We start from the raw sequence: 55,338 nt of genomic DNA, 5'->3' as shown, positions 1-55,338 counted from the left end.
AAGACCTTATCATGGTTTCTTGGAAAAGCCTGGCAGGAGGTTTTCACAGGGCTGTTGTCACTGCAGGGCCAAGAATCTCTGCTCCTGTTCTGAAACTAATTGCGCTGTAAAAACAGATAAAGTAGTAAATATTTAGCGAGTGCATACACATAACAGCGATCTACTGTGCAGCTTGACAATCAGGACTTTCACCGTGAGCTTCACTATGAATATATTTACTCTTCATATGCAATACACGTGTGAATATATATCAGGTATTTCCCTTAGACGATATCTGATTATTGATTTAGAAACGTATTTATTTCGACAAACTTATTTATTGATGGGTTTTTTTTTTTAAGTGTCAGAAAAGCGACAGTTTTTTTATGTGTTGCCGCTGTGGGAACACTGTAGTCCTTGCGTCGTGCCAATACAGCTCCTGCAGTTTGAAACAATCCCGCAGAAGGAGAGGGGGGTGGAGAGAGACAGACAGGCAAGGAGCGGGGTGTGGAGACGCAAGACGGATAGAGTAAACACCTGTAACAGTAGAAGAAAGCGACACCGGCGTGAACGTGGATCAGATAACAATTTCGGAGAATCAGCTCTTTCTGTGTATTGTACCCGCGCGGAGCGAAGGGCGCTCGCGGAGGGGATATAAGCAAGACCGCGCGCCGGCGATGACACTGCAGTTTCCACTCGGGGGGAGAGCGCGTGACTGCGCGGCGTGCGGGCGGACCGGCGGGGACCTGAGTTACCGTCACGGTCCCGGGAGGGCAGGATCGGCAGGTCTCTCTTCGCACGGCTGTTAATGGGAGCCCCGGGTCAGGCTCCGCTCAGCTCGCTGCACGCAACCGGTGGCGGCTTCAGACGTGCGCGTACGAGCCAGGTCCTTCACATCGGAGCCGCTCGCCTGGGCTGCAAGCTGCGCCGAGTCCTCTCTCAGCAAGCAGCGCAGACTTAACGGTGAAAATGGGCCGGTACAGCGGGAAAACGTGCCGCCTGATTTTCATGCTGGTGCTGACTTTCGTGTTTTTCGTGGCCGAGATCGTGGCCGGTTACCTGGGCAACTCCATCGCGCTGGTGTCGGACTCCTTCAACATGCTGTCCGACCTGATGTCGCTGTGCGTCGGGCTGACCGCCGCCCGCGTGTCGCGCCGGCCCAGCTCGGGCCGCTGCACGTACGGGCTGCTCCGGGCGGAGGTGGTCGGGGCGCTGGCCAACGCCGTCTTCCTCGGAGCCCTGTGCTTCTCCATCACCGTGGAGGCCGTGAAGAGGCTGGTGAGCCCGGAGAGGATCGACGACCCGAAGCTGGTGCTGATCGTGGGGGCGCTGGGGCTGGCCGTCAACATCGTCGGGCTGCTCATCTTCCAGGACTGCGGCGGGTGCGCCAGGAGGAAGAGGAAGAGAGGGAGCTCGGCGCGGGAGAAGGAGGACGCGCACGGCGGAGCAGGTGCCTCTCAAAGCCTCTTTAAGTCACTTGGCGGCGTGGGAGAGCCCGCTCTCCAGTGCCGGCCCAGGCACGTAGGGACTGATCCGGGGTACCGCGCCGCTAATTCTAGGCGCTCCCGAGACTCCAGACTGCTAATCATAATAGTTAATAATCCTAATAATAATGATCATAATCAGAATTTACTCTCTTGTGTAACATTACGCACAGACTCGCTTGTCGCCAGCGGGACGCAGACGTGAGTTATCTCATGAGGTCGATAGCAACTTCATTTCAACATTCTCTTGGACAGAAAAAGGAACATAGATAGTTTACTGCTGTCGCTGGTTCTGTGCTCCAGCTGCTAGGTTTCTCAAGCAGGGGGGCAGTGGAGGGCCTGTGACTGTGCTGTTAGTGCTGGAGACCAGTTGAGAAGGGTCCCCAGAGATACGAAGCACATCGCGCTCTGATTAACTACAGATGAGACACCTGGTGCCTGGCTATGCACACCTTCACACTCAGGACAGAACAAATCACAAGGGGTTCTTTTTAATGAGCCCACAGTACATGAGAGGGAAACACTGCCAGTACAGTAGATCAGTCCTGTTACAATAGGAGCTACAGTCCCAGTACAGTAGAACAGTCCTGTTACAATAGGGGCTACAGTCCCAGTACAGTAGAACAGTCCTGTTACAATAGGGGCTACAGTCCCAATACAGTAGAACAGTCCTGTTACAATAGGAGCTACAGTCCCAGTACAGTAGAACAGTCCTGTTACAATAGGAGCTACAGTCCCAGTACAGTAGAACAGTCCTGTTACAATAGGGGCTACAGTCCCAGTACAGTAGATCAGTCCTGTTACAATAGGAGCTACAGTCCCAGTACAGTAGAACAGTCCTGTTACAATAGGGGCTACAGTCCCAGTACAGTAGATCAGTCCTGTTACAATAGGAGCTACAGTCCCAGTACGGTAGATCAGTCCTGTTACAATAGGAGCTACAGTCCCAGTACAGTAGATCAGTCCTGTTACAACAGGAGCTACAGTCCCAGTACAGTAGATCAGTCCTGTTACAATAGGGGCTACAGTCCCAGTACAGTAGAACAGTCCTGTTACAATAGGAGCTACAGTCCCAGTACAGTAGATCAGTCCTGTTACAACAGGAGCTACAGTCCCAGTACAGTAGAACAGTCCTGTTACAATAGGAGCTACAGTCCCAGTACAGTAGATCAGTCCTGTTACAATAGGAGCTACAGTCCCAGTACAGTAGAACAGTCCTGTTACAATAGGAGCTACAGTCCCAGTACAGTAGAACAGTCCTGTTACAATAGGGGCTACAGTCCCAGTACAGTAGAACAGTCCTGTTACAATAGGGGCTACAGTCCCAGTACAGTAGATCAGTCCTGTTACAATAGGAGCTACAGTCCCAGTACGGTAGATCAGTCCTGTTACAATAGGAGCTACAGTCCCAGTACGGTAGATCAGTCCTGTTACAACAGGAGCTACAGTCCCAGTACAGTAGATCAGTCCTGTTACAATAGGAGCTACAGTCCCAGTACAGTAGAACAGTCCTGTTACAATAGGAGCTACAGTCCCAGTGTGGTAGAACAGTCCTGTTACAATAGGAGCTACAGTCCCAGTACGGTAGAACAGTCCTGTTACAATAGGGGCTACAGTCCCAGTACAGTAGAACAGTCCTGTTACAATAGGAGCTACAGTCCCAGTGCAGTAGAACAGTCCTGTTACAATAGGAGCTACAGTCCCAGTACAGTAGATCAGTCCTGTTACAATAGGGGCTACAGTCCCAGTTCAGTAGAACTGTCCTGTTACAATAGGGGCTACAGTCCCAGTTCAGTAGAACTGTCCTGTTACAATAGGGGCTACAGTCCCAGTACAGTAGAACAGTCCTGTTACAATAGGGGCTACAGTCCCAGTACAGTAGATCAGTCCTGTTACAATAGGAGCTACAGTCCCAGTACGGTAGATCAGTCCTGTTACAATAGGAGCTACAGTCCCAGTACAGTAGATCAGTCCTGTTACAACAGGAGCTACAGTCCCAGTACAGTAGATCAGTCCTGTTACAATAGGAGCTACAGTCCCAGTATAGTAGAACAGTCCTGTTACAATAGGAGCTACAGTCCCAGTGTGGTAGAACAGTCCTGTTACAATAGGAGCTACAGTCCCAGTACGGTAGAACAGTCCTGTTACAATAGGGGCTACAGTCCCAGTACAGTAGAACAGTCCTGTTACAATAGGAGCTACAGTCCCAGTGCAGTAGAACAGTCCTGTTACAATAGGAGCTACAGTCCCAGTACAGTAGATCAGTCCTGTTACAATAGGGGCTACAGTCCCAGTTCAGTAGAACTGTCCTGTTACAATAGGGGCTACAGTCCCAGTACAGTAGAACAGTCCTGTTACAATAGGAGCTACAGTCCCAGTACAGTAGAACAGTCCTGTCCTATATATTCTGTGTATATCACCCTGCAACTCACAACTGGCAACCCACTGAAGCTCAGCAGGTGTGAGCCTGGTCAGTCCCTGGATGGGAGACCTCCTGGAAAAACTAAGGTTGCTGCTGGAAGAGGTGTTAGTGGGGCCAGCAGGGGGCGCTCACCCTGCGGTCCATGTGGGTCCTAATCCCCCAGTATAGTGACGGGCACACTATACTGTAAACAGGCGCCGTCCTTTGGATGAGACATAAAACCGAGGTCCTGACTCTCTGTGGTCATTAAAAATCCCAGGGCGTTTCTCGAAAATAGTAGGGGTGTAACCCCAGCGTCCTGGCCAAATTTCCCATTGGCCCTTACCAATCATGGCCTCCTAATAATCCCCCTCTATGAACTGGCTTCATCACTCTGCTCTCCTCCCCACTGAAGGCTGATGTGTGGGGAGTGCACTGGTGCACTATGGCTGCCGTCGCATCATCCAGGTGGGGCTGCACATTGGTGGTGGTGGAGGGGAGACCCCATTACCTGTAAAGCGCTTTGAGTGGAGTGTCCAGAAAAGCGGTATATAAGTGTAAGCAATTATTATTATTATTATTATTATTATTATTATTATTACAGTAGATCAGTCCTGTTACAATAGGGGCTACAGTCCCAGTACAGTAGAACAGTCCTGTTACAACTGGGTTGTTGTAACAGTAACAGTTACAGTAATTTTCACATCTACAAGTGTCTTTGACAATACAGTCAGTTTGAATGTGTTTCTGTCCAGCTGTCAGTAAGAATGTGGTTTCTGATCTGCTCATTATGCTTTGTCTCTTTAAATCCAGCCTCCCCCCATGTGACCACTGTGCCATGTGACTCTCACAGCATGACAGCGCTCGCTGTGCACCTGTTGTTGCCATGGTGACAGCACTGCAGTGTGTTCCTGGCTCTGGTAGCGTTCTGAGCCACTTCCTGCTGTGGGTAGTCAGAGGTTGACACTTAATTGATTAGTGGTCAGTAATAATGCCTTGAAGCATGCTTTAAATTTTTTCCCTGAATTAATGGAATCGAGGCTCCCTGGGACCAAGGATGATCTCGCTGGACTGGGGCTCCAGTCTGTCTCATTTTCGGAAGTGATACCAACAGCAGATCATTAATCAAATCAAGAGTCCCAGGTCCAGATTCTGATGTTGTGCACCAAGTCTGTGAGGCTCGTGACAAACCGGTGTGGACATCCAGCCCTGCACCTCTTTATTTCACTGTTTCAGTTCTCCTTCTGACTGGACACTTCCTCTTCTGCAGAGGTGTCATGTGTCTGCCAGAAGGGAGTGTCGCAGGGTCACACGCTCACAGGAAAGTACGGGCACATCACATTTTACTTAGGAAGAGAGAAAGGGATCTCCAGCTCTAGTCCTGCAGCCCCAGTCCAGTTACTCTTATAGGTCACCTGAATCACAGTCTCCAGCCCTGGTCCTGCAGTCCCAGTCCAGTTACTCTTATAGGTCACCTGAATCACAGTCTCCAGCCCTGGTCCTGCAGCCCCAGTCCAGTTACTCTTATAGGTCACCTGAATCAGAGTCTCCAGCCCTGGTCCTGCAGCCCCAGTCCAGTTACTCTTATAGGTCACCTGAATCACAGTCTCCAGCCCTGGATCTAGGGAGCTACGACCCAGGACTGGAAATCCCTGGACACTGGATTTGGGATCCCAGGGCTGGAGACCTTTGGATTCGTTGGACTGGGGCTTCCTAGCACCAGAGTTGGAGACCCTCTTATCCTGGAGTTCAGTGTGAGCCTGTGGAGTGTGTGGTGAAGCTCAGAGTCTCCTCCAGCAGCCCAGAAGTACCTGCTTTAGACTGGAGGAACAGGCCTGAGCTGGGACAGGGAAGGAAATAATAAGTCCTTTTAGCTAATCAGGAGCTCAGTTGAGAAGACCCTTGAGCACCTTAATTCTACATCACTCACATCTGGGAACACAACAGGACACACAGAAGCAGAAAGATGTTTTTGTTTCCCACCCATGCAAGCTTGCACAGCCCCAACGTGGTTTCCGTCCTGCACCCACCACTCTTGGCGTGCCGCAGCGCCTCCTGACCTCAGGTGGGGTGAGTCGCTGGGCTGGGGCAGTGAGTCAGAATGGGAGGGGTCAGTGAAGCAGAGGGGCACTCAGGGCAGAGAGCTTGTGCAGAACGGGACACAGTTGATAAGAGGGGAGGATTGCTTGCAGAAATGGAAACTGCAAGTGATGTTATCTGCTGTGCTGCCTGAGAGACTCTCTCATGCATGGAGAGATAAGGAGCTATTTCTGGAGGTGGGAGGGGTGTTGGGGAGAAAGGTGAAGTAAAGTCACAGTGTATCTGAGGTAACTGCATTCTTCTCCTACCTTCAATTTATTGTCGTGCCGCTTGATTTATATTCAAGAGGAGTGAGCAGTGGTACCTCAGTCCTTCTGCTCAGTGACACACACAGGGAGACACACACAGCCAGTCAGGGACACAGCCTGGACTTGAACCAGGAACCTCCCGAGAGCAGGGGGTGTATACTGGGCCTTCATTCTCATCCCAGAGCACAGGGGAGTGCAGGGTGACACGCTTAGACTGTCAGGAGCTGAGCCAGGGGCTGCACTGGGAACCCTCTGATTGTAAGGGGTTCACCTCACCCACTGAACCACAGCTTCCACTGTCAGAAAGAGCAGTCAGGTTTGACCTCAGGGCAGATCAAATATAATCCTGGTCATCTCTCTCTTTGCTCTTGTGTTTGGTGCCTCAGTATGGGGGCTGTCTGCTCCATCTTTGTTTTGACAGAGCATTAAGATGCACGTGTCTGTGTGCCTGTCTCTCTTTTTACCTGTCTACCTGTGCTGCTGTCTTTTTTGCTTGTCTGTGTGTGCTCCTGTGCGCCAGTCCATCTGTGTGCCTGTCTCTCTGTCTCCCTTTCTGGCTTTTCACCTGTCTATTTCTGTGTGCCTGTCTCTCTGTCTCCCTTTCTGGTTTTTCACCAGTCGGTCTATTTCTGTGTGCCTGTCTCTCTGTCTGTGACCCGTCTGCCTGACGAGGGAACTGAGCCTGTGGCGTTTCTCTTGTAGACCTTGTACACACACCGCCTGTCTTGTCGGTATACAGGTGCCCCAGTGCTGACCGGCAGCACCCCAGACCAGGAGGGCAATGTGAAGGAGGACAGCCAGCCCCTCAACATCCGAGGTGCAGTAACCCCTCCGCCCCCAGCACCCCAACTCTGCTGACCCCATCACAACATCACCTGCACTTCCTGCCCCTCTCTACGGGGTGTTTGTCCCAGTTAGTGTAATCCTGGTCTGTTTGGGGACCCCACACTTCACTGCTGTATAGAGCAATGGGTTGGATTCCACTTTCAAATGTTCCCGGGCAGATCTCTGTAGGGGGTTGATGCTGTAGAGCCTCCTTCTCCTTCAGTGTGCTCACTGCCAGGTTGAATCTCTCTCTCTCAGGAGTGTTGCTCCATGTGCTGGGTGATGCCCTGGGTTCGGTGGTGGTGGTGGTGGCCTCTGCCATCTTTTTCGCGCTGCCCCTGCCCCCCGAGGCCCCCTGTAACTGGCAGTGCTACGTGGACCCCAGCCTCACCATCGTCATGGTGATCATCATCCTGTCGTCCGCGGCGCCCCTCGTCAAGGAGACCGGCTCCATCCTGCTGCAGATGGTCCCCCAGGGCCTGGCGGTCCACGGCATCGGTGAGCCCCCAGCCCCACACTGGGGGGCAGTGTTCAGTGCTCCCCGCCGGCCAGCGCACACATGCAGACCAATAGGGCCAGTACTGGCACACAAACAGCACGAAACTAAGTTCAAAGACAATAAATACTGTTTTCACAGGAAAGCTCACGATTTGTGTCGCTGGTACAGTTTTCACACACACGTGTAAAATCCCTCACTGTCAATCCGTGGGGAGGTTCTGGCACTTTGAGGGCTGTCTTGGTGCAATCAACACCTTTTTGTCAGGAAAAAGGTCAAAACTACCCGCGGCGTTCGAGGCAAAACAGGTTGCAAAACTAACCTTTCAGGGCATGGCGCTGTTCGGAAACTGTTATGGGTCTTTTTGAAAGGTGGAAGGCTTTCAAAATGGAAAACCCGCCATTTCTCTCGGGACACTGACACCTCAACCTTTCGCTAGCTTGAAAACATCATGCAGGCACAGCCCGTGTTGCTGAGTTTGGGCTGTACATGCGAGAACTGGCATCAGATTGCCTTGGCCCAGTGTTTTCTTTCCTGAGCTAGGGAAAGCAAGGGCAACGATCACACTAGTCAGACGTGCAGAGCAATTGATTCATTTTAGATACGATATTGCAGTATTCAAATGTTATTAATCAAATTGCGATATTGTTAATATCACTGACACTGAAAAGTATAAATGGCACGCAGATCTGTAAGAACGGGTGCGTGTCCTATAGTGCAAGTGGTCCATCTGACTGGTCGTTCTCCTTCTATGTTAATCCATCAGAAAGAGCATTCGAGTCCAGCTGAATGAGGAAGTGTGTGAGTAAAGCATCGATAGTGATCAGTACTAATCATACCCATCCTGTACTTGTACAGTATTGATCCTATTCCAATCCTGTACTCATTCTGATCCTGATTCAGAGCTGAACCACTGCATGTGCAGTACTGATCCTGTACTCATACAGTATTGATTCAGGACTGACCCAATACTTGTACAGTATTGATCCAGTTCTGATCCTGTACTCATACAGTATTGATTCAGGACTGACCCAATACTTGTACAGTATTGATCCAGTTCTGATCCTGTACTCATACGGTATTGATTCAGGACTGACCCAATACTTGTACAGTATTGCTCCTGTTCTGATCCTGTACTCATACAGTATTGATTCAGGACTGACCCAATACTTGTACAGTATTGATCCAGTTCTGATCCTGTACTCATACAGTATTGATTCAGGACTGACCCAATACTTGTACAGTATTGCTCCTGTTCTGATCCTGTACTCATACACTGTTGACTCAGAACTCCTCCTGTACTGGTTGAGCACTGGTACCAGTACAGATCTCCCAGAGTCTTCGGTCCGCGGGGCTAAGACACGGATCTGCCCCTGTCTCTCTCTGGGCTCTGTGTGTGCGGTTGTGTCCTGATGCCCCCTCTCCCTCTGTCTCTCTCTCTGCCCAGCGGACGCCCTGGACAAGCTGCCGGGGGTCCAGGGGGTCCGCGAGCTGCACATCTGGGAGCTGGCCCGCGGGCACAACGTGGCCACGCTGCACGTGAGCTGCGCGGACTCGCAGGCCTTCGCCGGCGTCTCGCAGCGCGTCCGCGAGCTCTTCCGCGCCGCGGGGGTGCGCTCCGTCACCATCCAGCCCGAGTTCAGCGGCGGCGCCCCCTGCCTGCCGGCCGAGCCCAGCGCCGCTTGCAACGGGCGCCTGAGCGCCAGCGCCGAGGAGGCGGGCAGCGCCGCGGTGCCCCGGGCGGCGGGGCAGCGGGACGCGGAGGCAGGAGGGGCCGAGGGCGGCACCGGCACCAGCAGCTGCCTGGAGAGCACCCAGTTCTGAAGCCCCTGACCCGGGCCGAGGACACAGGCCCTGGGGGCGAGGGGGAAGCCTTCCGGCCTGCAGCCATGTCACCCTGCGGCTCACAACCAGCAGCCCACTGAAGCTCAGCAGGTGTGAGCCTGGTCAGTACCTGGATGGGAGACCTCCTGGGAAAAACTAAGGTTGCTGCTGGAAGAGGTGTTAGTGGGGCCAGCAGGGGGCGCTCACCCTGCGGTCTGTGTGGGTCCTAATGCCCCAGTATAGTGATGGGTCATTAAAAATCCCAGGGCATTTCTTGAAAAGTGTAGGGGTGTAACCCTGGCGTCCTGGCCAATTTTCCCATTGGCCCTCACCAATCATGGCCTCCTAATAATCCCCCTCTCTGAACTGGCTTCATCACTCTGCTCTCCTCCCCACTGAGAGCTGGTGTGTGGTGAGCGTTCTGGCGCACTATGGCTGCCGTCGCATCATCCAGGTGGGGCTGCACATTGGTGGTGGTGGAGGGGAGTCCCCATTACCTGTAAAGTGCTTTGAGTGGAGTGTCCAGAAAAGCACTATATAAGTATAAGTAATTATTATTATTATTATTAAATTATTCTACTGCTGGGACCATTCCAGGTTGAGTTTAGAGAAGCAAAACCTCAGATTACTGCTGGGACCAATCCTGACCGATTATAGAGAAGCAAAACCTCAGATTACTGCTGGGACCAATCCTGACCGATTATAGAGAAGCAAAACCTCACCCTCTCCTGGAATTTGCACCACTGGCAGGACATGCGGGCGAAGGGTTAATATAAAGCCAGAGAGCCTGCAGTACCGGTGGAGCCCACACGGGGGCGCTGCTGGCCTCTGTTGGGAGCGCTGTCCATACCAGCGTTTCTCAGTGCTGGTCCTGGAATAGCCCCACCTTCCAAATGAGCTCTTAATTATGTACAACGATTGAATCCTGAATTGAACCTGTTGTTTTGAATTTTGAAGGTTTTTTTTCCACACTCAGGTCTTCGTTTCAGAAATATCTTTTACTTCTATCATTGCTAAGAAGTGAGGCATAAATCTTTTTGAGATGCAGGGTGCTAGGAATGGTAAAACGTCTCTCCTCCAGTGCCCCAGGCTGTTCCTAACTGGGCACGTATGGAATATGGGGAGAGGCTGCTGGGAATTCTGTGTGAAAGCGTGTGGCGGCGACATGTTGTCATGCTCTTAGTGATTTAACAATAAGCTAGAAAGTGAGAGTGAAGAGCAGCAGCAGCCAGCAGGCGGGGAGATTTGTCTGAGAGCTGTCCGACGTGCTGGACTCGGTGCTGTATCGTCTGTCTGTTGCGGATATTCACAGGTCAATGTGCAACTACACAACCTGTTCTAGTGATCTGGGTGGGGAAGGAGGGGGGGTCTGTGCACTGGGGTGTGTGCATGTGTAGTTCTGTGCGTACGTGAGGCTGTGTGTGTGTGTGCCTGAGTGAGTGTGTCTGCATGTGGGCTTATGTGTGTGTGCGTGAGTGTGAGTGTGTCTGCACGTGTGTGTCTGACCGTGTGTGTGCGTGAGTGTGTCTGCACGTGGGTGTGTGACTGTGTGTCTGACCGTGTGTGTGCGTGAGTGTGTGTCTGAACATGTGTGTGCATGAGTGTGAGTGTGTCTGCACGTGGGTGTGTGCGCGAGTGTGAGTGTGTCTGCACGTGGGTGTGTGCGAGTGCGAGTGTGTCTGCACGTGGGTGTGTGTGCGAGTGTGAGTGTGTCTGCACGTGGGTGTGCGTGAGTGTGTGTGTGTGTGCATGAGTGTGTGTCTGAACATGTGTGTGCGCTAATGTGAGTGTGTCTGCACGAGTGTGAGTGTTTCTGCACATGGGTGTGTGCGCGAGTGTGAGTGTGTCTGCACGCGAGTGTGAGTGTGTCTGCACGTGGGTGTGTGCGCGAGGGTGGGGGCAGAGCTTCTGGCTGCTATTTCTCTCTGCCGGGCTGTTTTGCAGAGATAATATTGTTTGTTCCTTAGTTTGCGTTTGTGCTCTGGGAGCTGGAAGCTTGTGTCACAGAGTGGGTTTTTGGTTTGCTGCTGTGTTTGTTAACCTCAGAACTGTAGTCAAGGAGAGCACCCCATGCCGCGTGCATGGTATATTGGGGTACACATAGCAGTTGAAGGGGGAGACGTGTGTAACTGTCACTGGCCTCAGCTGCTGCTCGATTGTAAATCCAGGTGACTCCTCAGTAGGGAGTCCATATCCAGGATCAGAGATATCAGCGGCCAGCCTGCTGGACTCCTCTTCAGTAGGGAGTCGATATTGCGGATCAGAGATATCATCGGCTCCTGGTGGTCTGGAACGGGCTGTCCTAGCCCCCTCGCTCAAGGCTGTGCTCTCGGGCCCGTGGGGACACAGCGCCGCTCCCTGGACACCATCACTCCAGCTGCAGGGGAAGTCTCAACAGGGTGATGCACTTCTGTACACACTCGGAGCCCTGATCCCCGTTTCTCTAGACTACTGGCTCCAGTTGGAAGTGTATTCCAAAGCTCTGCTGGAGCCTCTGGGTCTGAAGAGGCGGGCCAGGACCACAGGCACTTCCTGCTCCTCTCCCCACCACGCTGAGATCAGACTTCATCTTCACCCTTTATCACAGCACAGAACCCCCAAAAAAACCTCAAGCCCCTCGCTTAGAGCTCGGGCTCTGTCGGGCTGTGAAAGTTTCCGAATACACAGAAACATAATCTTCATTACTTCATCATCATTTTCTAGGCTGGGGTCCAAAATCCAGGTCAGACTACGGTTACTCTCACACCTGAAAAAGGCCCCAGGGCCGAAACGTTGTTTTCTTTCTTCTCTTTTCAGCGTGGAATAAACCTATTGTTCCTTTGCAAACTACAGTTACTTCCTGCTAACCTGCAGGACTTCCTCCCAATTCCCTCACTAGACTCCAGTCCCCCTCAGCCCCTGACAGGAAGCCTTTTTTAACAGAAAACTGCTACAGCACAGGCAGGGGGGCTCGGCTGGGACTCACTTCCTGTTCTGGCAGCTGAGGATTCTGGAACTTGTAGTTTCCAGACAGCTCTCCTCCCTGCTTGTCTTAATGGGCCACTAGGAATATAAGGAACAAGTAATAGGTTTATTCCATGCTGAAAAAAAGAAGAAAGCTACCCAACTGAACTACACTAGGAATATATCCACCCAGCATTACTCTTCTCTGCTTAAAAAAAAATCTAACAGATACCACTGAATTTGCAAATTACCATCCTATTTCTCATCTTCCCTACAAAGATCTTGGTTAACCAATCTGCCATTCAATTACAATCTCATTTGTCCTCAGATGACCTCTGTGAGCAGTTTCAGTCTGTTTCAGACCAGCCCACAGTACAGAGACAGCCTTGGTGTCATTTTTAAATGACCACTGTTAAACGTGGACACTGGCTTGTGTTCTCAATTGGTAGTTATAGAGCTGACAACTGCGTTTGACACCATGGACCATCACACCCTGCTAGATCGACTTCAATCCTGTTCATGTTTGAGTAAACGGCTTTGAAACTAATTTCAGTGTTATTTGTTACTGTTAATCACTATAAGTCCAAACTTGTCCCAGCACTCTTCAGGTGCCCCCCCAGGCTCCATCCTAGAACCCATTCTGTTTTTAATTTAATGAAATAATTCCTTTAATCCATTTACACCCATTAGGCAGTTCTGTTGGCAAAAAAGGGTGGCTGCTTTCATTTTTACGCTGACAATGTTAAACTTTATATCTCTAGTTCATGTGACGTCTCAATTATGTCAAATTATTTAAAAAACTCAGGCCTGGTGGAGCTCAAATTTCCCCCATTTAAATATGACAAAAACTGAGACAATGTGCGTGAATAACAGGGAAGATCCTCTCTTTTATTAAACTCCCTACAAGTTGGAACCAGTAGCCCCAGATTATGGCCTACTCTGGGAAAGTTGGACCCGCAGCGCTGTTGTGAGACACAAACAGCAGCCAGCTGTGAGTGTCTCCTCAGAATCACTGGCCACATTCGCTCTGTGCTTGGCGACGCTGCTGCAGAGCCCCGATTCCTGCCTTCATTGCGTCTCGGCTGGATCACTGGAACAGTCCGTTCTCCCCCCAACAAACTTCACACGGCCCAAAACTCTTAATGCGTTCAACCAACCCCGACACGCCTTCACTAACTCCTCTTCCTCCCAAAAAAAGCCCTTCACACCAAATCCCTGCCATGCTCCTCTCTCATCCCTCGCTGTGACCCAGCGGAGTCTTCTCACAGGTCTGCTGCAGCCGGCTGGCTCCCCCGCCCTGGAGCTCCCTCCCTGCCCATCGGAGAGCTGTCACTCTCCTACATGTTTAGATCAGGACGGAAGACTTCCTTTTCTCCTCGTTTCTATTCAATCATGATGTTGATTTTTTCCTTTTTGTTTGTTTTTCCCTATAAAAGTTCCCCAGGCACGGGGGCGTTTGTGAGCACTGAAATAAATCCTTATCCTTGTGATGTTGGGTTTCTCAGCGGAAGGAAGTGTCTGGGTCTTGGCTGCTGTTTCACACACACACACACACACACAGCACACACACACACACACACACACACACACACACAGTTTCTGGAGACTGGCCTGCACTGACCGTTTGACTGTTTGAAAAAGTCCATTAAAAAAATGCCCCAGAGAAACCATTTGCTCAAGATGCTGTGCCACAGTGGGCACAGAGAATGGGAGCAGCTGAGCAATGAACAAGTACTTCTTCAGCTGACTGGGAGTGGGGAATGTTCTCCTCACTCTTGTTCAGTCCAGGTTTAGGGAAAAGAGGGACTGCCTCAGAATAGGTCCAGATCCCTGCGGGGCACTCGGCGGTCTAACGGTTTCAGGCCCTGAATCTTTTCTATAATTGCTAACTCGATTAGGATATCTCAAGATGTTCAAGCATTAGCATTACCTAGGAAAGTGAGTCATCTGAGGCTAAAAACCAGCGTCTCTGTGCTCAACGGCTTGTGCACTAGGGGGCAGCAGAGGACCAGAACACAGAACACCAGTGCCAGTGCTGCAGGACAGAGGCGTCTGACAGAGAGAGCCTGCCCTGATCCAACGCTGACCAAGGCCAGCACACACCTTCTCACAACTCTTACCATTATTATGCTACAGTAATAGTTCAAGATTCCCCCTTTCACAGTGGTAGGCCATTTGTCAGCCATGACTAACAAGGTTAACTTGCTGTTGTTGCTTTAATTTGCCAGCAGCCATATCACTCTGCAACTCACAACTGGCAGCCCACTGAAGCTCAGCAGGTGTGAGCCTGGTCAGTACCTGGATGGGAGACCTCCTGGGAAAAACTAAGGTTGCTGCTGGAAGAGGTGTTAGTGGGGCCAGCAGGGGGCGCTCACCCTGCGGTCCATGTGGGTCCTAATGCCCCAGTATAATGATGGGGACACTATACTGTAAACAGGCGCCGTCCTTCGGATGAGACGTAAAACCAAGGTCCTGACTCTCTGTGTTAGTTAAAAATCCCAGGGTGTTTCTTGAAAATAGTAGGGGTGTAACCCCGGCGTCCTGGCCCTTTCCAATCATGGCCTCCTAATAATCCCCATCCACTGTATGAACTGGCTTCATTACTCTGCTCTCCTCCCCACTGAGAGCTGGTGTGTGGTGAGCGTTCTGGCGCACTATGGCTGCTGTCGCATCATCCAGGTGGGGCTGCACATTGGTGGTGCTGGAGGGGGGTCCCCATTACCTGTAAAGCGCTTTGAGTGGAGGGTCCAGAAAAGCGCTATATAAGTGTAAGCAATTATTAACATTAACTTGCTGTTGCTCCTGCTGTTCTGTGTTTATGTATTTGGTGATTCCTTTGTCGTCTTTGGATTGGAGCATACATGCAAATAAGCATTTCATTGCACGTGTGGATTTGACAAATAAACTGAACTGAAAGGAAACACAGACGGAACAGCGCACAAGGCCACGCAGGGTGAGACGGCAGCCTCTTTTCTCCAGGAAACCAGGAGGGCCTGGCAGTGGTCCAGTATACGGCACTGGATTACAGCACCAGGAGACTTACAAAAGCACGTGATCAGTACAAATAAACACCAGATTACAAATATAACATTACATAAAAGATATCAACTCATATGTAGCCACTGCCATACTATAGACTAGAGGCAGCTATGGCCCCCAGGCTGATAAGACCACCTGTGAAACCAGTTGTTGAGTCTCATAAGCACACCCAGCTGAGCAACACAGGGACGCACAGAAACATGCAAACTGAGCCACACAATCTTACAGAAACATGCCAACTGAGTAACACTGGGCCACACAGACACATGCCAGCTGAGCAACATGGGCCCTGCAGAAACATGCCAGCTGAGCAACACAGGGACTTACAGAGACATGCCAGCTGAGCAACACAGGGACTTACAGTAGCTCATGGTCTTCTCTGGCCTCTCTGCGCCATAGCCTAGAAAAAAGACTGCACCCCTGGGCCCACAGAGGAGGTCTGTCACACTCACTCACGGCTCTGACTGAACCCTGAGTGTCCGTCTCACTCACGGCTCTGACCAGTCTACCCATCTGAGAGAGAGGTGCTTCAGCCCCAGCTGTGCGGTCCTCTCTCCTGTGCCCAGACCTGCGACCCTTTAGCTCCCCACAGACAAGGTGAACAGTCACCCTGCCTCCTCCCCTTCCAGTCCAGGGGGATTGGGGCCTATTTTTAACCCAGCTGTGTTAATACGTACGTGTCACAGTCAGCTACGCCTCTCGGCGCACAGGATCACAGCGTGGCAGTGATGTGTAATCAGGCCACGGACAGAGACGAGCAGCCCCTCCCCTCTTCTTCAGGAGAAACCTCCAGCCATGGGTTTGTCCCGTCAGCAAGTTAATGAACAATCCGCATTGACATCATCAGACATCACACAGCCAGGCAACCATGACAGCAACATCTGTTGCTATGACGATCCCTCTTCAGACCTCTCCCCCCACCTCACTCTCTTTCTCCAGCTCTCTCTTAGCGAACCTCACGCTATTCTCTTCTCTCCCATGTCAAACCCTGCACTCTGTTCCCCGCTCCACACACCTCTCTCTCCAGTATCGAACCCTGCACACTATTCCCCGATCCACACACCTCTCTCTCCCGTCTCTCCAGTATCGAACCCTGCACACTATTCCCCGATCCACACCTCTCTCTTCTGTCTCTCCAGTATCGAACCCTGCACACTATTCCCCGATCCACACACCTCTCTCCCGTCTCTCCAGTATCGAACCCTGCACACTATTCCCCAATCCACACCTCTCTCTCCCGCCTCTCCAGTATCGAACCCTGCACACTATTCCCCAATCCACACCTCTCTCTCCCGCCTCTCCAGTATCGAACCCTGCACACTATTCCCCGATCCACACCTCTCTCTCCCGTCTCTCCAGTATCGAACCCTGCACACTATTCCCTGATCCACACACTTCTCTCTTCTGTCTCTCCAGTATCGAACCCTGCACACTATTCCCCCGATCCACACCTCTCTCTTCTGTCTCTCCGGTGTCGAACCCTGCACACTATTCCCTGATCCACACACTTCTCTCTTCTGTCTCTCCGGTGTCGAACCCTGCACACTATTCCCTGATCCACACACCTCTCTCTCCTGTCTCCAGTATCGAACCCTGCACACTATTCCCTGATCCACACACCTCTCTCTTCTGTCTCTCCGGTATCGAACCCTGCACACTATTCCCCGATCCACACACTTCTCTCTTCTGTCTCTCCAGTATCGAACCCTGCACACTATTCCCCGATCCACACACCTCTCTCTTCTGTCTCTCCAGTATCGAACCCTGCACACTATTCCCCGATCCACACACCTCTCTCTTCTGTCTCTCCAGTATCGAACCCTGCACACTATTCCCCGATCCACACACCTCTCTCTTCTGTCTCTCCAGTATCGAACCCTGCACACTATTCCCCGATCCACACACCTCTCTCCCGTCTCTCCAGTATCGAACCCTGCACACTATTCCCCGATCCACACACCTCTCTCCCGCCTCTCCAGTATCGAACCCTGCACACTATTCCCCGATCCACACACCTCTCTCCCTCCTCTCCAGTATCGAACCCTGCACACTATTCCCCGATCCACACCTCTCTCTCTCCTGTGTCTCCAGTATCGAACCCTGCACACTATTCCCCGATCCACACACCTCTCTCTTCTGTCTCTCCGGTATCGAACCCTGCACACTATTCCCCGATCCACACCTCTCTCTTCTGTCTATCCTGGATCGAACCCTGCACACTATTCCCCGATCCACACCTCTCTCTTCTGTCTCTCCGGTATCGAACCCTGCACACTATTCCCCGATCCACACACCTCTCTCTTCTGTCTCTCCGGTATCGAACCCTGCACACTATTCCCCGATCCACACACCTCTCTCTTCTGTCTCTCCAGTATCGAACCCTGCACACTATTCCCCGATCCACACCTCTCTCTCCCGTCTCTCCGGTATCGAACCCTGCACACTATTCCCCGATCCACACACCTCTCTCCCGTCTCTCCAGTATCGAACCCTGCACACTATTCCCCGATCCACACACCTCTCTCTCCCGCCTCTCCAGTATCGAACCCTGCACACTATTCCCCGATCCACACACCTCTCTCTCCCGTCTCTCCGGTATCGAACCCTGCACACTATTCCCCGATCCACGCACCTCTCTCTTCTGTCTCTCCAGTATCGAACCCTGCACACTATTCCCCGATCCACACCTCTCTCTTCTGTCTCTCCGGTATCGAACCCTGCACACTATTCCCCGATCCACACACCTCTCTCTTCTGTCTCTCCAGTATTGAACCCTGCACACTATTCCCCAATCCACGCACCTCTCTCTTCTGTCTCTCCAGTATCAAACCCTGCACACTATTCCCTGATCCACACACCTCTCTCTCCCGCCTCTCCAGTATCGAACCCTGCACACTATTCCCCGATCCACACACCTCTCTCTTCTGTCTCTCCAGTATCGAACCCTGCACACTATTCCCCGATCCACACACCTCTCTCCCGTCTCTCCAGTATCGAACCCTGCACACTATTCCCCGATCCACACACCTCTCTCCCGCCTCTCCAGTATCGAACCCTGCACACTATTCCCCGATCCACACACCTCTCTCTTCTGTCTCTCCAGTATCGAACCCTGCACACTATTCCCCGATCCACACCTCTCTCTTCTGTCTCTCCAGTATCGAACCCTGCACACTATTCCCCGATCCACACCTCTCTCTTCTGTCTCTCCGGTATCGAACCCTGCACACTATTCCCCGATCCACACCTCTCTCTTCTGTCTCTCCGGTATCGAACCCTGCACACTATTCCCCGATCCACACACCTCTCTCTTCTGTCTCTCCGGTATCGAACCCTGCACACTATTCCCCGATCCACACACCTCTCTCCCGCCTCTCCAGTATCGAACCCTGCACATTATTCCCCGATCCACACACCTCTCTCTTCTGTCTCTCCGGTATCGAACCCTGCACACTATTCCCCGATCCACACACCTCTCTCCCGCCTCTCCAGTATCGAACCCTGCACACTATTCCCCGATCCACACACCTCTCTCTTCTGTCTCTCCAGTATCGAACCCTGCACACTATTCCCCGATCCACACACCTCTCTCTTCCGTCTCTCCAGTATCGAACCCTGCACACTATTCCCCGATCCACACCTCTCTCTCCCGTCTCTCCGGTATCGAACCCTGCACACTATTCCCCGATCCACACACCTCTCTCCCGTCTCTCCAGTATCGAACCCTGCACACTATTCCCCGATCCACACACCTCTCTCCCGTCTCTCCAGTATCGAACCCTGCACACTATTCCCCGATCCACACACCTCTCTCTCCCGCCTCTCCAGTATCGAACCCTGCACACTATTCCCCGATCCACACACCTCTCTCTCCCGTCTCTCCGGTATCGAACCCTGCACACTATTCCCCGATCCACGCACCTCTCTCTTCTGTCTCTCCAGTATCAAACCCTGCACACTATTCCCTGATCCACACACCTCTCTCTCCCGCCTCTCCAGTATCGAACCCTGCACACTATTCCCCAATCCACACACCTCTCTCCCGCCTCTCCAGTATCGAACCCTGCACACTATTCCCCGATCCACACACCTCTCTCTTCTGTCTCTCCAGTATCGAACCCTGCACACTATTCCCCGATCCACACACCTCTCTCTTCCGTCTCTCCAGTATCGAACCCTGCACACTATTCCCCGATCCACACCTCTCTCTTCCGTCTCTCCGGTATCGAACCCTGCACACTATTCCCCGATCCACACACCTCTCTCTTCTGTCTCTCCAGTATCGAACCCTGCACACTATTCCCCGATCCACACACCTCTCTCCCGTCTCTCCAGTATCGAACCCTGCACACTATTCCCCGATCCACACACCTCTCTCTCCCGCCTCTCCAGTATCGAACCCTGCACACTATTCCCTGATCCACACACCTCTCTCTCCCGTCTCTCCGGTATCGAACCCTGCACACTATTCCCCGATCCACGCACCTCTCTCTTCTGTCTCTCCAGTATCAAACCCTGCACACTATTCCCTGATCCACACACCTCTCTCTCCCGCCTCTCCAGTATCGAACCCTGCACACTATTCCCCAATCCACACACCTCTCTCCCGCCTCTCCAGTATCGAACCCTGCACACTATTCCCCGATCCACACACCTCTCTCCTGTGTCTCTAGTATCGAACCCTGCACACTATTCCCCGATCCACACACCTCTCTCTTCTGTCTCTCCAGTATCGAACCCTGCACACTATTCCCTGATCCACACACCTCTCTCCTGTCTCCAGTATCGAACCCTGCACACTATTCCCTGATCCACACACCTCTCTCCTGTCTCCAGTATCGAACCCTGCACACTATTCCCTGATCCACACACCTCTCTCCTGTCTCCAGTATCGAACCCTGCACACTATTCCCTGTATTTTGTGTGGGTGGGTGTGTTTTACGGAAGTGGAACTGTGCACTGCTGTGGACTCACTGCTATAAAACAGCTCACCCTGTTAGCTGGTATGAATAATTGCCTGTCTGTGCCCATTCCCCTGCATGAGTGACAGGGACAGCCAGCAGTAAGTGGTGTGTACATGGTGACAGGCGTGCTGTCACTACACACTCATACCAGCACTGGCCATACTCGTATGACTACCCAAAAATGATGATGTCGGTACTCACCAAGAACTACAATTGTTTTTCTTACGTGCATTACGATGGATGCAATGGAAAACTTGCTGGCGTTTACCAGATCAATATTTCCACCGTACAGCCACAGTGCAGCAGCTTCAGACTCAGAACTGACTCAAGGGAAGAGGAAACAGACTGTTTTCTATTTATTAAAATGAATACAAGCACAGTGGTTACAGTCCACAGCTCCTACGCACTGCTGGGTCCCATCTCCCACCGCAGTATAGAAAACTAGGAACAAAGATACCAACAGGACACAGCAAGGGTCTATCGACTGGTGAAGAGGTATTTCAGAGTGTAGGGGGCATTATTAACAAGAAACGCTCCCACAGATATATTCAACAAGACCTTAAATAAAACTAAGCAAAAAGTGAATGGGTGTGAAATGAGTCATAACATCAAGATCATTCCTTGTGGCTTCATGACCCTGAGAAGCAGGATCGTTCCTCCTGGCTCTGTGAGACAATGCGACACCGAGCAGACGGATCGTTCCTCCTGGCTCTGTGAGACAATGCGACACCGAGCAGACGGATCGTTCCTCCTCGCTCTGTGAGACAATGCGACACAGAGCAGACGGATCGTTCCTCCTGGCTCTGTGAGACAATGCGACACCGAGCAGACGGATCGTTCCTCCTGGCTCTGTGAGACAATGCGACACCGAGCAGACGGATCGTTCCTCCTGGCTCTGTGAGACAATGCGACACAGAGCAGACGGATCGTTCCTCCTGGCTCTGTGAGACAATGCGACACCGAGCAGACGGATCGTTCCTCCTGGCTCTGTGAGACAATGCGACACCGAGCAGACGGATCGTTCCTCCTCGCTCTGTGAGACGATGCGACACAGAACAGACGGATCGTTCCTCCTGGCTCTGTGAGACAATGCGACACCGAGCAGACGGATCGTTCCTCCTGGCTCTGTGAGACAATGCGACACCGAGCAGACGGATCGTTCCTCCTGGCTCTGTGAGACAATGCGACACCGAGCAGACGGATCGTTCCTCCTGGCTCTGTGAGACAATGCGACACCGAGCAGACGGATCGTTCCTCCTGGCTCTGAGAGACAATGCGACACAGAACAGACGGATCGTTCCTCCTGGCTCTGTGAGACAATGCGACACCGAGCAGACGGATCGTTCCTCCTGGCTCTGAGAGACAATGCGACACAGAACAGACGGATCGTTCCTCCTGGCTCTGTGAGACAATGCGACACCGAGCATACGGATCGTTCCTCCTGGCTCTGTGAGACAATGCGACACCGAGCAGACGGATCGTTCCTCCTCGCTCTGTGAGACAATGCGACACCGAGCAGACGGATCGTTCCTCCTCGCTCTGTGAGACAATGCGACACAGAGCAGACGGATCGTTCCTCCTCGCTCTGTGAGACAATGCGACACCGAGCAGACGGATCGTTCCTCCTGGCTCTGTGAGACAATGCGACACCGAGCAGACGGATCGTTCCTCCTCGCTCTGTGAGACAATGCGACACAGAGCAGACGGATCGTTCCTCCTCGCTCTGTGAGACAATGCGACACCGAGCAGACGGATCGTTCCTCCTCGCTCTGTGAGACAATGCGACACCGAGCAGACGGATCGTTCCTCCTGGCTCTGTGAGACAATGCGACACAGAACAGACGGATCGTTCCTCCTCGCTCTGTGACGCAATGTGGCACCGAGCACTTGTCAGTCTGGTGTAGCGTGTGACTGCGTCATGCGTATTACGATGGATCTAATGGAAAACTTGCTGGTGTTCACCTGGTAATCAATACTACCACCGTACAGCCACAGTCCAGCAGCTTCAGACTCAGACCTCACTCAAGGGATGAGGAAACAGACTGTTTTCTATTAATTAAAATGAATACAAGCACAGTGGTTACAGTCCACAGCTCCTACGCACTGCTGGGGTCCCATCTCCCACCGCAGTATAGAAAACTAGGAACAAAGATACCAACAGGACACAGCAAGGGTCTATCGACTGGTGAAGAGGTATTTCAGAGTGTAGGGGGCGTTATTAACAAGAAACGCTCCCACAGACATATTCAACAAGACCTTAAATAAAACTAAGCAAAAAGTGAATGGGTGTGAAATCATTCCTCGCAGCTTCACGGCCCTGAGAAGCAGGATCGTTCCTCCTGGCTCTGTAAAAACACTGCAGCACCAAGCAACAAGATCATTCCTCCCGGCTCTGTGACACAATGAGGCACCGAGCAGAGGGATTGTTCCTCTTCGCTCTGTGACTCCAAGCAGACGGATCGTTCCTTCTGGTTCTGTGAGACAACACCGAGCAGTAGTCAGCCTGTGTGAGTGTGTCAGTCTGGTGTAGTGTGCGAGAGTCAGTCTGTCCGAGCGTGTCAGTCTGTGTGAGTGTGCCAGTCTGGTGTAGTGTGTGTGTCAGCCTGTGCGAGTGTGCCAGTCTGGTGTAGTGTGCGAGTGTGTCAGCCTGTGTGAGTGTGTCAGTCTGGTGTAGTGTGCGAGTGTGTCAGCCTGTGTGAGTGTGTCAGTCTGGTGTAGTGTGCGAGTGTGTCAGCCTGTGTGAGTGTGTCAGTCTGGTGTAGTGTGCGAGTGTGTCAGCCTGTGTGAGTGTGTCAGTCTGGTGTAGTGTGCGAGTGTGTCAGCCTGTGTGAGTGTGTCAGTCTGGTGTAGTGTGTGAGTGTGTCAGCCTGTGTGAGTGTGTCAGTCTGGTGTAGTGTGTGAGTGTGTCAGCCTGTGTGAGTGTGTCAGTCTGGTGTAGTGTGCGAGTGTGTCAGTCTGTGTGAGTGTGTCAGTCCGGTGTAGTGTGCGAGAGTCAGTCTGTCCGAGCGTGTCAGTCTGTGTGAGTGTGCCAGTCTGGTGTAGTGTGTGTGTCAGCCTGTGCGAGTGTGCCAGTCTGGTGTAGTGTGTGAGTGTGTCAGCCTGTGTGAGTGTGTCAGTCTGGTGTAGTGTGCGAGTGTGTCAGCCTGTGTGAGTGTGTCAGTCTGGTGTAGTGTGCGAGTGTGTCAGCCTGTGTGAGTGTGTCAGTCTGGTGTAGTGTGCGAGTGTGTCAGTCTGTGTGAGTGTGTCAGTCCGGTGTAGTGTGTGAGTGTGTCAGCCTGTGTGAGTGTCAGTCTGGTGTAGTGTGTGACTGTGTCAGCCTGTGTGAGTGTCAGTCTGGTGTAGTGTGTGAGCGTGTCAGTCTGTGTGAGTGTGTCAGTCTGGTGTAGTGTGTGAGTGTGCCAGTCTGGTGTAGTGTGTGAGTGTGCCAGTCTGGTGTAGTGTGTGAGTGTGTCAGCCTGTGTGAGTGTGCCAGTCTGCTGTAGTGTGCGAGTGTGTCAGTCTGGTGTAGTGTGTGAGTGTCAGTCTGCTGTAGTGTGTGAGTGTGTCAGTCTGTGCGAGTGTGTCAGTCTGCTGTAGTGTGTGAGTGTGTCAGCCTGTGTGAGTGTATCAGTCTGGTGTAGTGTGTGAGTGTGCCAGTCTGTTGTAGTGTGTGTCAGTCTGTGCGAGTGTGTGAGTGTGTCAGTCTGTGCGAGTGTGTGAGTGTGTCAGTCTGGTGTAGTGTGTGAGTGTGTCAGCCTGTGTGAGTGTATCAGTCTGGTGTAGTGTGTGAGTGTGCCAGTCTGTTGTAGTGTGTGTCAGTCTGTGCGAGTGTGTGAGTGTGTCAGTCTGTGCGAGTGTGTCAGCCTGTGTGAGTTTGTCAGCCTGTGTGAGTTTGTCAGCCCATGTGCGTGTCTCGGTACAATGGCTCTGTTCCTTCGCTATAGGGCAGACTGAAGTGCAGTCTGACAACAGCACACAGATTAAAACCCACAGGTCCCTGCCTGGCGGGGGACGGGGCGGTGAGGGGGACGGATGAGGAGACGGAGATGAGTGGGGGCACAGCGACACGGGGAGCCAGCGCACTCCCCTCCTCTCTCGCACGGCTGGGGCGTCCAGCGCAGCCCCAGAGTTCTCCAGGGCGTCCCCGTTACCCTACTCCTGCCCCTCAGTCCTTGTCCTTGTCTCCTGCCCCGCGGCCCAGCCTGTCCCTTGTGGCCGCCCCGGTGGCCCCCTGCTTCCTGCGATGGCAGGCCAGCTCCAGCAGCTCCACGCCCCCCACCGCCCTCTGCTGGCCGAGGAAGAACAGCACCACCAGGAGGAAGAAGCCACGGAGGGCGGGCGAGAGGAGGAGGCCGGCGCAGCTCAGCGCGATGAAGGCGCTCCAGTACAGCAGCGAGGCGGCCTGGATCAGCTGCACCCGCCGCTCCGACTTGCAGGGCGGGATGCGGCTGCGCCCCGAGGCGTCGAAGCAGCGCCCCCCGGTGTAGAAGTCCTGCAGGCGCCGCTCCTTCTCGCCCCAGCGCTCCTGGCACCAGGCCTGCAGCTGCGGGGCGCCGGTGGGCAGCGTGGACACGGGGTGGCGGCTCACGTGGAAGTGGATCTCGCGCGGGAACACGCCGGCCAGCAGATGGCGCTCCGTCTGGGGGACGTTCTGCGGGTAGGCCACGGTGATGTCGTGGATGGCGTCCAGGTTGTCCCCTGCGAGTGACGGGGAGGAGAGGTTGGTGCTGGAGGACCTGTGTGGACCCAGCCCTCTTATCCACAAGGCCCTGCAGGAGCTCCTTCTGCTCGACTCAATAGCTTGGGCCCACTGACTCCGACACAGCGCAGCGCTCAGCTCCGACACACCAAGACACACAGCGTGGTGCCCAGCACATCTGACATACCAAGGCACACAGCGCAGCGCTCAGCTCCGACACACCAAGACACACAGCGTGGTGCCCAGCACATCTGACATACCAAGACACACAGCGCAGCGCTCAGCTCCGACACACCGAGACACACAGCACGGCGCTCAGCACAGCTCTGACACACCGAGACACAGCGCGGCGCCCAGCACAGCTCCGACATACAGCGCGGCGCTCAGCACAGCTCCGACACACCGAGAGGCAAAGGGCAGCGTTCAGCTCCGACACACCGAGACACACAGGGCGGAGCAGCGCGCCGCTCCGACACACCGAGAGAGACAGCACAGCGCTCAGCTCCGACACACCGAGACACACAGTGCAGCGCTCAGCACAGCTCCAACACACCGAGACACACAGCGCAGCACAGCGCTCAGCTCCGACACACCGAGACACAGCGCAGCGCTCAGCACAGCTCCGACACACCGAGACACACAGCGCAGCACAGCGCTCAGCTCCGACACACCGAGACACAGCGCAGCGCTCAGCACAGCTCCGACACACCGAGACACAGCGCAGCGCTCAGCACAGCTCCAACGCACCGAGACACACAGCGTGGCGCTCAGCACAGCTCCGACACATCGAGACACACAGCGCAGCGCTCAGCACAGCTCCGACACACCGAGACGCACAGCGCAGTGCTCAGCACAGCACAGCACTCAGCACAGCTCCGACACACCGAGATACAGACTGACCTCTGCGCAGCGTGTCCACGATGAAAGTGAAGCCTGTAGTGCGGGGGTGCAGGACATACTCGTACTTGGGCAGACTGTTCTTCTCTGCGAAGTCATCGCTGCGTGCACGCGTGTTCTCTGTGGAGGGGCGGGAACAGGCCAGAGCGGAGTGGGACAGAGAGAGAGGGGAGAGCAGGAGGTCAGCACCACCTGAGAGGTCAGGGCAGCGTGACCTGTGAAATCAGCGTCACCTGAGAGGTCAGGGCAGCGTGACCTGTGAAATCAGCATCACCTGAGAGGTCAGGGCAGCGTGACCTGTGAAATCAGCGTCACCTGAGAGGTCAGGGCAGCGTGACCTGTGAAATCAGCGTCACCTGAGAGGTCAGGGCAGCGTGACCTGTGAAATCAGCGTCACCTGAGAGGTCAGGGCAGCGTGACCTGTGAAATCAGCATCACCTGAGAGGTCAGGGCAGTGCTACCTGAGAAATGAGTGTTACCTGAGAGGTCAGGGTAGCGATACCTGAGTGATTAGTGTTACCTGAGAGGTCAGGGCAGCGGTACCTGTGAAATCAGTGCCACCTGAGAGGTCAGGGCAGCAATACCCGAGAGATTAGTGTTACCTGAGAGGTCAGGGCAGCGATACCTGTGAAATCAGTGCCACCTGAGAGGTCAGGGCAGCGATACCTGAGAGATTAGTGTTACCTGAGAGGTCAGGGCAGTGATACCTGTGAAATCAGCATCACCTGAGATGTCAGGAAGGACAGTGTTACTCAGGAGGTCAGGGCAGCGATACCTGAGAAATTAGTGCTACCTGGGAGGTCTGGGCACTGCTACCTAGGAGGTCAGCGTTACCCAGGCTGTCAGTGCTACCTGGGAGATCAGGGCAGTGTTATCCAGGTCAGTGTTACCTGTGAGATCAGTGCCTTCAGGGAAGATGAGCAGCTGCAGTGGCTCCCTGATGTCACAGAAGTACTGCAGCATGGCCTGTAGGTGGTGCTGGTCCTGTTCCCAGCGCCGATGAATGAAGATAAAGGAAGCCACCTGCATGGCCCAGCCTGTAACACACAACAGCCTGTCAGATTAACACAGCACAGATTTCTGTTAATTACACATTAGCATGCAGTACCAGCTCAGCACTGATTGTTGTAGTAAACAATGTTATGTGTGTCAGTGTCTCAGCGTGTCAGTGAGCCAGTGAGTCTGTCTCAATGTCTCAGCGTTCCAGTGAGCCAGTGGGTCAGTGACTCATTGTCTCAGCGTGTCAGTGTCTCAATGTCTCAGCGAGCCAGTCAGTGAGCCAGTGAGCCAGTGTGTCAGTGTCTCAATGTCTCAGCGAGCCAGTCAGTGAGCCAGTGAGCCAGTGTGTCAGTGTCTCAATGTCTCAGCGTGTCAGTGAGCCAGTGTGTCAGTGTCTCAATGTCTCAGCGTGTCAGTGAGCCAGTGTGTCAGTGTCTCAATGTCTCAGCGTGTCAGTGAGCCAGTGTGTCAGTGTCTCAATGTCTCAACGTGTCAGTGAGCCAGTGTCAGTGTCACAATGTGTCAGTCTCAATACCTCAGCATGCCAGTGAGTCAGTGTCTCAATGTCTCAGCCTGTCAGTGAGCCAGTGTGTCAGTGTCTCAATGTCTCAGCGTGTCAGTGAGCCAGTGTGTCAGTGTCTCAATGTCTCAGCCTGTCAGTGAGCCAGTGTGTCAGTGTCTCAATGTCTCAGCGTGTCAGTGAGCCAGTGTGTCATGTCTCAATGTCTCAGCGTGTCAGTGAGCCAGTGTGTCAGTGTCTAAATGTCTCAGCGTGTCAGTGAGCCAGTGTGTCAGTGTCTCAATGTCTCAGCGTGTCAGTGAGCCAGTGTGTCAGTGAGTCAGTGTCTCAGCGTGTCAGTGAGCCAGTGTGTCAGTGTGTCAGTGTCTCAACGTGTCAGTGAGGCAGTGTGTCAGTGAGCCAGTGTCTCAATGTCTCAGCGTGTCAGTGAGTCAGTGTCTCAGTGTCCCAGTGTACTGACCGAACCCTGGGATGGCCTTCAGGCCGGCCTTGAGGCAGATCTTCTCCAGCCTCAGGTAGCTGTAGCGCAGCAGGCAGCACCACAGGAACATCCAGTCCAGCCGCGTGCGGTGGTTCATGATGATCACACTGCGCTCGCCTGGCACAAAACCATCACCCGTGATCACCACCTTCACCCCGAACACCAGCTCCAGCAGCGCCTGGAGAGAGGGCAGGACGAGACGTCATCACCACTTACCCACACTGACAGACAGACAGACTCAAAGAGACACCGGCACACAGACAGATGGACAGACCCCAGACTCACAGAGACACTGGCACCCAGACTGACAGACAGACAGACAAACCCCAGACTCACAGAGACACTGGCACACAGACTGACAGACAGACAGACAAACCCCAGACTCACAGAGACACTGGCACACAGACTGACAGACAGACAAACCCCAGACTCACAGAGACACTGGCACACAGACTGACAGACAGACAAACCCCAGACTCACAGAGACACTGGCACCCAGACTGACAGACAGACAAACCCCAGACTCACAGAGACACTGGCACACAGACTGACAGACAGACAAACCCCAGACTCACAGAGACACTGGCACACAGACTGACAGACAGACAAACCCCAGACTCACAGAGACACTGGCACACAGACTGACAGACAGACAGACCCCAGACTCACAGAGAGACTGGCACACAGACTGACAGACAGACAAACCCCAGACTCACAGAGACACTGGCACACAGACTGACAGACAGACAAACCCCAGACTCACAGAGACACTGGCACCCAGACTGACAGACAGACAAACCCCAGACTCACAGAGACACTGGCACACAGACTGACAGACAGACAAACCCCAGACTCACAGAGACACTGGCACACAGACTGACAGACAGACAAACCCCAGACTCACAGAGACACTGGCACACAGACTGACAGACAGACAAACCCCAGACTCACAGAGACACTGGCACACAGACTGACAGACAGACAAACCCCAGACTCACAGAGACACTGGCACACAGACTGACAGACAGACAAACCCCAGACTCACAGAGACACTGGCACACAGACTGACAGACAGACAAACCCCAGACTCACAGAGACACTGGCACCCAGACTGACAGACAGACAAACCCCAGACTCACAGAGACACTGGCACACAGACTGACAGACAGACAAACCCCAGACTCACAGAGACACTGGCACAAAGACTGACAGACAGACAAACCCCAGACTCACAGAGACACTGGCACACAGACTGAGAGACAGACAGACCCCAGACTCACAGAGACACTGGCACACAGACTGAGAGACAGACAGACCCCAGACTCACAGAGACACTGGCACACAGACCCCAGACTCACAGAGACACTGGCACACAGACTGAGAGACAGACAGACCCCAGACTCACAGAGACAATGGCACACAGACTGAGAGACAGACAGACCCCAGACTCACAGAGACACTGGCACACAGACCCCAGACTCACAGAGACACTGGCACACAGACTGAGAGACAGACAGACCCCAGACTCACAGAGACACTGGCACACAGACTGAGAGACAGACAGACCCCAGACTCACAGAGACACTGGCACACAGACCCCAGACTCACAGAGACACTGGCGCACAGACTGACAGACAGACAAACCCCAGACTCACAGAGACACTGGCACACAGACTGACAGACAGACAAACCCCAGACTCACAGAGACACTGGCACACAGACTGACAGACAGACCCCAGACTCACAGAGACACTGGCACACAGACCCCAGACTCACAGAGACACTGGCACACAGACTGAGAGACAGACAGACCCCAGACTCACAGAGACACTGGCACACAGACCCCAGACTCACAGAGACACTGGCACACAGACTGACAGACAGACAAACCCCAGACTCACAGAGACACTGGCACACAGACCCCAGACTCACAGAGACACTGGCACACAGACCCCAGACTCACAGAGACACTGGCACAGACTGAGAGACAGACAGACCCCAGACTCACAGAGACACTGGCACACAGACCCCAACACAGTGAGCGGCAAACACAGGGACTGAGAGGACAGACAGGACCCCAGACTCCACAGAGACACTGGCCACCAACAGACCCCCAGAGACACTGGCACACAGACCCCAGACTCACAGAGACACTGGCACACAGACTGAGAGACAGACAGACCCCAGACTCACAGAGACACTGGCACACAGACCCCAGACTCACAGAGACACTGGCACACAGAAAGACTGACAGACAGACCCCAGACTCACAGAGACACTGGCACACAGAAAGACTGACAGACAGACCCCAGACTCACAGAGACACTGGCACACAGACTGACAGACAGACAAACCCCAGACTCACAGAGACACTGGCACACAGACTGACAGACAGACAAACCCCAGACTCACAGAGACACTGGCACACAGACTGACAGACAGACAAACCCCAGACTCACAGAGACACTGGCACACAGACTGACAGACAGACAAACCCCAGACTCACAGAGACACTGGCACACAGACCCCAGACTCACAGAGACACTGGCACACAGACTGAGAGACAGACAGACCCCAGACTCACAGAGACACTGGCACACAGACCCCAGACTCACAGAGACACTGGCACACAGACCCCAGACCCACAGAGACACTGGCACACAGACCCCAGACTCACAGAGACACTGGCACACAGACCCCAGACTCACAGAGACACTGGCACACAGACTGAGAGACAGACAGACCCCAGACTCACAGAGACACTGGCACACAGACCCCAGACTCACAGAGACACTGGCACACAGAAAGACTGACAGACAGACCCCAGACTCACAGAGACACTGGCACACAGAAAGACTGACAGACAGACCCCAGACTCACAGAGAGACTGGCACACAGACTGACAGACAGACAAACCCCAGACTCACAGAGACACTGGCACACAGACTGACAGACAGACAAACCCCAGACTCACAGAGACACTGGCACACAGACTGACAGACAGACAAACCCCAGACTCACAGAGACACTGGCACACAGACTGACAGACAGACAAACCCCAGACTCACAGAGACACTGGCACACAGACTGACAGACAGACAAACCCCAGACTCACAGAGACACTGGCACACAGACTGACAGACAGACAAACCCCAGACTCACAGAGACACTGGCACACAGACTGACAGACAGACAAACCCCAGACTCACAGAGACACTGGCACACAGACTGACAGACAGACAAACCCCAGACTCACAGAGACACTGGCACACAGACTGACAGACAGACAAACCCCAGACTCACAGAGACACTGGCACACAGACTGACAGACAGACAAACCCCAGACTCACAGAGACACTGGCACACAGACTGAGAGACAGACAGACCCCAGACTCACAGAGACACTGGCACACAGACTGACAGACAAACCCCAGACTCACAGAGACACTGGCACACAGACTGACAGACAAACCCCAGACTCACAGAGACACTGGCACACAGACTGACAGACCCCAGACCCACAGAGACACTGGCACACAGATGGACAGTGATATAGACAGACTGACCACAGGCAAGGTGAGCCAGGTGGCTACAATGCGGTCAGTGAGCCAGCGGTACCAGGCAGGGGAGAGCATCATGAGAGGCAGCACAGGGCCCAGCATGAAGACACTGCCGAAAAAACTGCCCAGGAACAGCATGGCCACGAAACACAGCCCCCGCACAGACACCATCCTGGGGGAGACGGGAGCAGAAAATACACAGAATAAGTCCACAGCACTATGGCATGACTATCTGGACACACCGAGTGCACTGGTAGAGCAGCTAAGAAGTTTAATCAAAAGTGCTTTTACAACCCGACTCTATGGCAGAGGTTGCGAGGGGCGGGCCGCGCGCCCGGGGCAGACAGCGGGCGGGCCGCGCGCCCGGGGCAGACAGCGGGCGGACAGACAGGACTGCACTGCCTACTGACAGTCCAGTTCACAGACAGCTGCTCTATGTGTCTGATCGAGAACATGCACAGTGAGAGAGGAGAAGGATCTCCGCCCTCCTGTTCCCTCTCTCCCCCTGGGCGCTGTGGAGGAAGGGGGCCCAGGGTCAGCCTGCCTGCCAGCAGGAGAGAGGACTTCGCCCTCACCCTCTATCTCTCTCCACTGCCTGCCGCCGCCAGCGCAGTAATCAACTCAGGGCGCGACGCTCCTCGCCTGCCTGGGCATTAGGTCTCCAGGGCTTCAGGGCGCAGCTGTGGCACCTGGCATGACTCAGCAAGCGCTCCTGTTCCCCAGTCCAGCAGCCCTCGGCAGGCTCCCACACTGTGGACTGCCCATTCCTGCCCGGCTCCAGCCCCATTCCTGCCCCGCTCCAGCTCCAGCTCCGGTCCTGCCCCGCTCCAGCTCCAGCTCCGGTCCTGCCCCATTCCTGCCCCGCTCCAGCCCCATTCCTGCCCCGCTCCAGCCCCATTCCTGCCCCGGTCCTGCCCCGGTCCAGCTCCGGTCCTGCCCCGCTCCAGCCCTGGTCCTGCCCCATTCCTGCCCTGGTCCTGCCCCATTCCTGCCCCATTCCTGCCCCATTCCTGCCCTGGTCCTGCCCCATTCCTGCCCCATTCCTGCCCCAGTTCTGCCCCATTCCTGCCCCGCTCCAGCTCCGGTACTGCCCCGCTCCAGCTCCGGTACTGCCCCATTCCTTCCAGGCTCCAGCTCTGGTTCTGCCCCATTCCTGCCCTGGTCCTGCCCCATTCCTGCCCCGCTCCAGCTCCGGTCCTGCCCCGCTCCAGCCTCGGCCCTGCCCTTAGAGCGCAGTCTGCCCGCTTGCCCCGAATGGGGTCTCCACTCTGGACTTTCGGACAGAGGGACTTCACAGGAGCCAAGTGTGGGCTGCACTCAGGGCAGACAGATGCCAGACAGGCCCACAGGGCCGGAGGATCAGATCAGGACCAGAACAGCGCCCCCACCCTGCTGGGGGAGGAAACTCGACAGCGCTGCAGGCAGAGCGCCGGGTCCCGGACGGGCGCAGTCCAGCAGGGCTCACACGAAACCCCGAGCGGCTGGCAGCGAGCACCGACTGCCCCTCGCATCTGCGTACACATGCACCGTGCTCCTCACACGCCCTGGCCTCCACGTCACGCCCTCCGAGCATACCTACTCGTCAACAGACTCCTCAGACCGGTTCGGCTTCTCCTGACTGCGGGCGGGCCAGTCGGATCTCCCGTCTTCCCGGATGTATTTAACACCAGAGAGCAGCTATAATCCCTGTGGAGAAAGAGCTGCGTGAGTAGCGCTTACTGGCAGCCTTTTAATTCCTTTATCCCCGGGTATGAACGTGCAAGGATGCGTTAGTGCGTACCCACAAAGACCCGCAAGCACGCGTCCCGCCACTCCCCCGAAGTGCATTCAGTTCATTGTTGCGGGTTGTAAAGTCACAGTGCCGAATCATCCACGGGCGGATATGATGCTGCTGTGTAACTGGGCACGGCGCGTTTCCTTCCCCAGCGCCGTGTTTACTCCTGAGTGCAGAGCCGAGCAGGCGGTAACCCTCACCTGGGGCTGGACCGCCAGTCGCGCACAGGTACCCCGGGGCCGCGGATCAGCCGGGTACGGGACGGATCGGAGTGTGCCTCATTAATTCCGCAACAAAAATGCCGTTAGACGAAAACGAAGTCTTAAAAAAGTAGGAAAGGGAAACCCCCTTGGTGCAGTCCTAGAGCCTCCGTGCAAGCGCGCTGCGAGCTCTGCGCTTTCCTCTCCTCGGCCGCCATGGCTGGCACAGCGTCTGACGTCTGACCTCTCACCTCTCACCCCGCTCTGCGGTGGGCCGCCAGGGGGCGCTGCGTGCGCGGCCGCTGGAGCCGAGGGGCGCTAGCGCGTTATCGCATCGTTTAAAAATATCTGCAGATTGTTATTTTTACTTTGCTGTTCTCCTCCCCAGCGTTTCTTTCTCACGGCCTGTTCTGTTTGCAGCCTGTCCTGTCAGAATAGCTCATGCTATTTTGGAGTCCACTACTGTCGCTACGACGGTGGTTTCCGCTGAATTTCGCAGTACAGTGCCTCGCTGAAGTCACGACAAGAATCTAAAACAGGTGTCACCCTTCAGTTATGTCCAAAACAACGCAATGAATTCGTAGCGACGTTAACAATGCATTCTGTTACACGTCTGCAGTAAATCGAGAATATAATAATCTATTAGTTCACTAGTAAAACACCTCCATAAAATATTACCGAAGGAATTAAGACACTTTGACACATATTCTTCGGTAATCCTGCCTAGCAACACCCCTCGGACTGTGTAATGTGGAGATCGGCACGGCGGCCCGCCTCGAGCGGTGAGAGTCACGGAGGACCGGTCGGTAAACCGCACCCCACTTCTGCAGGCGCCTTGTGAACAAATACTAGTCCTTATGGTCATGAGACCGCAGATGCAGGCTTTGCATTGTGCAGTGAATTGAGCAACTCAGTTGATTTTTGTTTTGCAAAACGAATCCGGTAACCAGTAGATATGGGCGTGGGATCGTGCTAATCTCAGTTGTGTCCACCTGGAACTGGAGATACACCTGGAAACCCAGCCATGACACTCCTGTGAGCATGTGCAGGCAGATCCTATGCACACTTCCTATTACAACTCAGATTACATTAACACACAGCTCTATCAAACAGTGTATGTGGACACAGAGCTCCTATTAAAATGCAGTGTGTGTCTCTCTGGTGTGTCTGTGTGTGGAGTGGGACAGTGTGTATCTTTGACTCTGGCTCTGGTGTGTGTGTGGAGTGTGACAGTGTGTGTCTCTTTAGTGTGTGTGGAGTGCGACAGTGTGTATCTCTGATTCTGGCTCTGGTGTGTGTGGAGTGCGACAGTGTGTATCTCTGATTCTGGCTCTGGTGTGTGTGTGGAGTGCGACAGTGTGTATCTCTGGCTCTGGCTCTGGTGTGTCTCTGGTGTGTGTGTGGAGTGCGACAGTGTGTATCTCTGACTCTGGCTCTGGTGTGTGTGTGGAGTGTGACAGTGTGTATCTCTGACTCTGGCTCTGGTGTGTGTGGAGTGGGACAGTGTGTATCTCTGACTCTGGCTCTGGTGTGTCTCTGGTGTGTGTGTGGAGTGAGACAGTGTGTGTATCTCTGGTGTGTGTGTGGAGTGGGACAGTGTGTATCTCAGACTCTGGCTCTGGTGTGTGTGGAGTGGGACAGTGTGTGTATCTTTGGTGTGTGTGTGGAGTGGGACAGTGTGTATCTCAGACTCTGGCTCTGGTGTGTGTGGAGTGGGACAGTGTGTATCTCTGACTCTGGCTCTGGTGTGTGTGGAGTGGGACAGTGTGTATCTCTGACTCTGGCTCTGGTGTGTGTGGAGTGGGACAGTGTGTATCTCTGACTCTGGCTCTGGTGTGTGTGGAGTGGGACAGTGTGTATCTCTGACTCTGGCTCTGGTGTGTGTGGAGTGGGACAGTGTTTTCTCAGACTCTGGCTCTGGTGTGTGTGGAGTGGGACAGTGTGTGTATCTCTGGTGTGTGTGTGGAGTGGGACAGTGTGTGTATCTCTGGTGTGTGTGGAGTGGGACAGTGTGTATCTCAGACTCTGGCTCTGGTGTGTGTGGAGTGGGACAGTGTGTGTATCTCTGGTGTGTGTGTGGAGTGGGACAGTGTGTATCTCTGGCTCTGGTGTGTGTGTGGAGTGGGACAGTGTGTATCTCTGACTCTGGCTCTGGTGTGTGTGGAGTGGGACAGTGTGTATCTCAGACTCTGGCTCTGGTGTGTGTGGAGTGGGACAGTGTGTGTATCTCTGGTGTGTGTGGAGTGGGACAGTGTGTATCTCTGACTCTGGCTCTGGTGTGTGTGGAGTGGGACAGTGTATATCTCTGACTCTGGCTCTGGTGTGTGTGGAGTGGGACAGTGTGTATCTCAGACTCTGGCTCTGGTGTGTGTGGAGTGGGACAGTGTGTGTATCTCTGGTGTGTGTGGAGTGGGACAGTGTGTATCTCTGACTCTGGCTCTGGTGTGTGTGGAGTGGGACAGTGTGTATCTCTGACTCTGGCTCTGGTGTGTGTGGAGTGGGACAGTGTGTGTATCTTTGGTGTGTGTGTGGAGTGGGACAGTGTGTATCTCAGACTCTGGCTCTGGTGTGTGTGGAGTGGGACAGTGTGTGTATCTCTGGTGTGTGTGGAGTGGGACAGTGTGTATCTCTGACTCTGGCTCTGGTGTGTGTGGAGTGGGACAGTGTGTATCTCTGACTCTGGCTCTGGTGTGTGTGGAGTGGGACAGTGTGTATCTCTGACTCTGGCTCTGGTGTGTGTGGAGTGGGACAGTGTGTATCTCAGACTCTGGCTCTGGTGTGTGTGGAGTGGGACAGTGTGTGTATCTCTGGTGTGTGTGGAGTGGGACAGTGTGTATCTCTGACTCTGGCTCTGGTGTGTGTGGAGTGGGACAGTGTGTATCTCTGACTCTGGCTCTGGTGTGTGTGGAGTGGGACAGTGTGTGTATCTCAGACTCTGGCTCTGGTGTGTGTCATCATCATTATTATTAGTGCCACCACTGTTTTCATCAACACCATCCCTATGGTGTCTGTGATTTACCAGTACCAACACTGTTGTCATCACCACCGTCTCTAACAGGATCATCTTCGCCATCCTCCTCCTCCTCCTCCTCTCCCTGCGGGTGTCAAGATCGGTCAGTCAAGGGCAGTGGACAGAGCCTCTCTCTGAAGAGAACCTCCAGTTCGTCCTGCTCCTGCCTGGCAGTGAGTGCACACAGGCCCTGAGCGCACGCTCGGCGCAGCTCAAGTGTGGAGCTGGAGGTGTGTTCCAGTCGTACCCCGGACCCCAGCGCTCTCTCTTCGTGGGGTCCCCTAAGGGACCCTGCTTCCTGTGCTCGGATGTGCGCTGCAGCGCTGTCATGCTGCAGGGCACGGACTCGGGACAGCGGCTCCCCAGCCATTCCTGACATTCTTTCCAATGGAAACAATCCGCCAGCCCGCACAGCCCCGCCCCCAGCTCCTCCAGACTCGCACACACGCACACACGCACACACGCGCTCGCTCTGGACGCCCTGCCCCGGCTGACCACTGACCCACACGGCCTGCCGGACAGAGTCTGTGCCTCTCATTGGCAGTGTGTGGGTGTACCTGTGTGTATTTCACCGTCAGTGTGTCTGTGTATATTTCATTGTGTATTTCACTGTGAGTGTGTCTGGGTGTATAACTCACTGTGTATTTCATTGTCAGTGTATCTGTGTGTGTGTGTGTATTTCATTGTATATTTCACTGTGTGTGTATTTCATTGTGTATTTCACTGTCAGTGTGTCTGTATATATTTCATTGTGTATTTCACTCAGTGTGTCTGTGTGTATTTCATTGTGTATTTCACTGTCAGTGTTTCTGTGTGTATAATTTGACAGTGTATTTCACTGTCTGTGTATCTGTGTGTGTGTATTTCATTGTATATTTCACTGTCAGTGTGTCTGTATATATTTCATTGTGTATTTCACTGTGTGTCTGTATATATTTCATTGTGTATTTCACTGTCAGTGTGTCTGGGTGTGTATTTCATTGTGTATTTCACTGTGTGTGTGTCTGTGTGTATAACTCACTGTGTATTTCATTGTCAGTGTATCTGTGTGTGTATAACTCACTGTGTATTTCATTGTCAGTGTGTCTGTATATATTTCATTGTGTATTTCACTGTCAGTGTGTCTGTGTGTGTATTTCATTGTGTATTTCGCTGTCAGTGTGTCTGTGTGTATATTTCACTGTCAGTGTGTTTGTGTATATAATTTGACAGTGTATTTCACTGTCTGTGTATCTTTGTGCGTATTTCACTGTCTGTGTATCTTTGTGCGTATTTTACTGTGTGGGTAAAGTCAATTTTCCAAAGTCTGTGAAAAGGTCTGCTCCCAGGATTGAGTGGAAAATTGGGGATTATTTATAACAGTAATGAGGAAAACAGACTGGCACTCTCCACTGGGACAGCATGGCAGGGTACGGGATCAGAGAAAGGGTAGAGATCCGAGCAAGTGCACAGTGAGAACTGAAGGCTGAGCTCAATGGTGATCAATATCTATATCAATTACATAACAGGTGTGGGAACAGTCTGAGCTCCTGGCCGGACACTGATCAATATCTATATCAATGAGGACGGCTGGATCAGAGAGGACAGGGATTGTCCTGGTACTCCCACTCCAAGCCACACTGAGACCAGCCAGCCCCAGGACAGCTCTGCTACTGTACAGCACCACGACTCAGACTCAGCCACATCACAGCACAGATCAAACAGCAATATCTCACACACTGGGACACACACACACACAAACACAACATAAACTGGAATACTACAGAACCCTAAACAGACAATACACACTAGCCGAATATTTGACCAAGATAAGAAACACAAACAGAAACAGACCCTGAGGAAGTACAGGTCAGTACAGCTCTATGGCCAGCTCAGAGGCTGGGGAAACAGACAGCAGGGAGACACTGAGACAGAGATGTACTTCCTACTGCACTGTGAGAAACACTCGGGGTTTCAACAAACATTCTTCTCTTAAATAACAAATCTAATCCCAGAATTCCCACACCTGCCAGCATCACAACGGGTCCCAATCCTACTGGGAGAGGGAGGAGGGAACTCAGTTGAACTGGCAGCCCAGTATGTGATCTCCTGTCACAGCCTGAGGAACAGAGTGAATAGGGAGAGGACAGGGTATCAAAGAGGGGAGAGAGAGGAAAGAAGGAAACAGGAGATTGTGTGGAAGGCGAACACAGATAAACCACATAGCTGCACACATTACACACTCGAAGACTTTCACAGATATGCAGAGGTGGAGATGACGATGCACACAGGGAAGCAGCACTGGCGCAGACACACGCCCGGAGAGACAGGGGGCGCAGTTGAGCAGAGCTGCAGCAGGCAGGAAGACAGGGCTGCGGTCCACACGGTGCTATTTATACACTCGCTGCAGCCTGGGCTCACCGACACAGGAAATCACTGTGTGCAAAAGCTGAGCAGGTGGGGGGGGGAAGGGGGAGAGGAGAGAGGAAGAGACACTGAACACGGAGAGCGAGGCTGAGGAGAGGAGAGGACACTGTTAAAGATGGTGCAGATTCTGTCACTGCTGTAGTGAAAACATGGTGACCCCCGGCACAGCGCCTCCTGGTGACAGGGCATGAGAGCAGACGCACTGCAGCGCTCTCAGAGGCAAAACAAGGCACTATCAGCACTGAAACTGAGTCTGCCTGACATAGGCAGCACAGTCCTGTGCACTTAGGTGCTTTAATCCCTGATGACACCCTGTGGTCACTGTGTGTGTTCTGAAAAAACTACCTTCCAAATTCAGTCTTAGACATATGTCTGTGCATGTTTGAGATGCCCATAAAGCCACACTGTCCACCCGACACCTGTCTGCTCCTCTGTCCACCTGGTGTCTGTCTGCCCCTCTGTCCACCCGACACCTGTCTGCCCCTCTGTCCACCCGACACCTGTCTGCCCCTCTGTCCACCTGGTGTCTGTCTGCCCCTCTGTCCACCCGACGTCTGTCTGCTCCTCTGTCCACCTGGTGTCTGTCTGCTCCTCTGTCCACCTGGTGTCTGTCTGCTCCTCTGTCCACACCTGGTGTCTGTCTGCCTCTGTCCACCCGACACCTGTCTGCTCCTCTGTCCACCTGGTGTCTGTCTGCCTCTGTCCACCCGACACCTGTCTGCTCCTCTGTCCACCTGGTGTCTGTCTGCCTCTGTCCACCCGACACCTGTCTGCTCCTCTGTCCACCTGGTGTCTGTCTGCCTCTCTGTCCACCCGACACCTTCTGCTCCTCTGTCAACCTGGTGTCTGTCTGCCTCTCTGTCCACCCGACACCTTCTGCTCCTCTGTCCACCTGGTGTCTGTCTGCCTCTGTCCACCCGACACCTGTCTGCTCCTCTGTCCACCTGGTGTCTGTCTGCCTCTCTGTCCACCCGACACCTTCTGCTCCTCTGTCCACCTGGTGTCTGTCTGCCTCTGTCCACCCGACACCTGTCTGCTCCTCTGTCCACCTGGTGTCTGTCTGCCTCTGTCCACCCGACGTCTGTCTGTCTGCCTCTGTCCACCCGACGTCTGTCTGCCTCTCTGTCCACCCGACGTCTGTCTGCCTCTCTGTCCACCCGACGTCTGTCTGCCTCTCTGTCCACCCGACACCTGTCTGCTCCTCTGTCCACCTGGTGTCTGTCTGCCCCTCTGTCCACCCGACGTCTGTCTGCTCCTCTGTCCACCTGGTGTCTGTCTGCCTCTGTCCACCCAACACCTGTCTGCTCCTCTGTCCACCTGGTGTCTGTCTGCCTCTGTCCACCCGACACCTGTCTGCTCCTCTGTCCACCTTGTGTCTGTCTACCCCTCTATTATCTCGGCCTGCAAGGGGACTACAGAGCCTCAGAGGGCAACAGAGGGAGGTGGGAGCGAGGAGGCTGGCAGGAGCAGGTGAAGAGGAAGGAGACAGGCCTGTCTCCCCAACGGGCTGCCTGCCTGCTTGGCATCGTGGGTACTGCACATAGCTGGTCAGGGTCCAACCCTCCTGAGAGAAACTGGGGGTGGAAGCAGGTCCAGTTCTCCGGTGCTCTCCCCCTGGGACACGTTGTGTTATAACATACAGTACACGTGCTCCTCCTAGGCCAAGATCTGAAGTGCCATGGTGGAAATGTCCATCTTGACACCGACAGTACTGGAGTCTGTGTTTCTCTAAACCCGACATCAGTGTGGCTGTTTCCCCGCTCACACACTGCCTTGACGATGTTAGACTCCAAAGGAAACGCTCGCATTTGAACAGCGACAACACAAACTCTCAAGAAACCCCCAGAGCGAACACAAGATTGAAGTCAGCCAGTCCTGGAGAGCAGCAGCAGCCTGTTGGCTTTCTAGGCGTTTCCAAATCCACTGCGGCCTTAAGATACAGAGTTCTATATGGCCTCATGGGCGATTTAAGGAGCAATGACACCCTGGGGCTCGGCTCTGAAGAGATCCGGCCCTGCTGGACGATCTCCTCCCAGACTGACAGAGAGACACCGCGGCCTTGGAAAGCACTTTCAACCGTTTATTTACAAACTGTCTCTGTCTCCGTGACAGAAATGTTGTTTGAAAAAATGCCAGCTTTCTCCCTGAGCTTTACAGAAAAGGAAAAATAATGACAAATCCTACAGACTATAGCACAGAGAGAGAGAGAGAAAAAATTATACAGTCTTGCCGTGTTCAGACAACCACAATGAAAACGTGAAACATTTACACAGAAGGCCGGCGGTCAGTCTCGGGGGGGGCGCTCCCAGGCCAGCAAAACATCAAAATCTGTTTCACCTGCCGCGGTCTCCCCCTCCCCCTCAGTCACGTCACCCCAACAGCCTCGCGCGCGATGGGGACAGGGCCCGCAGAGCCGGGGGCAGGTTCTGCTTGAAACGGGCCGGAGAGACGGACTCAGCCTGACCAGGAGGTGGCGCCGCGGCAGAGCCGGCCCGTTGCGTTGAGGTCGGGTCTTGGTGGGCCCTGGTGGATGGGTCCACGTGTTGGCTCGGGACGGGCCTGGGGAGAGACGCTCTCGCACGGACGACCTCCCCGACGACTGCGGTCCATTTCCATGCCCCCTCCAGTTCTGCGTTTGCCCTCTCCGAGTCCCCGGGCTCCGGAGGGTTCCGCCCCTCTCCCAGTCCCACCCTCCTGCCGAGCTCCAGCTGGCGCGCGGGGCGGGCACTGGGCCTGCACGGCTCGTCCCCCGCGATGGGGGAAGCTTGGTTTATCCACGGTTCCCTGCCCCCCCCCCCAGCGAGAGAGGAGCGCTCTCACCCTGCTGGAGGAGGAGCACCAACACCGCGAGAAGCCTGACCGGACAGGAAGCGCGGGTTGGCTTCCCAGGCCCGCCAAGCTCGACCGGCAGGAGGGGTGGAAACCGGCTGGCAGGGCGCCGTTTCCCTCCGCCGTGCTCCGTCCTGCCCCGTCTCGCCATGTCCCTGTTAAACTGGGGTCCTCAAGAGCCAGACACCTGGTCCACATCAAGGACACAGGAAGTGGGACGACGCAGCGAGCCTGTGCGCGCAGGAACAGGCGGGAACACGAGCACGGGGTGGGGGTGGCGGGCGACCGGGGTTGTGCCGTCGCCGGGCGGGAGAGAGGAGGAGCCGCCGCCCCCCCCCCAGCCCCCACGCTGTCAGCTCGCTTCTGCGGCACCTGTCCCTCCGTCCTCGCGCCGTCAGCCAGAAACCCCCCTGCGCTCGCCGTGGTTGGAAAAATACAAAAAACCGGTACATGAAAAACAATAACAGAAACCCCAACTCTCATGTTTTCCAGAGCGAAAAAAAAAAGAAGAAGATCAGTCATTGCCCCAGACAAAGGTGGAAAGAGACAAAAACACCGCGAGCCTGCCTCCCACACGGCCCTCCGCCGACGGGCAGGAAGGCCGATAGCGATCTGGCAGAGAGCGCTGTCAACAGAGCGGGCGCGCGGGTGCCTGTGCGCGTGTTGGGGGGGGAGGGGGGAGGGGGGAGAGGGCTGTGTCTCTGTGTCCCCGAGAGCCCCACTCTAGTGCTGGAGGTCCTGGGCCGGGGGGCAGGGGCTCCCGCCCTCCTGGCTCATCTTCTCCTCTTCCTCCTCCTCCTCCTCCTCCTCCTCGCTGACCAGGAACTCCTCGGGGGGCCAGCGCAGCTCGCCGCTCTCCACCTCGCCCTCCGTGGGCTCCACCACGATGGAGGGCAGCCGGTCCTTCAGCTTGCAGCAGCGCTCGAAGTCCGAGGGGTCGGGGAAGATCTGGGGAGAGAAGCCCGGGAGAGCGTGAGACTCCCCCGCCCGGCGCCGGCCGCCCTCGCAGCCCCACCGCTGCTGACGAAGCGGACGGCAGCCGCGGCACATACTTCAGCGCAATCGGGATCCTGGAGCCTATTTTTAAACCTCCGTCTTCCGAGTCCGGGCACGCAGCCCAGTGGAAACAAAGCATCAGGCTCCAGTCCCATCCGCTGTCCCTGGCACTGGGAGCAGAGACACCGCAGCTGGTGGGGGGGGTTTGGGGGCTGGGAGGGACATGGCCGAGCTCGGAGCCCTGGCGTCCTGCAGGGCTGCCCCCTGACCTCCGACCTCCGACCTCCGACCTCGCTCCTCCCATCTTGAGAGAGCTTCACGAGAGCGTTGAACCCCGGCCCAGGTTTTGAAGAGAAAGCAGGAGCAGAGAGCCGTCCGCACAGCCGGACAGCTGTGGTGGCTCCCCGCTGGGAGAGGGGTGTGGGCAGGAACACACCCTCTCGACAGCGGCCGGACCGCGTGGGAATCATCACGGACCGACGGGGCCAGGAAGAGGGGCCGGGGGCGAGCCGGCTCGAGAGGAATGTGCGCTCGCACACGTCACTTTTTCAAACAAGGCAGAGAAAGGGACAAGAGAGCGAAGGCAGGACTCCGGAGGAGGGGAAAAGCTTCCGACCACATGGCTGCGTTTTTGCGCTGTGTGCTGCAGCTGTGTTTTTCCATAAGCACATAAACACCGCGCTAAGCACAGAGGCGCCCGGCGCACTCGACAGGAAGTAGGAAAAAAACAGGAGTGCCGTTGACCCAGTAAAGCCCCATCGCACAGCTGAAAAGCTGTAGAAGAGACGGGTCTGTAAGGGAGTTTTGACAGAGTCAGGTCTTCGCCAGGCCCAGTCTGCCCTGAGATCTTCAGTCAGTCTCTAGGAACGTGCAGCCAGCTGTTTCCATCGCCCCAGCTGTGGTCAGTCAGGACGGGGGGGGGGCGGGGGAGGCGACTGTCTGTACACAAAGGGGTGTGGGAGTATGAAACAAACCCCTCAGCCTGAAGCGGATATCCTGGTTTCTTTCAAGAAACAGCTGGATGAGACCCTGGGATCAATGAGCTATTCAAAGTCCCCACTGCAGAAATCAGGAGCCCCCCCTCCCTACACTGGGCAGCTGGTTTAGCCCCGAAACACGAGGACCGTGAGAAGCCCTGCTAGCCCCTCTCACTGGACTAGATGGACATGAAATAAAAGCTGCTGCAGTCCACTTGACAGTACTGCCCTGGCCCTGCGAGGACGGCTCTGGCACCTTCCCTGGCGGTGAAGTGCTCTGCGCCGGTCCCCTTGCGTGTTTCAGCAGGGGGGGGGGTGATTATCGCCCCGCTGGGGAAGTGGCGAGGGGCTGGCGGCGGTCTTGGGCAGATTAGCCCCCTGTCAGCGGGCGGGCGGCGTGCTGGTTGGCGCTCCAGGGCCGTGCCCCTCTCTCTCTCTCCTCTTGCAGGCAGAGCTCGGCTCCCCGGGAGGATGCCCGTGCCCGGGACACAACAAAACGGGCCTGGCCGGTCTCCCCCCCCCCCCGTCCCGCGACGCCCAGAAACCCGCCGGCTTCCCGCTCTCGGCAGCGGAGGGCAGGGGTGGTGGCGGTGGAGGTGGAGAGGGCAGGGCCCCCGGCTGTCCGAGATCGCGCGGGCGGGAGCGTTCGGATCGCCCCCCCGCAGAGCCCCCCTCCCCTGCGCCCCTCCGCCCGCTCCTGCGTTTTCAAGATCGGAGCCCCCCCTGCTCCCATCACTCGCTGCCGCAGCTGGACGGAGCGGGCCAGGAAAATAAAGCCTTCCGTTAGACAACTTCCCGGCTGGGGATAGTCTTCCCAGAAAAAAAAGATTATGTCTAAAAATATTCTGTTTACATCATAATGGAGGGGCAGGGGGCTGGAGTGACCCGGTGTCCCGGGACAGGGAGAGAGGGCAGGACGGAGTGCTCTCTCCTGTCCGGTACCGGTCAGCGTCACGCTCCCCCTCGAGTTCGTTCGAGCTACTTCTGGCAAGGGCAGCGGCCTCCAGCCTCCCGTTCCGTCTGGAGGGGGCTTCCGGACTTCAGGAGCAAGCGGATACCAGCTCTGGAGCCGAGGGACTTAGCGAGAAGCCTGAGCAGAGGCCCTCCGTTGACGTCTTACTCCGACACGGATGAGCCTAACGGGCGAATTAGGCTGCGCGTCATCCCCGGGCTCATCCGATTAGAGGAGCTGAGCAGAAACCCATCAGAGCGCATCAGGGGCTGGGCACTGATCTGCCCCCCGATTCTCAGCCAAGAGGAGGATACTCTCGCACCTCAGCTGGCCCTGAGGGGGTGCGATGCGTGTGAACACAGTCCAGCGGTGCTGAGGAACGGGCTCCTCCGGCACCAGCAGGACAGCTGGACTCCTGTGAGCTCCCTCTAGAGCCGGAAGTGTGGGCTCACGTCTCCCCAAGCTCCTTAGAGAGTGGTCCTGATTGATTAGGGGGTGAGGTCAAGTCTAAAGAGGGTGTTAAGAACTGACGCAGAGCAGTCACAGTGCCTCACTTGTCCTGTTCTCGTGAGGGCAAAGAGGGTCAGTGGCACAGTCGGGGCTTGAACCCGGAACCCCGCCTCGCCCTCCGGACTGCACTCTTAAAACCCGAGACGGGCGCAGACACGCGGACACGAACGGAGGCCTGCTTTTCTGGAAGCAAGGTGGAAGGATCTCCTGCTTCTCGGCCGATGCAAGTCCGGCCAAGATGAACGGACGACAATAGCAGAGAAAACAAACAGGACAACAATATCTGCTCTTTGCTAGTTTCCAAAACAAGGCTGAAGAAAAGACAGCACAGCAGGCAGGCAGACAAGCTGCACGTACTCAGGGATTAAGCTGCTAACTTCCTGCCACCTGCTAATCTGCTTAGCGCCTGGTATCACCTGGCAGAGACCGCCCCCCCTCCCCCCAGAGAGAGGCAACAGGCTCAGGACGCCAAATACACAGGCTCCACAAAACAGGTACAGGAAAACTATGAACAAGACGCCATTTGGTCCAGCAGTCCTATTTGGTAGATAGTAGTTAAACGGTCCCAGGATCTCATCCAGCTGTTTCTTGAAAGAAACCAGGGTATCGGCTTCAACATGACTGGGCAGCTCGTTCCACCAGCTCTGTGTAAAATGGCATGTCCTGTTCCTGGAGTGAAATACACTCCTTTCCAGCAGAAGCAAAGAACAGCGAACGAACTGGCTTAACACTGTTAATAACGGGGTGTGTCCGCGGTCCAGACACAGGGGCCGGGCTGCTGTGAGCAGTAACAGAGAACGATACTACCTGTCGAACGTGAACAACTTGAAAGCATCTGCTGGAGCCCCGCGGGAAAGAAGTCAGAGGGGGGCTGAGGGCAGAGAGGGGGTTCTGGTCCTGGCCCGGCAGTGTGTGTGGGGCTGAGCTCATGTGGAGAGGGGGTTCTGGTCCTGGCCCGGCAGTGTGTGTGGGGCTGAGCTCATGTGGAGAGGGGGTTCTGGTCCTGGCCCGGCAGTGTGTGTGGGGCTGAGCTCATGTGAAGAGGGGGTTCTGGTCCTGGCCCGGCAGTGTGTGTGGGGCTGAGCTCATGTGGAGAGGGGGTTCTGGTCCTGGCCCGGCGGTGTGTGTGGGGCTGAGCTCATGTGAAGAGGGGGTTCTGGTCCTGGCCCGGCAGTGTGTGTGGGGCTGAGCTCATGTGGAGAGGGGGTTCTGGTCCTGGCCCGGCAGTGTGTTTGGGCCCAGGGAGCTGTGGTTGAGGCTGAGCTCATGCAGAGAGGGGGTTCTGGTCCTGGCCCGGCAGTGTGTTTGGGCCCAGGGAGCTGTGGTTGGGCTGAGCTCATGCAGAGAGGGAGTTCTGGTCCTGGCCCGGCAGTGTGTGTGGGGCTGAGCTCATGTGGAGAGGGGGTTCTGGTCCTGGCCCGGCGGTGTGTGTGGGGCTGAGCTCATGTGGAGAGGGGGTTCTGGTCCTGGCCCGGCAGTGTGTGTGGGGCTGAGCTCATGTGAAGAGGGGGTTCTGGTCCTGGCCCGGCGGTGTGTGTGGGGCTGAGCTCATGTGGAGAGGGGGTTCTGGTCCTGGCCCGGCGGTGTGTGTGGGGCTGAGCTCATGTGGAGAGGGGGTTCTGGTCCTGGCCCGGCAGTGTGTTTGGGCCCAGGGAGCTGTGGTTGAGGCTGAGCTCATGCAGAGAGGGGGTTCTGGTCCTGGCCCGGCAGTGTGTTTGGGCCCAGGGAGCTGTGGTTGAGGCTGAGCTCATGCAGAGAGGGGGTATTGGTCCTGGCCCGGCAGTGTGTTTGGGCCCAGGAAGCTGTGGTTGAGGCTGAGCTCATGCAGAGAGGGGGTTCTGGTCCTGGCCCGGCAGTGTGTTTGGGCCTGGGTGGGGCTGAGCTCTTGCAGAGAGGGAGTCAGTTCTGGGTCCTGGCCCGTGAGTGTGTTTGGGCTCCGGGAGCTGAGCTCATGCAGACAGCGGTCGGTTCTGGGTCCTGGCCCGGCGAGTGTGTTTGGGCTCGGGGAGCTGAGCTCATGCAGACAGCGGTCGGTTCTGGGTCCTGGCCCGGTGAGCGTGTTTGGGCCAGGGGTCGCTCCAGTGGGAAACGAGTGGAATGTGGAGAATGTGAGGCCAGCGAGATGGTGTGGGAGTGTGGGAGGGAGAGAGCGAGGACCTGTTGGCAGATGGATGACAGACCCCAACGGAGAGGCAGCAGAACCTCTCTGGCACCTTGTACAGGACAGCCAGGGCATCAGTGCCACTTCTGGGAAAGGACGGGAATGTGCGTCTGCTCGGCAGGAGCCATTTAGAATGACAGCACTTCAACCATAACTCAGTTTTCACAGCCCCACTGCTTCAGAAGCCATGTCCAGACCCGCCCCAGGCGGGGACAGGCTCTCCCATACAAACTGGTACAGAGGAGTTCTGCTGAAGAACAGGGGGGTACAGACCATTTCGAACTTTCTTGCAATTCACAGCCACAGGGATGCGTGCAGAGATCAGGGCCATCGGCCTGGGCTCAGTGTGACGATCGGGACGGGTAGGGAGGGTGTCTCAGGGTAACACCTCGGCCCAGCAAACCCCTCCCGCAGCCCCAGGCTGTAGAGACACCGCTGGTGCGAGCGAGCCCGACCCGGTTCTGGAACAGGAACGGGAGCGAAGAGGTGACCCGGTCTGGAGGGGAGAGGGACCCTACCTGGTAGGAGTGCCTGTCTTTTCCAGGGCTCAGCCGGATATCGTCCATGGGGGCGCTGGTCATCATCACCTCGGTCATCTCGCAGGAGGGCAGGAACGCGCAGCTGCGGGGCAGAGGGGGGGCGCAGTGAGACGGGACACAGGAGAGAGCGGAGAGGGGCAGACACGTCCCCGCTGCTCGGGAGCGCTCTCGGACCTGGCGCAGTGCTCTCGCGTCGAGGGGAACCTCCGAGGCAGGGGGTTAGCTCAGTTGCAGGAGAGCCGCAGCAGGGGAAGACAAAAGAAAGCGTCTTTCCGTCTTCAGCGAAGGCTGGAGTCTGAGGCCGCTGTCCTAGCTGTGCTGCTGCTGCTGCTGTTGCTGATAGCGCTGGGCTGTGACGGGAACCCACATCTGAGGCTGCAGCGCAGTCATTGTGAAAGTCGCTGTAGGCGTGCAGCGCAGTGCACGGCGCTGGATTACTGCACACAGAGCAGGCCTCCCCAGCGGCGCTGACCACGGCGCGCCAGCCCTGGCCTCAGCGTCCCTCTCAGCCCAGCCCCGCGGCCGACTGTCCCCAGACCACTGCCTCGCTTTGGCCCCGCCCCTTAGCGCTTAGCGCTTTGACCTTAGCGCTCCTCCGGGCCCTACCCGTTCACTAGCACCGCCGACACTTGTCAGCGCAGCGAGCGCGATGAAACAGAAAGGAGGACGGGAGGGAAAGCGAAACTGCCCTGCAGATGTGCCCCGACTGTCCCCCTTGTGTTACACGGACACAGAGGAGGGAGGGTGGACGATCACCTGCCCAGCCTCAGGGCTCGGCCTACAGGGGCCGCCAGTCCAGGAACCTGGCAGCGGCGTGGGGAAGGATCTCGGTGGCGGACCGGTGTCTCTGCCCCCACCCGGTCACACTGGGGCGACCCCGCAAGGGGGACGTGCTTCACCTGCACCGTGCGCAGGCAGCGATGGGTCTCGAGCCGGCTGCGCCACACATGCTGCTGGTCCGAAATGGGCTGCAAGATTATAAGGGGCTGGGAAAGTTTGCTGCTGTCCGTTTCTAACGTGCCTGCAGCTGGAAGAGCCTCCCTTTGTGGACTAGTTTCCAATCCGGTTGTAGAAAGTGCAGATGCACAGACCACAGCCCCGCGGAGACCGAGCGCTGGCATCTACACCAGAACCAGAGACCCACCGAGGGAAAGGCGCTTTTTAAGAGAGTGTAGTCCAAATATAAATATAAACATTTCCATCACGATATAAAAACCTCTCGTTTGCAGCTGGACCGCAAACAAGAACCCAATGCGCAGCAGTAAGGGTTTCCTGTGCGCGGCACACAGACCAGCACTCCGTGTGTACATGACTACACCTGCCCAGCTCCGGGTCACCCCTCGAGTGAGCTTGTGTGGTGTGGGGTCATTGCCAGCCGACTGGGAAAATTAATGTTTGATAATTTCTTCACACACTATGCCAGCATCCCAACCCCACACACAGCACCATTCTGTACCAGCAGCCCCATTGGAGACACACAGCACCATTCTGTACCAGCAGCCCCACTGGAGACACACAGCACCATTCTGTACCAGCAGCCCCACTGGAGACACACAGCACCATTCTGTACCAGCAGCCCCACTGGAGACACACAGCACCATTCTGCACCAGCAGCCCCACCTGGAGACACACAGCACCATTCTGCACCAGCAGCCCCACTGGAGACACACAGCACCATTCTGCACCAGCAGCCCCACTGGAGACACACAGCACCATTCTGCACCACAGGGGGAGGAGTGAGAAAGCTTCACCAGATTAAATTAAAGGGGAACTTCTATTATTCTATGAACTAGAACCAGAGGCTTTGTTTTGATCAGTGCCGGGAAAAATCTGGATATTCAGATGAACATCTTTCTTGCACCGAAACAAAGATAAAATGTTGGCCTACTTCAGAGAAACAGTCTGATGTGAAAGAAGCAGAGGTCTTGTGGTTGGGAGGCGTCTATACTCAACCTCCCACTAGCTATCCAGAGTGGAAGAAATACTGCTAATTCGCTGGTTTCGAGCACATCTTAAAGTTTTTCAATTCTAATAACAGCCCAACAGAAACAAAAACACCCCTCAAACTGCACTTCCTGTGCTTCTGTCTGTAGCAGCACAAGGAGCTACCCATACCTGGAGCCCCACAGCCCCCTGGGAAACAGAGGCAGGGAGGCCGCAACTGGGGTTCGAGGCAGCAACAGCACAGGGTCTTTCCTGTTCTAAAACCTCAGAGTCCTTCGCTGGCCCCGTTTTCTGCCTGGAAGAAGCAAGAGGCTCCTGCCAGGCTTGTTGAACCAAGCTGCGATGGACCCTTCTTCTCCCTGCTGGGTTACCGGTGCTGGGCGTTGTCTGTACTCGGAGACGAGCACAATGACACCCAACCCGCACGAGAGGCGAAGAGCGATCTGCAACGCTGCTCCCTGTGAGCTCTGCACAGCCCGGAGCCAAGAGGAAATAACTCAGGAGAGAGAGAGACCTTCACAGCGTGACTATTTAAGAAACTTCCTTTAAGGATAAAGATAAACACACTATTGCCAGCCATATTTCTCCGCTGGATTCGCATAAACATCCTGCTCTGCTAAGAATAACAGAATAGAAAATAATAAAGGGTGGAAAAAAAAGTCCGAGCGTGGCCCTGGACAGTTAAAAGTGGAAGCCCAGAGCGTCTCGTTCAGGGACTGCAGCTCCCCCAGAAGGACCAGCTGCGGGCGGACATGAAGCAAGACTCCAGCTCAGGGCTCCAGCTCAGCCTGGCTCGGCCATCAGGGGTGCCCTCACCCCCCGGGAACTCTCTGGCCCGGACCCTGGGGTGTCACAGGCAGACTCCCCAGGTAGCCCCAGTAGCCTCCTCCTGTTGGAGGCCTTTATGGTTCTGTGCTCTGGGCACCTACAGGACCATAGGAGGGCTGCAGGCTGGCTTCAGTCTCCTCTGTAATCCACTTGTCGAGGAGGGGGGGGGCGCGTCACGCCTCCCCGGGAGGATATAGCATCCCCAAAACATCCTTAGAAACGGAAGCTTTTCATACTCCAGCAGGTTCCAGACAAATCGCCAGTTCATACAATCCCTTCTGCGTGTGCGCGTGCGTGTGTGAGTGCGCGTGGGCCCAGGGAGTTCGAGTGTGTCCCGTCTGCGAAAGTCCCCTGCGCGGAGGGGAATCCCCTCCACATCAATCACCCAGCTCCGTCACTGTTAGTGTCCCACAGCTCCCAGTCCATGCTACCCAGCCCAGCCCTGGGTCTAACAGAAATGAAAGCTCGCTCTCGAGCTCGTGATGCTCACTGCCTGGCGGTCCAGGGCCTCTTCGGTCTGGAAACAGCTGTCGCCCCCCTCTAGCCCGCGGCCTCCTTCAGCGGGCGCCGAGGGGCACGGCGCTGCTCGGGCTCCGCAGCAGGAAGGAGAAACCGTGCCGGCCCTCACTCCCCCCCAGCGAGCAGGAAGCGCGCTTCCGGGTTTCCGGGCCCTGCTGCCGAGAAACGCTCGGGCAGAACAACAAACAAGCCGCCGCGGTCTCGTCTCCAAGGCCGCAGGGCGTCCTGGGCTCTCCGGGCCTAACAACAGAGCTGCTGAAACGCGAGGCTACAGGTTGGAGGCCAGCTCCCACCCTCTCTGCACTGTCACTGTTCAGTCAACATCACTGACGCGTTCCCTGGAGAGCAAGACCACAATGAGTTGGCACTAAAAGTGTTCCTCACCCCAGTGTTCAGTACAGCCTTCCCATGCGACAGCTCTACAGACTCACAGCAGCAGGGGCTCACCTGGCCTCCATCAGAGCTGAGCTCTTCACGTGGATACCTCCCAGGGTCCTCCGTGTTCACAGGCTGGTGGTTTTAAGTTGTTTAAACGCACTGGCTAAACTGCACCTCCTGCACATTAATGAAGATCTAATCCAAAAGCTTGTAATCAGGTCAACTGAGGGCTCAGTCATTTAACTGATGCGCACGTAACGAGCCGGCCTGCTCCTCCAGGGCAGCCTGAGCCACAGACTGGGCCTGCTGTGGAGGAACGAGCCGGCCTGCTCCTGCAGGGCACCCTGAGCCACAGACTGGGCCTGCTGCGGAGTAACGAACCGGCCTGCTCCTCCAGGGCACCCTGAGCCACAGACTGGGCCTGCTGTGGAGTAACGAATCGGCCTGCTCCTGCAGGGCACCCTGAGCCACAGACTGGGCCTGCTGTGGAGTAACGAACCGGCCTGCTCCTCCAGGGCAGCTTGAGCCACAGACTGGGCCTGCTGTGGAGTAACGAACCGGCCTGCTCCTACAGGCTGCCTGAGCCACAGACTGGCCTGCTCCTCCTAGCTATGATCCCAGGAGCTGTGTTACTCATGTACTTTGCCCGATGGGTGACAGTTACAGAGTACTGACTGAAATCGCCAGCAGACTTGGCCTCACTAGCTGCCCAAGAGTCTCAAAGAGTTGAGCACATCAGCTCCTACAACCTCAGCCTTGAGGGAGATTCTTCAGGACTGTTTTGATCTAGAACATAAATGTCACAATCAAAGGAGCCACTTGGCCCATCAGGCCAGCTTGGTAGTTAGTAGTTAGCTGATCCCAGGATCTCATGCAGCTCCTTCTTCAAAGCAACCAGAGCATCAGCTTCAACAACATGGCAGGGCAACACTCCTCCCTCTGTGTATAGACGGCCGCCTGTCCTTTACTTTCAGTGCACTTCCTCACAGGCTCCACTTGTGTCCTCTGGTTCATGTTTCACTGTTAATTCTGAAGAAATGATCTGGGTTGACTTTTGTCTAAAAATGTTCAATGCTTGTATCAGGTCTCCTCACAGTCGTCTCTGCTCAAGACTAAAGAGACTCAGTTCCTTCAGTCTGTCAGTGCAGGACGGTCCTTTAATATTTGTACAGGTATCAGTCTCCTCACAGTCTTCTCTGCTCAAGACTAAAGAGACTCAGTTCCTTCAGTCTGTCAGTGCAGGATGGTCCTTTAATATTTGTACAGGTATCAGTCTCCTCACAGTCTTCTCTGCTCAAGACTAAAGAGACTCAGTTCCTTCAGTCTGTCAGTGCAGGACAGTCCTTTAATATTTGTATCAAGTTCTTTCCCCGTGCTACCAGAACCCAGGACCTGCAGGCCTGCACAGCCTCACTGTCCTACCAGAACCCAAGGCTGTGGGCCTGGACTGCCTCACAGTGCACAGGCACACACTATCTCACCACCGGCAGCTGCACCCTGTACAAACAGCACACTAACCAGACCAGGCTACTGGAAACCCCGGTTCTCTAATGACTAAGAATTACCGTTCTAATTAGCAACGGGCTAGTGGGCTGAAACTGAACAGGAGCTGTAATGGCAGGCCTGTACTGAGGAAGTGCAGACGCAGGGGAACTCGGACTGCCCCAGCGCAGGGCAGGGCCTCTTCTACAGCCAGCCACAGCGGAAGACTTTACTGCACGGCACTCTCTAACCGCAGGGCTCGGGTTCGAGCACCGTAACACACAGACTGCAGCTCAACCAGCAGGACAGTCAGGGACATGCCTGGAGCTGGGCTCTGCAGTGGAGACGCTGGCCCTCTGGGCTTTAACGAGTGCCAGTCCCCTGTGCTGCCCCTGGGCACAGCGGTGCCACCCTGCCGTGACCCCTGACAGGGGCTGGGCTGACCCCAGGGAACAGGGGCACCAAGAAATCCCACTGAGACAAGAGGGGCAAAGGAGCACTGTGAGAACACAGGCATGGTGTCAGCACTGTGAAACAGCCCCACACACACACTGTGACCCTGAAACAGGCACCAGGAGCCCCCCCACACACACTGTGACCCTGAAACAGGCACCAGAAGCCCCCCCACACACACTGTGACCCTGAAACAGGCACCGGGAGCCCCACACACCCTCTGTACTGTGACCCTGAAACAGGAACCAGGAGCCCCCCCACACACACACTGTGACCCTGAAACAGGCACCAGGAGCCCCATACAGTGTTCATTGACACTGGTCATCTTAGCAGAGCTCGACTTTAACCCAACGCTTCAATTCGCTGTCTTTTGCGACAGCGCTGCGAGGTGACTAGATACTGAAAGCCAGCCATTTTCACGAACACCTAAACATTACAGGAAACACGCGCACAGCGCTCTCCAGGCACCCACGGAGCCCTGAAACTCGTCCCACGAACGTCTGGGATGATTGCTCGTGCACACGGTAGGAAAAAAAAAAACAGTGCCGTCGGTAAAACACTTTCAGACCAAAGGCGCTGTTATTTTTTCCATCTGCTGTGGAAAGGGACTCCACTCGTCTCCTGCGCGATTTCTTGAGAACTCGCAGCGAGAACTGCAGGGGGGGGGAGGGCAGAGGCTCCGGTCTGACCTGGGGCAGGAGCGCTTTGCCGCTCACCGCGCCGCGCAGAAAACGACAGATTCTCCGCCGCTCTCCCGCAGCGCCGCGGCGGGCGTGAGATTCGCCGGACAGCCTCGCCGGAGCCTCGGTGCATCGTGCCTCCCCAGCCCGGTGGGCGTCTGGCTCGGTCTCGCACCAGGGCTCTCCGACAAAATCCAGCAGAGACACAGCCGGACCCCCGTCTTAGAAATTAATGAGGACCTGCCGGTACACGAGTGGACACCCCAACGCGCCAACCCCACGCTAAAGCTGCACCTCCGGAGCTCCGACAGTCAGAGGTCACCCCGAGGACAAACTCGCGCTGCCCAGGTGGGCGCTCTGTCCACCTCCTGCCCGCTGCAGGATGGGATTTCAAACACCTCTCCCAACTGCCCCCCCCCGCGCAGGACACCGGGGGCCCGAGGAAGAGGGGGGGACAGGTAACCGAGGCTGAGAGGGGGGTGAGACAGAGAGACGGGCAAGGGTGGAAGGAGACGGAGAGAGGGGCAGAAAGAAGACGGTACTTACCAGTTTACCTGGGAATAGCACACAGACATGAATTCACACCTGCGGATGGGGCGAAAGAACACGGTGATGGGAGAAATGACTTCTCAGCTCGCTGCTGTCCTGATATACGTCCACGGCTGTGAGGAACTACAGCCCGGCACTGCCGGTGACGCACAACATCAGCGAAAACAGAAAGTTACAATAACAACAAAAAAGAAAGTCCCCTTGCTGCTGACGTCCCCTATACCTCCACTTCCTAATACTGCTCTCAGCGTCTGAACCGCTGACAGGCGGCTGCCTCGGTTTATATAGTGGGGGGCGTGTCCTTCTCCTGCAGCCACTCCCGTCGCAGCCAGGGCCTGAAATTCTTCAATGGCAACACTCGCGCCGAGCGCCGGCTCGCGCACCGCCTCTGACCAATCACGGGCGAGCAGATCCCGATTCATTGAGGAAAAAAAAAGCGCTTGACAGCCACAGGCAGGCACTGCGACACGCGCGCCACACCCGCGCTGAGACACGGAGAGACACACACACACACGTACACATTATCCACACTGCCCGCAACAGATCTGGAGACACAGCAATGCGCACAGTCACGGCATGCAAGACAGAGGTCCGATTACCGTTCTCACACTGCTACACAATGAGACGGTGCAACACCAGCGTTACGTTGTGATGTGCCACTGAAGTCACAAAGGTATTAATTACTGCGAGATGCGGCTGGGGATCAGGGAGAG

The 55,338-nt window shown here is 55.2% G+C and overlaps 4 protein-coding genes across 6 annotated transcripts; 1 reads left to right on the top strand and 3 right to left on the bottom strand.

Annotated features, from left to right (window-relative positions):
- Window positions 1-391: 391 nt before the first annotated feature.
- Window positions 392-13,810, top strand: slc30a10 (solute carrier family 30 member 10). Its single transcript, XM_069199169.1, has 4 exons — window positions 392-1,429; window positions 6,952-7,029; window positions 7,296-7,535; window positions 8,981-13,810. Exons 1-4 carry the CDS (start codon window positions 949-951, stop codon window positions 9,355-9,357), a joined length of 1,176 nt encoding a protein of 391 aa, XP_069055270.1. The 5' UTR covers window positions 392-948; the 3' UTR covers window positions 9,358-13,810.
- A 6,836-nt stretch (window positions 13,811-20,646) lies between these two features.
- On the bottom strand, window positions 20,647-33,880 carry lclat1 (lysocardiolipin acyltransferase 1). 3 transcript variants are annotated; one of them, XM_069199155.1, is made up of 7 exons: window positions 33,219-33,880; window positions 33,014-33,124; window positions 31,445-31,610; window positions 27,858-28,056; window positions 26,769-26,915; window positions 25,882-25,998; window positions 20,647-24,980 (listed from the first exon to the last, which is right to left on the bottom strand). In XM_069199155.1, the coding sequence occupies exons 1-7, from the start codon at window positions 33,263-33,265 to the stop codon at window positions 24,448-24,450; spliced, it is 1,320 nt and encodes a 439-aa protein (XP_069055256.1). In that variant the 5' UTR covers window positions 33,266-33,880; the 3' UTR covers window positions 20,647-24,447. The 3 variants fall into 3 exon arrangements, with proteins under 3 accessions (XP_069055256.1, XP_069055257.1, XP_069055258.1); XM_069199156.1 differs by having other exon boundaries at window positions 33,018-33,124; window positions 33,413-33,880; XM_069199157.1 differs by having other exon boundaries at window positions 33,413-33,511.
- Window positions 33,881-36,452: 2,572 nt separating this feature from the next.
- On the bottom strand, window positions 36,453-41,808 carry LOC138225531 (pre-mRNA-splicing factor 38B-like). The gene is made up of 4 exons (XM_069185856.1): window positions 41,649-41,808; window positions 41,293-41,387; window positions 39,721-40,216; window positions 36,453-39,614 (listed from the first exon to the last, which is right to left on the bottom strand). Exons 1-4 carry the CDS (start codon window positions 41,806-41,808, stop codon window positions 39,064-39,066), a joined length of 1,302 nt encoding a protein of 433 aa, XP_069041957.1. The 3' UTR covers window positions 36,453-39,063.
- On the bottom strand, window positions 40,896-54,887 carry lbh (LBH regulator of WNT signaling pathway). The gene is made up of 3 exons (XM_069199154.1): window positions 54,623-54,887; window positions 47,772-47,874; window positions 40,896-42,605 (listed from the first exon to the last, which is right to left on the bottom strand). Exons 1-3 carry the CDS (start codon window positions 54,649-54,651, stop codon window positions 42,381-42,383), a joined length of 357 nt encoding a protein of 118 aa, XP_069055255.1. The 5' UTR covers window positions 54,652-54,887; the 3' UTR covers window positions 40,896-42,380.
- Between the last annotated feature and the right edge of the window lie 451 nt (window positions 54,888-55,338).

Source organism: Lepisosteus oculatus, chromosome 2 (genome assembly GCF_040954835.1).
Source record: "Lepisosteus oculatus isolate fLepOcu1 chromosome 2, fLepOcu1.hap2, whole genome shotgun sequence".
In the NCBI taxonomy this organism is placed as follows: domain Eukaryota; kingdom Metazoa; phylum Chordata; class Actinopteri; order Semionotiformes; family Lepisosteidae; genus Lepisosteus; species Lepisosteus oculatus.
Note: the sequence above shows the minus strand (reverse complement) of the source record. Positions and strands in the feature narration are given on the sequence as shown.

Bases quoted from the DNA above. Each gene is read 5' to 3' on its own strand.
- lclat1 (XM_069199155.1), bottom strand. From the start codon at position 33,265: ATGCACTTCGGGGGAGTGGCGGGACGCGTGCTTGCGGGTCTTTGTGG. The intron at 33,125-33,218 runs GTACGCACTAAC...CTTTCTCCACAG, and splicing joins GTGCTTGCGGGTCTTTGTGG to GGATTATAGCTGCTCTCTGG. The intron at 26,916-27,857 runs GTCAGTACACTG...TGTGTGTTACAG, and splicing joins GAAGGCCATCCCAGGGTTCG to GCTGGGCCATGCAGGTGGCT.
- slc30a10 (XM_069199169.1), top strand. From the start codon at position 949: ATGGGCCGGTACAGCGGGAAAACGTGCCGCCTGATTTTCATGCTGGTG. The intron at 7,030-7,295 runs GTGCAGTAACCC...TCTCTCTCTCAG, and splicing joins CCAGCCCCTCAACATCCGAG to GAGTGTTGCTCCATGTGCTG. The intron at 7,536-8,980 runs GTGAGCCCCCAG...CTCTCTGCCCAG, and splicing joins CCTGGCGGTCCACGGCATCG to CGGACGCCCTGGACAAGCTG.
- LOC138225531 (XM_069185856.1), bottom strand. From the start codon at position 41,808: ATGGCGAGACGGGGCAGGACGGAGCACGGCGGAGGGAAACGGCGCCCT. The intron at 41,388-41,648 runs GTGAGAGCGCTC...GTCTCTCCCCAG, and splicing joins GGTGCTCCTCCTCCAGCAGG to GCCCGTCCCGAGCCAACACG. The intron at 40,217-41,292 runs GTCAGGCTGAGT...CCGAGATAATAG, and splicing joins TGCCGCGGCGCCACCTCCTG to AGGGGTAGACAGACACAAGG.
- lbh (XM_069199154.1), bottom strand. From the start codon at position 54,651: ATGTCTGTGTGCTATTCCCAGGTAAACTG. The intron at 47,875-54,622 runs GTAAGTACCGTC...TCTGCCCCGCAG, and splicing joins TGCTATTCCCAGGTAAACTG to CTGCGCGTTCCTGCCCTCCT. The intron at 42,606-47,771 runs GTAGGGTCCCTC...TTCTCTCCCCAG, and splicing joins AAGACAGGCACTCCTACCAG to ATCTTCCCCGACCCCTCGGA.